The sequence below is a fragment of the Pararge aegeria genome, chromosome Z (genome assembly GCF_905163445.1).
Source record: "Pararge aegeria chromosome Z, ilParAegt1.1, whole genome shotgun sequence".
In the NCBI taxonomy this organism is placed as follows: Eukaryota; Metazoa; Arthropoda; class Insecta; order Lepidoptera; family Nymphalidae; genus Pararge; species Pararge aegeria.
Window position 1 is genome coordinate 19,147,017 of NC_053208.1, and position 72,089 is coordinate 19,219,105.

Consider the following 72,089-nt stretch of genomic DNA (forward strand, 5'->3'; position numbering starts at 1 on the left):
CGGTTGCAGTGTATTTACAGTCCATACCATACGCCAATGCATTAAAGGCAAACAAATATGGCGTCAGATCACTCGATCATATTTGTTAAGTAATAGATAGTGATGGGAAACATTGGCAGAGTGGTTGTGAATCTACGATTAAATTAATACCTTCCTTAATCGATTACCAAATAGGTACAATGATTTCCGAATAGGTATCTAATTTTTAAATCACGTAATATTGCGATGTTGGAAGTGAAATTATTTAGACCTATCGATCTTATCTTATACTGAAGCAGTTCAATCAGGAGCCATGACTTACGACTCTAATATATTTTCAAGAGAAATTCTTCCTTTGGCTAAAACCTTGATGTCCAGAACTTGGAATCTTAGATGGTCTTCTACGCAACTACACATAGGAAAGCATTATGGAAGTAGCCAGTACAATAATCCCCACGAACCCTGGTTATTTAGGTTTAAACAATTAAACAATATTTCTATATCAGTTGTAGTCTGCGACTGGGCCATGCATGTTCCCCGGTATTATTAAATAAAATAAGAGCAAGAGACACCTCACTTTGTGAGTGTGGTATAGACGAAAGTATAGTACAGAATATTTTTCAATTGTGCCAAATATTCTACATCCTTCTATGATATGCTACCCGGTGATGTCCCTCGCCCCATATTGGTACTCTCCTTCTCTCACTACTTCAAATTTTACTATTCTGAAGTGTTTGTGTAACTATATTATGATTAATATGTATGATATTGAGTTATAAAACGTTTATTAAATTCATATTCTGTGTAATTTATGTCCTGGTAACAGTTTTGATTTAAGTCTCCCTCTTTAAAAAACCATATAAATATTACAAAATATTAACCCCACTCAACACTACTTATATTTGTGTTCTCGTTGTTGTAACTAGAAAAGTCTCTCCAAAAAGTTAATAAAGCAAAACGCGCAACCAAGCCATCACCACGCTGTATTTTCCACTACGCCGACACTGGCAGAGTTGCTGTGGTCAAACCAACACTCCACAGTAAAAAGGGCCATAATGGAAAACAAAAGAAGCCTACTTGAAATAAATGAATTCTGACCATCTTAGGACCTGACACGCCATTCTGCAGTCATTGCTATCTAGCATTATTTTTGTTGGTAAAAATAAAATTAAAAGTGTGAGATAATTTTTAGGTCGAGGTGGAATATTTTGAAAATGGCTAATGCAGTTGATGCTCGCTAACATCATCTTTCTGAGCATGAAGGCGCCGCTTGCTGAGGAGCAATGTAGAAACGTTTAAGGATATTTCCGATGTGGAATTTGTAAAAACTTTTCACCTTAAGGATAAAGGAGGATACTGTAAGGGCTCACCGCTGATTCCCAAACCCCAATGGAAACGAAAGCGAAAGCGGCAGGAAAACAGCTACAATTTTTATTGCTTTTTAATAATAGCAAAGCTGTAATCTTAGAATACATTATACCTAATGGTGTATGACTGTAATGCCAGTTGTATTTCTTTTGCAGTTTCTGGTTGCACAGAGCACTAGCGTTTTATGCATCTGGGTTATAACAAAAGTTGGTTGGGCAGAGTGCCCAACATAAAATTTAGTAAACATGTTAAATGACCCACCCAGCGTGAATCCCGAAATGGCATTAAGGCTCAGTAAGAAATTATATTTTATGCCTTATTACAAAACTGCGTTATATGTTTTGTTTGGAATCTTTTTCAGGTTCTATCAGAAATTTGATAACTCAGGAGTCCTGGGTTGCATTGATGGCACACCTGTGGCAATAATAAGACCATATGTGCATGAAGAGTGCCATTTTAACACAATGGGATTCCATTCCCTAAATGTTATGAAAGTAAGTTTAATGTTGTAATTATATTTTAATTATGTGAAACATGTCACTGCATGTTATAAAGTTTGCACAACATAGCAAACAAAATGAAAGCACCTGTGCCTCTGCTGACATCTGAGCAAGCGCTTCTTGCTTCTGCAACGGTTATTAAATTTTTGTGATTATTAAAATTATGTGAATAGATCTATGGAGGGGGGGGGGGGGGGGGGCATTTAAAATAATACAAAGTTGGAAAGCTCTACTGAAGGACTCAATTCACAGGGACATCAACAAGTGAATGAGGGTCTGTTTAAGGTCAGGACACTGCAGCAGGCTCTTGTCTGAGGAGAAATGCATAATTTACTAGTATGTATGTTTAAAAAGGGTCAAATCTAGTAATTTTAAGATTGATATTTATGGAGCAATTTTTTACTTTGTTAGTGACTTTATATGCTGGTCATGATTTGTTACAAAGGTCCAGGTCCAAGAATCATTAAAAGATTGAAAACTAAAAATTTAAAGAACAAAATGGACTGCAACAATATCAATATTAGAAGCAAACATAAACTATTAGTTCGCTAAAAAATATTAATTGATTGAAATTGATCTACACTACAATGAAAACATTATGTACAAACAGTTCATAAGTGCCTATGATAAGGCCTACATAAATAAAAATAAATTGAATTTGAATTAAATCAAAATTATTTTCATTGTCTACTTAGTTGAAAGTAAAATGTTTGTATGTAAAAAAATATGTCACTGTATTATTAATTTGGTTTTGCCTAATATTTGTTAATGTTTGTGTTTGTGTTTTTTAAATTAGATTACTTTTGAAAAGAAACAAATTTTACCTGACACAAATATTCATTTTCTTCAGTCAGACTCTGAATCTGATGTAAAAACTATTCCAGAAAAATAATTAGAACTTTTACATTACCATTTATTGTTTTTAAATATAAATCTCTCTGTTTTTTCTGACCCAATATATTGCGAATGGACATTTACTTTCATTGAAAAAAATAAAAAAAACAACCTTCATTGTTGAAGATGAGGCAAAGATGCCTATCATGTCTGCAATTTTTTCTATGGCTGCAGCCAGCGTGTTGGAAGATTCATTTATAACTTTTCCCAACCTATATGGCTGATGCCAAGTTTCAGTAGCCTGAGCATGTGCCAAAGTTGCTCATGCATGCTTGGCCTCTATTTGCCTACAAAGCTTTCAAAGCATTGTTGCTATCTGTAAATAAAAACTGAATATTTGTTAATCTCTAATGCACTCCTACACACTCCAGAGAACAATAAATTATATTAATAATATTTCATGTTTTAGGTTATAAACATGTTGCTCAATTTTTCAGCCAGCTAATTAAAAAGTAACTATGAACAACCTTCTACTAGGGCGTCACCTTGTTTGTTGGCTTGATTTTGTGAAAGTTGGAGTCTGAATGTTTGTTTGTGTTTGTTCTCCAACTAACTCATCATCATCCACATTTTACTCCGCAAACAGTTCATGTTCTGAGCTGAAAAATGTACAATATAATTAATTGCAGAAGTTTCCATACATCTTGTATGTATAAGTTTCCTGCCATTAAATTATATAGGTACCTTATAGGTGTGACTCAACATTATTGGTGTCCACTACCAGGCACTATGGCTTTACCAACTGATGTAACACAAAAAGTGTCTAATATCCTGTAAAAAATTAAATAATATGGAGTTTATGATTCAATGAAGAACAAAGGAAACAAGCACTTTTTTATATTAATAGCCGGCAAACGACCTGATGTCAAGTGATTACCGCTGCCCATAAACATCTGCAGCACCAGAGGAGCCACCGATGCGTTACCATCTTTTAAGGAATTTGTTATACGCCCCTTGAATATCCCTTGATTAATTAGAATTTAGAATTGTTAAATAAGAGAAGAATTTAGAATTATTAGCAGTGCAACAACTTCCACAGCAGGCAATGATATAACTAGCTAGTTAACAAAAACAATGAAGTGATACATACAACCATCCAAATATTATTATAATGTTATAAAACTTACACTTTGGGTTAGGGCGAACCAGCTAATGGCTCCGCAATATCCCACCCTATTATATCATAAAGTTGCTCCTGAAGCAGGGTAAATGTATATAATGTATATTTTTGGCAGGACTGCCACCTAAAATTTGCAAAAAAAAAATTTTTTAAAAATGCATGTCTAATAATAAAGTGAACCAAATATCTAAAAATAATCAATTATTTACCTGAAGCGCTCAGTTCTCACTTTTTTCATTTAATTATAATAATAATATATATAAACGAAAAAAAAAGACATCTTTTGACTTTATATCATGGTTAGAATAATATCATACATAGTAGTAGGGGAGCCCAAGCGGGGATTTCGGGATTTACTAAATCGCGGCAGATTAATATACAGGGGGATACCTTGTACCCGGTTAAGTACCTCCACAAAACATGAGGCCCATATATAAGGCCGCCCGTGAAGGATACAGGATCAGTTTAGTAAAAAAAAATTGACCATCAGAAATTCTCGAGCGCGTCAGATTAAGGTAGGGTGAGTTAATTACACAAGTACAAAGTGGTTTTTTTGGAATAACTTTTAACCGGCTTTATCGATTAACTTCAAAAACTAATCCGCCTTTGAGCTTGAAAAACCACGTCGATCGCCACCAAGCTGGTCAAAATCGGTTGATTCGTTCGAGAGATATCGTGAACGAAAGAAACCCGAAAAAGTTGTGTTTTTTCGGGATTACTCCGAAATTTGTGGTTCGAACAATTAAAATTGCAAAATTACTTACGAGGATGATAAAACAGCGTCGAATGGTGACAACCGCGTGAAAATTGGTTGATCCATTCAAAAGTTATTGCGGTTTGGAAATTCCAAAAATAGTGTTCTATGAAACTTTTATGAGACTTTCGAGCTGGGAGAGCTCGAATGCATAGAAATATTATTTCTTTGAACTCAGCGAACTCAAAATATCACATAAATTATATTTTGAGCTCAAAAATGTCATAAGTACAATTTCAAGCGCCCAGGAATGGAATTAGCGGGAAGTTGCAGGGATGGCCTTTAAAGTGAACCGTTTTTCTAATTTTTTTTTTGTCAGATCAGACGAATCCCTCTAGATAATCGTCAGATTATGATACAGTACGTTTAGAACATAAAGATGAACCATATATATCTTAATCTGACGCGCTTGAGTATTTCAAAATGGCGATTTTTTTTTTGCACATTATGAAAATGGCCGCGAGTTTGCGTCCCATTGAAATCGTCAGATTAGTGAATGAGAGCTTTTTTTTGTGTACTTAACACTCCCTTAGAAAATCTGACGCGCTCGATTAAATTTTTTTTTTTCATTTTCAACCCTTAAATACCCTTAAATACCCGCATCATGCAAACGATCAGATTAACATACTTACATTATTAAAAATACGTAGGGCATTGATGCTATTAATATCTGATGCGCTCGAGGATGTCTATGCAACAGTTTTTTTTTACATATTTAAAAATCTATAGCCGCTTCCCCCACCGATGTAAAGGTATCTTCTATCTTCTTCTTATCTTCTATCTTCTATCTATATATATATATAATGAAAATGGTCTTCGTTTGAGGCTCAATCACGCCTAAACCACTGATCGTATCGACATGAAACTACCACCATTCGATGCGAAATTTTTCCTAGATGGTTTATGGCTATCTAATTTTTGAATTCCAACATTCCTTCATTTTTTTATTGCTGTTTTACTTTTATGAACATTAATCCCGCTAATAAAAACAAAAGATAAGCATTTTCTCTTGATTCTTTTGTTTTCATGGATTTCAACAGAGTGTATTAAACGGATTATGGTTTTTTACATTCAGCTAAGAATCTACTCACGGTAGTGGAGAACGGCTGGACCAATTGGGCTTTTTTTTATCTTCAGAATTGTCAGGAGAAAGTTTTGTATGTAAGAAAATTTTAAAAAAGCCCGATAAAAAGTTAAAAAATTCGATGATAATCGAAGAATTCCCATCTATATAGTCACTCACCACGAAATCTCGGGAACCATTAGACTTAGAAACGTGAAACTTGGTAGGAATATTACTTTTGCTATGTAGAGGTCAGCTATAAATAGATTTTAAGAAATTCATTCCCCAAAGGGGATTGCGGGGGCGTTAACAATGAACAATTCCCGTTTTTAAACTATAGCTCCTATAGACTTCAAATTTGGTAGGAATCTTCTGTAAGAGGTGTAGAAATAGGCTATGAACGAATTTTACGATAGCTCACCCCACAGGGGGTTGCGGGGGTGGGTATTAACAATTAATATTTTTAATTTTCCAGCTAAAGCTCCTACAAGCTCCAAATTTTGTAGGAATTTTCTATAAGTGATGTAAAAATGATTTATGAACAAATTTTACGATATCCCACCCCAAAGAAGATTGCGGGGGCGTTAACAATGAAAATTTTCAATTTCCAAGCGATAGCTCCTATAGACTCCAAATTTAGTGAGAGTATTCTATATGTAATATAAAAATGATCTTCGAGCGGATTTTACAATGAATCACCTCCAATAAGGTTTGCGGGGGTGGGTGTTAACAATAAAAAATTTCAATTTCGAAATATAGCTTCTAAAAATTCTAAATATGGTAGGAAACTTTTATTATTCAATAAAGTCTACTTCCGACAGGAATTGCGGGGGTGGGTGTTAAAATCTAAAATTTTTATTTCTAACCTGTAACTTCTACAGACTCCAAATTTGGTGGGGATCTTCGTGTATGTAGGGATATTCGTGTAAATTTCCTTACAACAATCGTCTTTTTGGCAGCGGAGAAAAAGTCATTGAGAGGTTTCAAAAACTTAACTTTACATGTAGCTATCCAATCAACGGACTAAGAATTTTACATTCATTTTACTTTTGCAGACTACATAACCGACGAATTCTTTTATTGCGGGATCGCGGAAATGTAACAGATTAAAATGAATGCATTTTCCAAGCACATGAGATGTGGAAAAGAAATTTAGTTACTTATTCCAATAGAATTCATAAAAAACATGCACAATTAATTTTCTATAAAAAATTGATGTCACGGAGAAAATTTTAGTTAACAGAAAATTCGTCGCACTTGAACCTAGACAGATTTCAACTTCACATATGAGACTTTCAATGACTTTAACTTAAACTTTCAATGCTCTTTTCAAATTTTTTTCTTCATGTCAATTATTATTAATTTTTGGAAGAAAGGCACGGAAATGTTATAATGATTGCACATTGAAAGTTACAATGAATATTAGTGAGAAAAATCACCTGGATGAAAGATACAGGCTAAATCGATGGAATTTGGAATTTGAGTAAGTCTAAACAATATCGATGCTCACAGTTCTATCCGCGGGGCCTATTTATGTTCATACAAAAATAAAAAAAAGGAGAATAATAAAAATATGAAAAAAATAAATAAAAATGAAACATAAAATGTAATTTATTTCCTTTTTCAATTCGCCCAGCGAAGCGGGCTGGAAACGGCTAGTATATCATATAACATTTTTTTCTTCTTATCATCTAAGCTTTGCATCCCAATAGGTCTCTACGACGCTCGAGTAAATCCCCATTTAGCCTCGTGGGCTCCCCTACTATAGAAGGTGCAAGTTTTCATTACTTACGGTTACGGTACATTAATATTCATTCACTTTATTTGAATGTAATTTTAAAATGATTTAAATATAAATTTCTTATAATTTGTTTTTTTTTTTAAGTGAAACGAAACGTCAAAACCTGACAATTGACAAATTCTGACGTTTTTAATTTTTCCAACGAATTATTTTAGTTCAAAAGTTCATGTGAAAGTGTTGTGTTCTTTTAAACTATTTCTGGGGATCTGATCTGCTCTTTTGACTAACGACTGTGCTTTGTTCTTGATATCTGCAATAATTGTTTGACCCTGATTCTCCCTTGGACCTTGTGATAGATACTTTAACGATTGACTAAACGCTGTGCATACCGGACTTTTGTTTCGATTTGGATTTTAACTTTCATTATGCCTAGAAAGTCTGCCTTCAAGTGCTATTTTGGATGTAGTCCTTATAAAGGTATGGTGTTTTAAATTTACCGTCGTACAAAATGAATTGGGCGTTAAAGCATTTTTTACAAAATAACATTGTAATATCTTTCAGGAAGAGTTCATCACTTCCCACCAAAGGAATACCCTTATGAGGAAAAATTTAATCACTGGAAAATGGTGTTAAATGATTCAGATTAAGAAAAGGGGGACACATACATATACAACAACATACATAACTGTAATCACCATTTTGAAGATTTCTATATAACAGCCAGTGGACGTCTTACTAAAAATGCTGTTCCAACATTGAATATTGGTAAGTTTTATGTAGATTTGTCATATGGATAAAAAATTACTATCAATTAAATAATCTACAAAGCTTCCCAAGTTGAAACTAATTGGGAGGGCTTATACATACAATAAATTTAATCTTGGTTATTGTGTAGGAACACACCAAGCTGCCAATCATGCAATGTACCTGCCTACATGTACTACTGAGCATAACAAAATATCTGATAATGCAGATGCCAATTCTGGCCAAGGTAAGCATATGAAGTTTTTTTATTTACTGGGACCTGTGTATGCCAGACTAAAGAACCACTATGATAAAGAAGATATAGTATAGGTTTATTTCATAAGAGTAAATTTTAATGTGAGTCTAGCAATAAGCTCGTGTAACACAGGTGCAGTTTGATTCATACTATTAAGTGCTTATTGGGATTCTTCCTTTTCTGTTTATGATCACTAATATGTGATAATAATAGTTAAAGCCAGTGAACCCACATTGGACTCCATGTGTGGTTAAACCTCCATGTGTGGTTAATTTTCCTGTTCTGTGACAAAAGACACCTTTGCTAGGCGCAGGCACGGTGGGACATTAAAAGGCTTAGGAACGAAGAGTAAAATCAAATGAGAATATTGCCAAGTTGATTAATTTTAGTTGAGTTTTTAAATCTTGATAAGATATTATGTGTATTGTGATACTACTGTATTTTTTTAATATAAGTAATAAGTACATATTCCTTTCTTTTAAGGGATAACATGTGAAATTGTGCCATTGATTGAGAATCCACCTGCAGTGATTTCACTAATACGTTTTTGTGACAAAAAAGGTTAGTTTTTTTAATTTAATTAACCAAAATAGGTGACCAGATTGTTAGCAGAGCGGTGCGGTTGCACACAATGAAATTGGCGTTACATCGAAGTTCATGTTGAAATCATACGGTAAAGATTAATTTGAATTTAATTACATAATGTAACAAAACTATGTCTACCGAGAGTGCTTTTACTGCGCCACTCTGCTAACAAAGATATCTCTAATTTGGTAACTTTGCCCCCCAATTGGTAAATTTCTTTTTTTGTGTAGATCCAGAAGAAGAAACACTTTATTGCACATAAAACATAAAAGAATACAGACAATACATAAAGACAGAACATTGTTGGCATTATATAATACATAGATAATATATATAAAGTTATATATTCCAGATTTATTCATATAATATGTTCATTAACTCAGATGCTTTCTGGCAGACACTAACATGATTACGACGAACTAGCTGTTCTGCGCGACTTTGTTCACGTGTAGTGTAGACAAGAAGGAAAAAAAGAAGATTTTAATCATTTCTGTATACAGTCTTGCCTGCAAACTGCCCTTAATCGTTTGTGACACTATTCTAAACAAAAATGTTGTGGTAGCAAGCAATTTAGACGTACATTCTGACAAACTAATTGTTTTCTTCTTTCAGGCACAAAATCCGGTAAAGTGAAATGTTCCAATGAATATGCTCAGTTGAAAATTAAACATTTAAAACTTAAGGAAAAATGAAAAACCTAACCTTACTTAAGGAAAAAAAAATTTTGTCAGCACAATGCCTCGAAGGAACACTAACAAGGAAAGAGACTACACTAGAAGGTCACTTAACTATCCATCGGAGGCATTGTGCGAGTTTATAGATGATGTTTTTGCATTGTCATTCAAACACAATTAAATGAAGAACCACAGCAACAGCATCTACAATAAAGCAAATTGCAAATGTATTTTGTAATTGGTTACATTTCTCCTATGTTGCTCATAAAGACGGAGTACATAATTTTTTAATGGATGCAATAATGAATATAATAATTAATAGCTAATGCACTAATGTCAACAGATTACTGAAAGGTAAAAGTAATGTCTAATAATATTGATTTATGTAGACCGACGCAGGAGGACTCAAGAAAATATCAATATACTTATATTAATTTAATTTGCATAAAAATAAATTACTAATAATTATTAAAACTATAGAGAGAGTGATGTCTTTCGATGTGGGAAAAGAAGTGTCCGTTCGCCGGTCACGTAAGCCGAGCCGCGCGCCTCGTGTTGCGGACTCAGCAATGCCCTCAATTGCACAATTTGTACGCTAGGTATGTGATCCAGCGTAAGCGGTGTATAAGTAGGTGCTCCAGTGCAGGCTGGCGATAGCATAGCGCTGCAGGATATAACAATTGCCACAAAAATACATAAAGCAAATATAAAAGATATATTTTATATACAAAAATATAAAAGCAATAAGCTTTAAATTATTATAACACACACAAAAGAAATAAATAAATTGTTAAAAATAACTACTATTGCATTTCATTGAATACATTTCCGTTTAGAATAGCTCCTGGCAATGTTAACCTTTTTTTGTTATTTTACAAAAAGTTTTTTATTTAGCATATATCCATAGTCTTAATTACGTTGCAATTTTAAATTTTTGTTATATATCAATGTTTTTGTTTTGCTTTTCACGAATCGTAAACAAATTACACATTGTAGATATATGGCAATAGTAATCGCGACAATTCAGTATCATACTAATATTTTCCTGAAAATTTTGCTCTAAAATTTCTATCTGTGCTTATTAACTAACAAAATATTCGATTTCGTCAGCTAATAAGTTAAGATGGCTGTTTTTAAGTTATGATTTAATTTAAATTTGTAAATATGATACCTCAATTACTATTGCCATACACCTACAATGTGGTCTACAATTTGCGAATAACCAAATTTTTTAATTTGGCACGTCCTGACTGAAAATGATATAAGCGCCACCTACCGGGATCGGCATGCAATAAATAAAGCGCCATCTAGCTGTACATTTGTATATACAAGAAATACAGGCAGCGCCATCTCTGCGCTTGGGTATATAAACTTCACAAACATAACCTCAGTGGCACATCTATCTCTAGTATAGTGTATAATCTATGGTCTGCCCCGACTAAATGTAAAATCTAAGCGCACTCCACCCATGACACAACGTCGCTTTGCCAAGTTACGCCCTTCATTTGAGCGGTTGTAATGGCCGAGCGCTAGCTTTGGCTGGCACTCCAAAAAGTCGAGCAGCGCCGAAACTTGTTCTATGAGAACCATTTTTTTGTTTACGTACAGTTGAAATTTATCAGCACGAAACAGGATACAAAATTTCAATTCGATATTTACAGATAAAATTATTTTTTTCTGACATTATATTTTCTTACGTCACAACTCACACCAAATATTAGTTTTATTGGATTTCTACGATTGTCTTACCAAATGTAATACAAAATGCAAACTTCAAAATATATATCAATAACATTTAAAATATTTTAAATCAAATATTTGCATTCGTGGTAGGTACCTAGTTTTTTAAAATTCTTTACTTCGACATTTTGAGCGAATGGCAGCACCGATTCCCTTTCTACTGCAATTCCATTACAATCCTATTTTAAGACCATTGTGGATACAGTAGATTACGAACTTTTGAAACTAAATAACATTAATTAAATAGAATTTCGTATATTTATCTATACAATATGATTTTCTCTATTACTAAAATCAAGAGCTTAAGACTAGGTCTCGCAAAAGATTGTGAAATGATTCATTGGTGAAACTTTATTTTTCAAACGAGCTCTGTACTCGTTGCCGTTGTTTTGAATAATTTAATTGACTTTTATTGATTTGAATAATATAATTTTGTTGATTTATGTGAAAAACATTTTAATTAAAACTTTTTGACATTTGATTGTCCTTAAAACTTTAATTTTTGTTGATTAGATATATTATTATGATTATACCCTGGATTGTTTATTTTTAATTAATGAAGCTATTTATATACTATTTGGTGTTTATTTTGGCAAAGTAGGAAAAAAACGATTAATATAACAATATCGATTATTTTCTGAGAAAAAACGATTTGTAAATAATCGATTTTTTATGTACAACGTCACACCCCTAGTGTGTTCAAGTATGAAGTTGTACGTAAAGAATGGAGGGAGCAGTCTTAACTCTTTGAGTCATGTTGACTTATCGCTATCTCATACACAGTGGACGACCTCTCTTTTAAAACTCGCTTCATTTTTTAATGTACAAATTTATGTGTTCATTCGTTTAATTAATTTAATGTACTTATTCAAAAATGGGTATTGTATAGAATGCTAAAGCTATCTTTTATTAAATAAAAATAGCAACTCATGAAATTTGGGATGCATTAAGGACTAAAATTATTCATGATTATACAAAATATCGATTTCAATATATCGATAATGTGGTAAGAATGCTGGATTTCAGCTTTTGACATGATTTAATGTGTAAATCTCATAGCAGTTTATATCAGCACGGCTAGCATGGGCATTAGACAATTATATCCCCGGGGAAAGGAAGAAAAAATATCTTCTCCCACAGCTTTATCAACTTTTAGAGGATTGGCGCACAAGTGGAATAATATCTGTCAGGGGATATAATTGGGTATATAATTTTTGTCTACTGCCTGTGCTAGCCCTGCTGAGGTGACGATGAAGTTTATTTTCATTTCCATAAATAACTTTTTATAGGTACCGATATTTTCACAAGCCTCCAGTGATTTTTAGTCTGTGTCATACATAATAGCGAAGAGTCTGTGGCAACAACACATTGCAGTTTTGCTAGCAAAACGAAGCGTATGCTTTTCTTCTCGTTTATTTGTTACGGATCTGAAAATCTGAAAGAAATATCTATAATATTTACAAATTTAACATTTTAAAGGTAATTTATTTAATTTAAACTATGGGTTGCCTTACTAATTTATAAAATTATTGAGTTATTTTTTTAATTTTTTGTCGATTGAGGATTATAAAGTTTTGGGGAAGTTCCTAGAAATCATATAAATTTGTCAAAAGTTTACTCTCGTATAAAACCATGCAAGACCAAATTCATGGTTGAATTTCTATGGAACCCTATCAATCTAATCAAAAGCTGCCTTTTATGTTGAACTTTAATATATAATACCATTTGTATTGATAGATACGTTATATGTACCACGTCTTCAGATAATTCAACATGGAACCTGCAGGCAATTGGTGCCTCATTGAAAGTGATCCTGGGGTGTTCACAGAATTAATAAAAAAATTTGGTAAGTGGTACCTTTAGGATTTTGTTTTTCTCAGGCAACCAATATGTCAAGTCGAAATATGCCTTTATAATTTTATTGGTACTATACAAATATATTATATTTTGATATGTGAACAATAAATAAAAACAACTTTTCAGTTTCCAATTACATTTGGGAAACAATAATGATTTATTTTTCTTAATTTGGATTTGGAACTATTGATTTGATTTCTGAGAGATCCGCTCATCAGATCCTTATTTGGTGATACTGGAACCATTATCACTTTCAGACTATAACTGGTCGGTGTACTCTAAAATTCAATGGAAACCCCCTCTTCTTTAGATCCTGACTTGGTGAAAATAGGACCACCTTGAGAGAAAAATCTTTTAAACAATAAAATAATCATCAAAATCAATTCATAATTGGCGGAGTAATTGCTTAAAGTGTAAGCGGTGATTGCCCAGTGGGTAGGACTTCAACTTCACTTTTGGTGGGCAGAGGTTGAATCCCAGCACACACCTTTTCTTTTTCTAAGTGTTAAAATATCACTTGTTTCAATGGTAAAGGAAAGGACCCCTGCATGCCTGGGAGTTCTCCATAATATTCTCAAAGGTGGAGTCAATAAATCGGCACTGGGCCAGCATCCTCCTTTTTTGAAGTTGGTTACAAAGAAAATCATGCTTTTTTGAGAGTTATCAAAATAGCTGGAGGCTGTGGTGAGAGCCCACGTCCGGATGACGTCGTCTTCGACGGCGAAGACGCTGTGCAGAGGTTGATTGTGTGTCCTGATAGGGAGCATCGGTAGCAGTTATCTGATCGTCAGGATCGTTAAGGATATGTTTAGGCCTCCTCTTGTAGAGAGTGGTTAGGTGAGTAGAAAGAATACGCAACTATGAGCGGGTTGTATATGACGGTCGTATATGTCATGCATGATAGGGTAAAAAATCGTTTTGATAAGCTCACAAAAATTAAAACTGAATAAACAGTTTTTTATTAATAGTTTCGTCTAAAAAAAGTTTAAGTCATTTACTTTTTTAAAATTAATAACAATACTATTTACAGACGTACGTCTAAACAACAAAATATAAAGTCAAAGATTTTTTTTAATTTTAAGTTATTTTTGTGTTTTTTGGAAAGTAATTTAAGAAATTGTACATGAGATTGATACATAATTATAGACACGCGGGAGTTCAGCTTTTCGTTTTTGATTAGGTATATGCTCTAACGAAGCAAATAGAAATTAACTGCCCGCTTTTTGGGCAACAAATCACACCAAATTGCAGTCTAGTTCAGGTCCAGAAGAGTTTTTTGTAATCCACTACTTGTTAGCCTTTGACTGCTTCCGATGATACCTCATAAGCCTCTAAGCTCGAGTTATGATAAGTAGTTAAGAAGTTATGAGAGAGAACACGAACATACACAAATACTTACATATTATACTGATCAAACGTATGACCCTCCTTTTTGCTTTGCCATAGTTGGGTAAAAAAGAAACTGTCTGTTTATCAGGGTAGGACATGGGATAATTTTTTTTGAGAGTCAAAGTCAAAGTCAAAGTCAAAAATATCTTTATTCAAGTAGGCCCATGGGTGGCACTTTTGATGCGTACATAAGAATTACACGGTAGTGAGATGATGGCGATTACCACATTCGTAAAATTAAAACTAAAGCTACGAGGGTTCCAAACGCATCCTGGTCTAAGAAGAAGCCCACAACAAACTTAGCCGGGTGTTTTTTTTTTGTTATCACCATCTCACAATGTCATTTTAAATTATTAGAAGAGCAACCTGGTTAGAGCAATAATTTACACCCAAGCTTTTTTATCGATTACGTAGTCCTTTATACTGTAATAATCCTTTATACAAGACTTTTCTATAAGCTTACGTTTAATACAAACTTTGAACTTTATAAGAGACATCTCCAGGATGTCAATTGGTAGTTTATTGTAGAATTGTATGCAATTTCCTTTAAACGAATTATGAATTTTATGCAACCTAGTATATTGCACTGTAAGTTTATTCTTACTTCTAATGTTTAAATTATTGCAGTCACACTATAACTCCATCAACTGTGGACCGATTTTATTGATCCGTTTTGCAATAGAAGGTAGTTATGAGTTTAATTTCGTATAGATTTGGCATTTTGGAGATAGAGGATCAAACTTCGCAGCATACTTAATTAAAAAGTGTTGTCACTTATTATATGAGGGCTTTGATTGAAAATAAAAGTTAGTCTTGGTAAAAGATTTATTATTTGCCCGCACCTTAGTTGTTCGTTGAAAGATGTTAAAAAAAATGCCTCGCTTTATTATCTGTACAGTTCGTTTGTATCTTGTTTGTTTCTGTACGACCGAAAAAATGTGTCAAGTTTCTTATTTATTTTTAAAAACGTAACTTAACTTAGCTTCCTTTACGTTACTTCTGTATTGTGTGTTATTTCACTTTAAAACTCCTTCATAATTGAAAGAGAAGTTTGCTTTTGTTGAAGGGCAATCCGGTCTAAGCTCGTTACGTGCCCTGACACTGAGTATGCCTTTCCACAAAACAAAATTTTATAAACATTAATTTACCTTACAAGCCTTCGAATTGTGGAATGCGCTTCCTATGAACAAACGACAGTCAAAGTCACTGGCGATATTTAAAAAAATAAAAATGTGTGCGTGTACTAGTGTACACACGTAAAAAGTGAAACTTCTTAAAGACCTTATTTTTCGAAAAATGATCTACTGCAACTTTACAGAAACTGGTTAAATAAAGTTAAATTAGATAAAGTTTAACAAAAGGCTTTTGTTATCATGGACATGAATACAAATAAATTATGTCATTTTACTTTATTACTACTAAGATTATTACAGCTTTAATTTAATTGTAATATTATCATTACGGCTTATGGTAACTGAAATATGAAATATAAATATAAATAAATAAATATACTACGACAATACACACATCGCCATGTAGCCCTAAAGTAAGCTTGTGTTATGCGTACTAAGATGACTGAAGAATATTTTTATGTATAGGTAATATAAATAAAATACTTATAATATACATATAAACACCCAGACACTGAAAAACACTTGTTTATCACACAAACATTTTCCCGTTGTGGGAATCGAACCCACGGCCTTGGACTCAGAAAGCAGGGTCGCTGCCCACTGTGCTAGTCGGCCGTCAAATATTGTTTACATTCCATAAAAACTCCAGCAATTTTAGTGCCGGATCTTGTTGTTAATGTTTGAGGACTTTTTTTTAATAATATATAAAATTCAAATAATCTTTCAAAAATTCAACTAGCTTCAAAGATTTTTCTGATGCAGATCGGTTTTTTATCAACCGAGTAAAGAGGCACGAAGCCCTCTTCGGAGGAGGGAGAAAAAAATTAATAATATCGTCCAACTTCTGATTTGGAGATATATAAAGTGCAACAATCAAAATATTCATCCTATTTTCCATTTGGCATTGAGCCATACATAAGTCAGGAGAAAGAACAGAAAAATCTATCGATGAAGTTACAATGTTAACAACATCATCATATATGCTTACGTCTTCAGCCGTTTAAATTTTGCAATGCATTTGAAGTTCGAATTAACTCGAATCAAACGTGGTTGGGACAAGAAAAAGACGGCGCGTAACGAAAAAATGTGACGCGTAACTGAAAAATGTTACACTAAATTTTTTTCCAACCCCGATAAAGAAGTTTCACTTCAAAAACTGTGAAGTATAATATTTGTCCAACTGAAGGCGATGTTTTGTATTTATTTACTCTTATCTAAGTATTTATTATATGGTCAATAATATATTACTTTTTTTTAAAAAATTTATTTTAATATGTTAGATGCATTTGTGTTTATTAGCTTATGTATTTAGTTATTCGTAAGGCTTTATTTTATATTTTGTACCACCTGATATATTCGGGGAATATAATTTTTGTCTCCTGCCTGAAGACAAACTGGTCCCGCGGGATTTGTAAGGAACCGTAATGAACGCGGACAAAGAACGCGGGCATCTTCTAGTATTTTATAAATTCAATATTAATTCAATAATATTATTTTAGGGGTTAAAGGCGTGCAAGTTGAAGAAATGTGGACGATAGATGATGGCATTTTTGATAATTTAAGGTAAGTGGATATTAAATTACCACTACTTTCCATCTAGCTGAAAAAAATGATGCTGATCGGATATAACAAAAAAATATCAAATGTTTGTGATGAAGTTTTGCCTGGAGTATCATTACTGTGGATGTGGTTTCCAAGTTTGTTGGTATGTAAGATAATCATATTACTGGCAAACTACAAGGCACGGGTCACCTCCCACAAGATGGGTTTAGGCCATAGTCCTTAGGCCTTGCTGGCACAGTGCCGATTGGTGGAATTTACACGCCTTTGAGAACATTATGGATAATTCTCAGGCATGCAGATTACCTCACGATGTTTGCCGTCACCGCTAAAGGATATTTCAATAACTTAAAACACACACAACTTAGAAAATTATAGGTGCTTGGATTCGAATTCAGCTCCCTGAGAGTGAAGCCGAAGTCCTAACTATTGGGCTATGACCGCTCAATTCGCAATTTTAATTCCGAAAATTTTCCGAGAATATTTTCCCTATTTAATGCAAATGGACAGTTACTTCAAGTTAAAATTAGTTTTACTATGCTCATTATGCTTTTGACATAACACATATATGTATAGTGCCTACTTAGTGTAACTGCCTTGTCGGTCTAGTGGTCAACATGTTTAACTACAGATCATGACGGTTCGAATCCCGGGTCGGGTCAAAAAATTGTGTAGTATTGTGTAATTTCTGTTAAAGAATTTTCAGTTAGGAAATTGGCGTTGTCAACCCCCCTCGCCCCGGAGAGCATGTCAGCAGCAGTCGGTCCCGGTTATTAAATCTTACTTGTGGTAATAGTCGTTAAAACCTCATGCTATGAAACCTGCTCTGCTGCGAGAGACGAAGTGTGTGTCCAGCAGTGGGCCGTTAATAGCTGCGGATGATGTATACCAGCCGATAGTACCTTCACCTTGGATGCAACATAGACCATTTGTTTGATAATACAAAATAATTTCAGACCAGTCCATGGGCTTATTTTTCTCTTCAAGTATTTGCAGCACGAGGAACCATCCAATGCCATTGTGACAGACAATCGACTTGAGAAAATTTACTTCGCCAAACAGGTAAAGTACACTTAATTTTTTGTTATTGTGTAAAGTCTTTAAATTAAGTACTTTTTAGTGTAAAGATTTTAAAATAATAAAAAATAACGAAAGATTATATATTTTAGCACAGAATTAAGAAAATACAGAAACCGTGTACACGACCTATATTGAAGCATCAAAATCCACTTCACTTTAGTAGTGTTTCTCGAACAGGCGGTTAGTCATTTCATTCCAATCATTCACCTGACTTATTTTACCAAGTGACTAATTATTTTACCTCTCATGTTCTAAACTTTTGCCATCAAATAGGGCAGTGGCGTGCATAGAGGGTATGCATAGGGTATGCAGATTATATAAAATGAAAAAATCTCAAGTGCGAGTTATAAAAAACTTAAGGATAGGCATTGTAAGAGTTATAAAAAACCTACCCTTAAGTTTTTATAAATGGCAGTGGAGGTTTTCTTCATTTTATAACATATGCATACCTTGTGCATACCATTTATGCACGCCACTGAAATAGGGAAAATGGGAGAACGTTTGTGAGCTAGCAACATTCTATAGGGGGTTGAGTGAGACTTGGAGCGCGGGGCGTTGACACAATGCACTACTTGCATTTTTTTTTATTCTTAATTCTGTGAGTATTAGTAAATTTCTTTAGAAAACATACTTTACACTAAATAGTTGTGAAAAGATTGTTTTACATAATGACACAAGTTAGAAAATAAAAACTAAGGTATTAACAGTGACTAAAGTTTTGCAAGATATATAATTTTGTTCCTGTTTGCAGGTTATTAATAATGCGTGTGCAACACAGGCAGTCGTAAGCCTGTTACTGAATTGCAACCACCCAGACGTGTACTTGGGGCCTGAGCTAACGAAATTAAAAGAATTCAGCATGTCATTTAATCCAAAAATGCGTGGCTTAACTCTGAGCAATTCAGACACAATACGAAGTGCCCACAATTCTATGTCGCAACCAACTCTGTTTGAATTTGATCCCAAATTGGTTACTAAGGTATCAGTATGTTTTTTTTACTATTTTGCCTATATGACGTCTGGTTGTGTATTTTTACGGACTTATCCTTAGAATCTTACTCAGAACGAAAAAACCATGGACAATCGTATTCAAAAATGGGGTATGATTATTTGTTTTGATACTTTACTACACAGTTAAGAAGTAATATGTATATAGGCGAAACTTAATGCCTGGAGGCATTTTCTACCGGTCCAAACTTTGGACAACAAAAATATCTATAGCAAACGTAATATTTAACACATACAATAAAACAAATACGAAGTAAAGATTAAATACATAGAACACATAAATAATATAATACATTGACACATATTGTGCATCCCTAACCTACAATAACTATTATGTATATTTCTCGACAAGTCGGCATGGGAATTATAACATATATATAGCCACTAGCTGTTGCCCCCGTTTTTTTACAAATCGCGTCGAGACTGTTTGAAAAATTTGCCTATGTTACTCTGAAGACTTCCTTTCAACCAACTGTATGCCAAAAATCAAGGTAATTGGTCGCGTAGATTGTGAGTTAAACAAGCAAACAATGACCTATATAGGATAATAAAGCACCCAGAACGATATGGTTACAGCCAGTTAAATAATATAATAATCGATAAACGCGTTTAAAGTTTGTTCGTGCTGCACCTCACACCACCACCCATTCCTCCCCTCGCCCCACTGTCGACTCGTGGATTGTAATTAGGTAATGGTTTAAAATGGTATACAACTAAACTTATGATAAATGGTAAACGAAATATTACTTTTGAGAGTGCTCAATTAAATAATAAACTACCCAACAATCTTAAAGAGTGCAAAAGTGTACATACACACTCTTATCATACATCAGTGTGTAGGTACACTTTTGCACTCTAATATGAAAACGGAAAACCGGTATGAATTTCACGCCAGTCTTCATTTGTTCTACTAACAAATTACACGTACAAAATGAATTGCATGGTAAAAACATGCAAAAATTACCTACTCATCTGAACATACTAAAGATGATGGCGTATTTTTTTGCCAGGTTATGACTTAAACACAGTATCACATCTGAAAACTGATTACGAAGCTAATCAAAATAAACAAAAAATAGCATATCTCATCCTTTTCTTACGCGTTGCGCTGCATAGACAAAATGAGACCCAACTATATGTTCACTATATTCTGCTGGATTTTTGAGCGATCGAACTTATAGTAAAGTAGAGTTAAATTATACTTAGTTCATTGGTAATAATAAGTGAAATATTTTTAGGAGGAAGATGCATTTCACTTTATTGGGTATATGCCTATAAATGGTCGATTGTATGAGCTAGATGGCCTGCGCAATGGACCGATAGATCATGGGCCTATCGCAGCCGAGCAAGACTGGCTGGATGTAGTTCGTCCGATCATCTTGAAGCGAATTAAAACGTAAGAAGTTATTTCAATAAATTATATTTTATGTCCACAAGAATCTGTAAGATAATTATGTCAGCAAAAACCTGAGATTTTCCCATTGCATTTCCAGTTTATTTAGATAGATTCAATATGTTTTAATTTATTCAACCTTTACAGATATTTGGACGATGAAATCCATTTCAATTTGATGGCGCTAGTCTCCGACAGAAAAATGGTATACGAGCGACAAATATACGAGCTGACAGACGTTTCGCAGATATGCAGAATGGACACAGAAGACGTTGAAAACGAAATCCGTAGACTGCAGATGTTAATAGAATTCGAGGATACAAAGATGATGAGGTATCAACAGGAGCTTGCGCGAAGGCGGCACAACTACCTACCCTTCATAATAACACTGCTTCAGATACTAGCAGAGGAGAAGAAGCTGTTGCCGCTGTACGAGAAGGCGAAGGAGCGCGCTTTGAAGAAGGAGGCGAAAAAAATAAAAGCATAACAGGAACTTCCGGGGGTGCGCCCCGCGGAACCGCCGCTTCCGCCGCGCACTTCTCGTAAATCCCGAGCCCCGCGCACCCCTCGCCCCCCGCGCACCCCTCGCGTCCCCCGCACCGCCACGCGGACCTCGCGCCGCACGTCTCCCTCCAGCCCCTCGAGCCCCTCCCGCGTGCTGCCGGCCGCCGATCAGATGCAGTACTCCCTCACCGACTTGGACACGATATTCACGGACTCGCAGGAGGCGTTCATCCAAAGCGCCGAGCAGCCACAACCGCTGCAGCCGAGCCCGACGGAGATGCTGCCGGAACCGTCCGCGATCACCGCCGAGGACTTCTGGAAGGACGTCGCCATGGAGACAGGCTTGGATGGCGATCTCGACCTCCGCGACATATTCGACGAGGAGATGGCGGCATCGGCCGTAACGTTCGAGTCAAATGACTTTTTCGCTGACACTCTAGGATTTGGCGATCCACAGCCCGAGGCGGAACGTGAAGCCGAGTAATGCTTTAAATGTTATTCTACGTTAATGCCTTTGGAGCAGCAAATAGATACTTTTCCAACAACACGGCAACAAACAGTGAATTAATATAAAATTGAACGTTTCATAATTACGCATACGCATGCACGGTTGCTTCTAAGTCGTTACACACGGTTGCAAGGTGTTCGGTTTAAAGAGACAAAAAACTTTTCAGTGGAATACGCAAAAAAAAACCTTTTTACCTGTACGTAAAAAAAACAAGTAAAAAAGGAAGTTGCCACAGAAAAGCCTCTACTATTATGATGTAGAGGTTTGTCTGTGACAACTCTTCACTTGTGTTCAGGTACCGATTGGTAGCGAATCGATTGGTTCCAGCTAAGCGCCTTAACTAGTTAAATATAATAGAATAGAGCAACTAGGTACCTTAAAGTCAAAACTTCAAGCAATAAGCATTGTTATTAGACCAAAGTAGGTGTAGCATGAAAGCATAGTTTATTTCAGCTTTTTTTTTGAAAATTAATGTACATAAATTCTTTTCTCTCCTATTTCATACTACACACATGAACTGTCACTCCCATGCTTTCATCCACTAGAGTGCGGTAAAAATATTATAAATTTATTGTAAAATTTGCAGTAGTCATAATGTTTGAAGAAATATTTTTATAATATTATCATATTATCGAAATAAATATTTTACATGTTGGTATTAGTATAAATTACAATTATAATATGAAACAATTCATCGAATAATTATAAAATAGCATAGAAATTTGAATCTTATACCTAAACTTACATTAATGTTACAATCAGTAGTGTAAACATATTACTATTAAAATATATATGTTTGTCAGTAGAAGAGATAAATAGAATAAGTTGCTAGATAGAGATTAACACAACCAATGGACAGCAAGTTGGACTCCCATACTGAGAGTTCTGTTTCTTTATCTAGAATTTGTTGTTTTAAAACATAATTTACACATATACCAAATTAGTACATGCTATTGCATTGAAACTTTGTTTCTGTCGTTCATCAGTGGCCCAGTTAATCTATCCAATGTCTAGTATTCATTGGTAAAAAAAAGCTTATTTAATTAATAAGAAACACCCTGAGTCGAGTGTCAGAGGCGGGGTGCGGCGACGGTATAAATTCAATCACTTGCGGTAGTTTCATGCAACAGAACAAAATATTCTCATAGGTACTCAATTTTATTAGCTGCTTTTAAATGCAGATATTCATTTTTTAATATTTCATCACACGTGTAGTAAACTCCAATTATGAGGAATATTTCTTACATTTACCGTAATCGATGTTAAAATATCAAAGTTAAAATGATAAGGGATATGTAAAAAGTCAAGGGAATGCTTTACTGAGATGGTGGAATAAAACTCCCTAAGCTATTTAAATTCCATATTCGGTTTAAACTAACATATCTCAAAAATGAAAATCAAGGACAGACGGAAAGCTGAATGTTATTATTAGGTTCGGGTTCTCTATTTAAAACCCGAAACCCTCAAGAGTAGAACTTTGTAAATATAGCAATATAGTTTATTATATATTATGAAATGTAAAATTCTGTTGTATGTTGTAATGATTCTGAGGTAGCATTAACTGAGATTTTTAAATTCTTGATTAAGCTTAGAAATTGTTAGGGTAGATTCAAATATAAATTAACCATAGAGCAAATGTATAACGTATAAAGGGGATTGAACCTATCTGGCATAGCGAACCGCCGCCATTTTGTATTTTTTTTCGAAATCGCGGCACACGATGTATTTGCTATTTAGGGGAACAGGGCGCACATAGATGAACAAAAAACGTCATGTAACATACTACCCCAAAGTGTCAAGTTACAAAGATATTTAGAGGTAAAGATATTGTACGGCTCTCATTAAAAATAGACTTACGTCAGATTGTATCCAAGTAATCGTTCCCAGGTTTAATCCTGCGCCGATGTCATCACAATCTTGGCGCTGGCGGGTCGTTATGCCCGTTGTCATTCAATATGGTTCGGACCCCTTTAATTACTAACGTCGTGTAGTCACTAGTCGAAAGTTAAAATATTTCCTTGAACTTTAGCCTGAATGTCTATTTAGCTAATTGTAGTAAAATATTATGTAAAATGTACACGTGCGATGTAAACATTTTCTGTAAAATGACATTCATTATGTCTACAAGTGTGGACGTAGGTTAAGGCACCGTATACGATACTCCGACGTAGGGTTTAGAAGGAGGCGTCGCGTAAGCCCAAGGTTGGACTCAGTGGCGTGCAAATAGGGTATACTCTAAAAACTTAAGGGTAGGCATTTTACGAGTTTTACATACTACTAGCCTAGTCTTAGGTTTTTATAACTTGTACTGGAGATTTTCTCCATGTTTATATCATCTGCCCACTTAGTGCATACACCCTTGCATTTTACGAGTTATAAAAAGGCTACCCTTAAGTTTTTATAACTCAAACTGGAGATTTTCTCCACTCCCATCCGTCGGAGTCAGTCTAATATGTTACAGAATATCACAAAGTTATCTATTAGAAGTCTTTAAGAATGTCAGCGCGGGGCTCGTAGCGAATATTAAGAAAATACCCTTGATGTGTAATATTTTGGAATATATATTAAAATGGTATATTTACTAAAGATTTCGTAAGTTAATGTTGGCAAGTTTTGAGAATTACGTTGAATGAATAGAGAACTATTTTAAATAGAAGAGTTATTAGAAATGCTAGTAAGTAATATATTAGGCCTTCCCCAAATAGACCGCGTAGGGCCTTAAAGCCTATAGGTATATGCTCTGTAAGTATTTCGGTGTTGTTAACTTTCAACATTATAATGCGATTTAGCAAAAGCTATATTATGTAGAGTAAGTATCTGTTTTAAAATAACTACTACGTATTTTAATATTGTGTTAGGCTGGCCTCACACAGCCGGAATGTCTTTCTGAATTCATAATCCGAATTTACAAAATCAGATTATGTATTCTGAGAGAGCCCAGAAATGCATAATGTCGGATAGAAGCACGCGTTACATTGCGGAAATCCATGATATATTGTGAAATTATGCTTAATTTGCTGTACTCCGCGAAAAGTAGAATCTGTATGGTATGGTGTAAATTTATAATTTCTTCAGTCCTTATACTCCACACCAAACAGATTTGCGGCAATGTACCCTCTACGCACGTTTCGCTCCGAAACTGGAGCATCCTCAGGAGTTGTTGACTATCAAGAATAATTGTTAAGTGAAAAATTCGCCTAATGTGTCGCCTTTTATACCTTTCTTACCCCCAAAGGTCAAAAAAGGTAAAAGTAAGAAAAAAGAAATTATAAATTACACCATAAAAATTTTCCTGCTTTACGCGGAGTATAGCAAATTAAGCTTAATTTCATAATTTAGTCAGTATGTTCCATACAATGCTGACTTTTTCGTATTATGAATTTCCTAGATCAATCTGTAAGAATGATACTGACGAGCTTTCTGCATTCCGGTTACAAATATTTTACAGATTTAAGAATTTGTAACGAATGTATTTTTATGTTTTCTGTGTCCTTTTTGTGCATGCGTGTAATCACAAGACTACTGATCAATTTGGATATTTGATTTATGTGTGAGGCAAGTTGCCGAAAATTGAGATTATGATTTCAGACATCCATTCCGGACGTGTGCGGCCAGCCTTAGTTGCGAAAACCTATCTACTTAAAATATATTTCTGTTGTATCCTCAACAAGGTACGAATCCATCATAGCATGTGCGGGGCTCGTGGAATTAGTTAAATCTTGCTCATTATGGCTGTAAAGATTCGACGTAGGCTGCGACGCTGTCTAAAAGTCAACATCGAGCTGCAAAGCAGGACATTTAATAATATAATCAAGTGTAAATTTTCCAGACATGTTTAAAGTCCTAAAAAATCAGAAAGTACTTAATAACTTTAAAAAAACATCTTATCCTTCTATCTATACCTACTTAAAGGCACGCGAGCGGCTATGTCCTGCATAATTTGTTTGAAGTTTAACCGGCATTGAAAATAGATCTTCTTAATTAGTAGTATATTTTAGTCACGATTTCAATCTTACTTATTTGATACGAACTTATTTGATATATTCATAGCATGATATCGTTAAATATTAATTCACTGAATGCGAACTTTCAATGAAATATCGATGTGAAATACTCTGGTAGGTACTAAACTTCAATTATTTATTATTAAATTTCGTTTTGAATACATATGGAACGGGTAGGGCTCGCAGTTTTTGCTAGCAGTGTGTGCTTCGAACGAGGCTCAGAATTAAGAATATACAGAACCCTCATTCAGCCATCATTGCATGCAGTGCATTGTGTCCGAAAATACGGTACACAACGCGGAATGTTGCTAGCTGGCAAACTTTTCCCATTTTCCCCATTTTATATGGTAAACGTTTAAAACATTTGAGGTAAAATAATTACTGTCAACTGCTAAATGAAATGAAGCGAGTAACCGCCTGACCTACTATAGTGGAGTGGTTTTTGATGCTTCAATATTAGTCGTGTGCACGGTTTCTGTATGTTCTTAATTCTGTGCCTAGTGCCTACAGTTAAAATTTGCGCTTGTACAGAATGTTCGTGAGGTTTAAAATCCTTGTCTTCTCCGTATCTCGCATGGGGCAAGGCTCGTTTCCGCCACGGTATCGCATAAATTATCATTTATCCGATTCAGAAATCTTAACTTATAAGTACTTAAGTACATACGTACTTTAGTACGAACGTAAGTACGTACGTACGTAGTTACTAAGTACGTAAGTTTTTAAGTTAACAAACGCACCCACGTGTGTTCGTCACCCACAATTTTCAGTCTGTAACCCGCCGGACATTACCAGATGAAATTCGTTTGACAAATGTACTATCTAAAGACTTCCTTCTGTATGATGAAATTGTTTACAAAAATCTACTCTAAGCAAGTGTTCAAAAATAATGTCGCTTGTAGCGACAGCGTGTGCGCGTAGCCGACTTTTATATGCCGTAGAAACGCCGAGCACAAAATAACGTCTGTTTACTTGAAAACTAATTAAGGCTGATATGTCCATGCTACTGACATGAGATCTAGTAACTACTAGCTACTAGCTGTATCTAGTAGACAGTAATAATTAGTTTCCAAGACTTATATTTGGACTACCTGAAATTTACCTTCTGTGAAGAACTATTATAACAATCACCTAAATATATTGATTTAAAACATTTATGTGATTTAAAACAAATATCAAAATTCAAAAAGCCTAGGTACCTACCTATTTCATTAATATCTGATCTGCGTTTTTCTAACTAACAAGTATTAATTAAAGAAAATCGTAGATGAAAAATAATGTCTTTTATTACATAACGGAAAAATCATAACCTTTCTTAGCAATATTTATTTCCTAGGGAATTTCCTTATTTGTCCTTGAGTCCCTATAGTCCCTTAATGTTTTACCGTGATGTGACATGTTGCATATATAACAAATGGGAACTACTCTAATATTATCCTTAATATTACTTAGCAGATGAATATATATATATATATATATATATATATAAATATACATATGTATATATATACTAGCGGACCTCAGCGCCAAAAAAATCATTCAAATCGGGCCAGTCGTTTAGGAGGAGTTTAGTGACACACACAGGCACACAAGAAATATATATTTAAAGATAATTTATAAGTAGGACTCGAGCGTCACTCAGCGGGCGATAGAGATTGCTATGCTACTAGTATCTCTAAGTGATCCAATCAGAAGAAATGATGAGATCCTTAAAAGAACTAGAGTTACCGATATAGCTAAGCGAGTCGCGAAGCTGAAGCGGCAATGAGCGGGGTAGCTTCTGAAGTTCTGAGCTAACTGAACCAATGGACGATGGGGTTCTAATGTACGGGAATGGCTTCCTCGGTCGGTGCCCAACGAGCTGGACAGTCTACTTCAAACAGGTCGCTAGGAGCCGCTGGAAACCAGCGGCCCAGAACCGTGGATTGTGAGACTCCCTACCTACGAGTATGTCCAGCGGTGGATGTCGATCGGTTAAATTGATGATGATGATTGAATTAGGTAGTGCGAATAATTTTCCTCGGAATTATTAACAGAGTTCACCGCCTCTTTAAAATATTCGAGCAAATGAAATCTGCACAACACGTAACGCCAAAATTTTCCAAACCAAAGACTTTTATGCCGCACTAATTATAAATTGCAAGTGCGGATAAGTCTTTATGATTGCAAGCGCTTATGCCGCCAAGAAGCACTGCTGTTCCGGTCTGATTTGTTACAGGCACATCACCAAATGAGGCTTTACTACGTCTCGGGTTCATGGAAATTTAGCGGCACTGTGTAGGACCACTGTAGCAAGTATTTGTTGCATGCCCTTCGAAGTGTTTACATCTAGTACACACTGTACATCTGCTTGTTCCGTCATGTATTCCTAGAAAAAATAATAGTAAATAAATAAATATACTACGGCAATACACACATTGCCAACTACTCCAAAAGTAAGCGTAGCTTGTGTTGTGGGTATTGGGTACTAAGATTCCTGATGAATATTTTTATGAATAATATACATGAATACTTATAGTATACATATAAATACCCAGACACAGAAAAACATTCATTATCATCACAGAAACATTTTCCAGTGGTGAGTAACGAACCCACAGCCCTGGACTCAGAAAGCAGCTTTGTTGACCGCTGCGCCAATCGGCCGTCAAGAACTAAAATTACCACGGACTTCATTTCGAACTTTACGCCATATTAAGCCTTTTGAGCCTTAATATGGCGTAACGTTCGAATAATAACGCATTGTTATTTTATCCTCCGTCATTTGAAAGGTGCTGTCAGTTTAAGCTTACCTTTCACGCTGGGCACTTTACAAAGTGGCAGTATGTTGTATGTATGCTATAGATTTGAACACTAATCAGAGCTATTGACTAAGAAACAGGGATAAGTATTAAAACAACTTGTATAATAATATGCAGATAGGTATATTGTTTTAATCAAGATAAGGTACATGCGCACAGTTATCTGTTGAAAATGTCAAGCCATCAAACATATTATAATATTTTTTCTTTCTAGAAATACATAGATTAAATCAGTTTGCATGGTTTGATGGTTGCCTACGAGTACCTACTTAAGTACTTTTAAAGAATGATAGTTACCCAGCAGAAATAAAAAAACAACTGAATTAATACATAGTAGTTACTTTTACGATTTCGAGTGTGCTTTACTCACTTATCTAATGATAAACTTTAGTTTTAGTTTAATCCGATTAAAAAATTAGCTCTGGAAAAGTAAGTATAAAAACTGGGCGAGAGGGCAAAGAGTTGATATTACTTAACTTATTTTTGTTTAATGTTACGTGACCTAAATTTATTACAAGGTTAAGACATATTGGGGTTTCATTCAACTCGCTTTTTTTTAATTTTCTGCCAGGTATTTATCTAGTCAAATCATTAATATATATAGCTATACCTACCTACATTCCTAAAAAAGAGACAGGTAACTAGGTATTTAAGAGTGGGATACGATATAGCAAGCATACAGTATATTTGAGACAAAATGTATGACACTATCCGTTTTCCCCTAGCTCAATAAACAGTAAACCGACGACAAACGTAACTGAAGGAGTGAATAAGGAAGATATTATTTTTAAATAGGTATCACTACAAGTTGGCTCTTGACTTTAATCTCACCTCATACGTAGTATACATAGTCATATATATACTAATCGGTTCCTACGCGACATCGCACCGAAACGCTAAATCGCTTTGCGGCACCTCTTTGTCGGTAGTGTGGTAACTAGCTACGGCCAATGCCTGCCACCAGACCACAGAAATAATGTTGGTATGCGCTAAGACCAAGTAAGGAGTATAATGAGTGTCATACATTTTGTCATTCACTCGATATATCTTGTCCCATTTAGCGACCACTTTCGTTTAACATGTTGTGATGGCGAAAATCAATTTTTATTGTAAATTATTGAATAATACAGCCTCCGTCTGATTGGACGAGAGTATGATATACATATATGGCCGTTTTGACCGTCGTTCAGTTTATATCTTATCAAATCATATATTTACAACTTAATTTAACCCTACAAACTATTATTATAAAGCTAATTAACGAAAATTTAATGTACCTCTATAGTTATGAATAATAAATTAATGAATTTGGGTCGTGGCACGTCGAGACTCAAGAGCAAAGTGAATGGATATTATCAGAGTGTTATATACAATACCTAAGAGACTGAAGGAAAGATTTCATATAAATTAAGTTTATAATTACAATATTATTAGGTGTCTAATGTATCCATTTTATTTAATCGATATATTACTATTGTTATTTTATTGTAATACACTCGAATAATTTTGAGCTTCCGTAAGTAGGCTAGTGTGGCTACAATAATTACTGGCTACAATCGATATCACATTAAGTATCGATTTATTGATCAAATAATAACGCGATTTTGTAAACACACTGCAGGTTGCAGCGAATATCTAAGGCGATATTAAATAATTCATTAAGATTTCCGTTTATCGGTGTAGCCATTGAACTAAGAACGTACAGAATCCTCATTAAGCCATTATTGTATGCACGGCATTGTGTCATAAAACAGTAAAAACGTCCATGCACGTGTCACTTTACACCCGCGGAATGTCGCTAGCTAATACACCTTTTCCCATTTTTATATTTTATTGTGAACGCTTAGAACATGGAGGTAAAATAATTACTGCCTGCTAAATTGTATGAAGTGAGTAACCGTTTGTTCGAGAAACCATTCCTAATTGGAATGGTTTTTGATGGTTCTATATCAGTCGTATACACGGGTTCTGTACGTTCTTAATTCTGTGTGTGTAGCCATAGTATTTTTTGTTACCTATACCTGTTCAAATCGCGTCGTAATGTAAACTACAGCTTAATAAGTGGGAATAGGTAAGCGATATTGTACTCATTGTAGGTTGCATATTAAAAACTAGAAAAGTCGATGCCAGTCCTACTTTTCAAAAATGTTATTCAAAATTTATATATTTTTAATTACTACCAAGTGAAAGTCAAGGTACAGGTACAGTAAAATATATGAAATCTACCCAACTGACTCTACGGCCAGAGGAAAAAAATATCGACGAAGACGATGCAGTGAATTTGTGGCGTGAATGAATTTTAAGGGAATTATTTACAAAGACAAGTAACTTGGTACAGTTTTGTATACCGATTTGAGCGATAAGCTGCTTGCTATGTTCTAGGTCATTACGTGGATTCAATTTATTTGATGTTAGGGTTTAATATAGCTTTAAATTAAAACCGTTTAATAATGTGTAAGGACTATACTGTACATATTTAGTTGTACACAAATCTTAACTTAATTGATTAGTTAATAAATAACGATATCCTTTTCCGCAAACAACGCAATGAAAGGTGTACCACCACTTAGAAACTTGCCAATTTAGCAGTGTGTATAGATTTATGTCCAATTGAATTGGCACCAATATGCACCAACGATATGCTCTATTACAGCTGTATAGTAGCTACAACTGGTGCTAATGACAGCTTCGTGATTCACGAACAAGGCGAGTCTCTTGCGGTAGGTAATCGATTTCTTCCCACCGAGTTCTATTTATTGCTACTATACAGGTTTAATAGTGTTTATACTCTTATTTAACACTTAGTGCACTAATACTATTAAGGTTCAGTGCCAGTTATATAAATAGTCACTCTAGGAAGTTTAACAAATTTTAAAGAATTACAAAATGTTTGTATCTGTCAGAAGTATCTAATCGCCATCCCTATTGTACTAACGGATGGCAGAAAAAGTGTAGAATCCACGTAATAATTGAACAAAAGCTGAATAAAACTATATAAATGTAAAGATGTGTGGGTTGTGCTCATGTGTTTGGTTGCAAGCCTTTGGGCTTGATCATCATGGATGCTCGCTTGAGCGTGTAGTCCCAGCCTCGCCAGCGGAACCAAACGATGCCTGTAAACCAACAAAAAACTGAGCAAAAAGGATCCAATCAACAAAATAGAGTCCATTATAGATGCCCATTTATATGTACGCTTAGTACAGGATTAACATACTCGCAAACGTGGAGTGTCTGAGTATCAAAAGTAAAGTGGACCTAATGCAACTAGTTTTAGAGCTGTCATTTTTGTCATCCCGTTTTTTTATTTTGCTTAGAGAGCTTGCTGTATAAGTATGGACCAATTTGAGCTTAAAACAAGGCGCATAAAATCCATTTAACTCCGTCATTACAGAGTATTTATAGTTCAAACCGACCTACGATAATCGTACAAATGCTATAATAACTAAGGAATCAGCCTCAGATTAACGGGAATATTTTTACGGTTATTTACAATCATTTTCTGGTTAATTAAAAACAGTTCCAAGTTCTATGCGGGCTGAATCCCTAACTTGATGAGAAGCCACAATGTTTTTGGATTATTACCTTGTCTCGCTGTGAGGTCCTGTGGGTCATGCAGGTAGAGGCCGTTGAGGCCGCGTCCGCATGACTTCCACCACCATCCGCCTTTCAGCATGGACGCGCAGTTAAGTGACGACCGGTCGTTATCTCTGCAAAAGTAACACACATTTACATCCATGCTTTAAATCCTCTATAAAAGATTCTGAAAATGTAAACTTCTTGCAAACATTAAAACACCCAATATCATAATAGTCATAATATTATCCAAACGGATATAATATTGTGCTGAATAACATAATATAAAGCATCAACAAAATATAAAGGACTGGCTGTTTTAATGTTTACTAAAAGCTAATTGTTTCAGAATCTTTTGTACTTACTTAGAGGATTCGCATTAAGGGTGTTAATGCGAATCCAACTTAGCAACTGTTGATAATTAGGTATTGAAACTCCTGTGATATACTCATGTGATAATATAATCACACTCGCTTTTTTTTTGCTTTATCGGAAGGACACTTGCCGATAACCACCTGAGGGGTTGCTACGGCGTCACCGTGGGAGTGGGGCGAGCGCGAAAGCTCACCATGAGAAGAGCCCCAGGGCTCGACGACATCGGGGGGGAGAGTGGGAGACGTCGACCCGAGGGTGCCTCCTGCGAGGACTCGGACCTCGGCTCGGTTCGACGTTAATCTGACTGTTTAGTCACACTCGGCTTCGTCTCGTGTTTAAATACCCCTTTTTATACAACAGTTGCATTAATAACTTAAAATAATTTACACATTTTAGTATGTGAGAATACAATAATAAACGGGGCCGACTATCTAACGTGCCTTGCCTACCAAATCACTAGGGGTCCACCCCTGGGATTTGACATTGCGGCTATTTTATAACTTCTGACTGGTACTGAGAATTGCTTGACAGAAAACCTCATAGGAAATTACCCGGTCCGACTCGGGATTAAATCTCGGGACCTTGTGATCTAGAGCACGATACCGGGGTAGACAGCAGACTTACCGGTACAAGACTAACGGATCAGTATAAAATAAATTATAATCATTAAATATTCCATACACCCACCTACCTACTTCATCGTTAGTCCACCAGTAACGAGTTTATTTATTCTATATTGGATTTAAGTAGAACTCGTCTGTCCTTTTAAGGTTTAGATCGAAACAAATTAGATGAAATAGTTCCTACCTACTCAGAAAATTATAGCTGGGTTGAGTGCGAAATAAAATGAAGATTTGTATTCGGAAAAATTTTGCTTCTTTGGTTTATAAGTGTCTTTCCGGAAAAAAATAAATTTGACGCCAAATAAAGCGTGAAACTAAATGCATTCATGTTTTTATTGCAATGAATGCATTTAGTCATCATGTTTCTGTGTATTTCGTATTATATTTCTCGTATCTAAGAAACGTCTCTAACGATTGGGATATTTGTTTGCTTCCAAGTTTATTTAAATAAGTATCTTCTCGAAATATAAAAAAAAAAGCAGCTCGCTCGCCCAGGTACAGCTTATAAAAGTTTTAATTGCAAAAAAACTTACATCCAAGACATTAGGTACCTACGACTTTACCGATTTAAGTTCAATAAACTGCTATAAAAACAACATAATGACATAAACTTAACCTTAAAGGACTAAACACCGGACGGACCGGTAGAGCGTAAACACACTTGCGCCATGACCGGGGGACATAAAGTTATAATATGCAAAGTGTTTGTTTCTTATAAACGGTTTAATCATTCCACCGATACTTAAATATTTGTTTGCATCCTATAGAGACGCTAAAAAGCCTTTTAAAATATGTGAATACATAGTTGAATACCTATTACGTTCTATACAAAATCTAATCCTAGAATAAATAAAAAAATACCTATCCATACATTGCATTTTCCATTGACCCTGACTCTGAACTCATGTGTGGTAGTGTTTAAGCTATTTCCTATATTCTAGCGTGTTAGGTCAAGTGGGATAGACAGGTAATCGACGTAACACGCGATGGTTAGCAAGTATACTTTCGTACGAATTAGAAAGACATTAAACGTCGATATTATAAAATTTGATTTGTTATCTGGTGTTGCAATAGACAACACCGCCTAGAATTGGTCTAAGACCTTAGGGGGCTTGCATAATGGTCTATCGGGACCATTGTAAAAAGGACATTGAGTCACAACTTTTACTTTAATAAATTAGAATGAAAAAGTTTGTTGGCAATGAGGAATATTTAGGACAAGAAATAATAACTTTTTAAAAATCAAACTTTGCTGGCTCTCTTATTTAATTAACCCTTTGTTCGAGATTGGTTCGCTTGCAATCCGAGTCGTTTACGATTATCGAAATCCAGCATTTCGATAATCGTAAACGTCAGGCTAAATTGGAATTTATTTTTATATCTTTAAAGCTCAAGTCGACAACAGTTCTAGTGCTTTTTGTAAAGCGTTTGCAATATTAAAATCAAAAGTAAGTAAAGAATCTGCGGTTGTTCAACCAGTGACAATACTAGTACTTTTATATATAAGCAAGGTTTCTTTTTTATTATGAGTTTTAAACGGCTCTAATCCCTACTAATATTATAAAGGTGAATGTAAGTTTGTTTGTTACGCTTTCACGCAAAACTACTAAACCGATCATCACGAGAGTTTGTACACATAGTCCTGAAGGTATTAGAAGTAATATAGGATGCTTTTTATCCCGAAATTAAGGTCAGTTCTTTTGGGAGAGGGGGACGAAAGTGTTTGACGATTTTACATAAATTTAAATTTAAAAACTACACCAGTTATGTCAGGATCATTTTAAGTGTGTAATTTTAATTATTTATGTATTTCATATAAATTGAGGATGTTATATGTTATATATTTATATAGGTATTTATGTTATATATTTTATTTGTATTTATATATAAAATATTTATATATATATATATTATAGTTATATTTATATATATATATATATATATATATATATTTTATTTATATATTTGTATAATTTTAAATCTTATTTATTGCACCACCTACCTCTTTTCTATGTTTTTTCCTTTTACGCCATTGGTTGCCTGGAAGAAATCGCTATGTAGCGATAAGGCCACCAAATTGTACTCTCTTTATATGTATTTATACCTTTGTAACTACTTTTTTTTTCTTTGGTGTACTTTAAAAGTGTATTCATTCATTCATTCAGTTCTTTTTTTATATAAGAATACACAACTTAAAAATTTCAGTACAATTACACCTAAATTCAATGCCACATGTCTTTCGAAGAACAAAAACAAACGCAGACGAAGTAACAGCTAGTTTATTATAAGTAAATCACACGGAAGTTTCACATCATCCTAATGCCTAACTAGTGATATAATCATAAACTTTACGAGGGACACATTATAAACAGCTAAATGTTTCTTTTTTTACCAATAACTGACAGACCAAGCAGACGGCCCACCTGATCGTAGGTAGAGACGATCGCCAGAGCAACACTGTAGTAGTAGACACAGAGTACTTCCCTGAAGATCTCTTACTTCTACTTAATTTTAGAATTTACTAATAAGTTCCAAGGTAAAATTTAGTGTGCGAGCAATGTATAAGTAAATGTAATGTATTGAATGAAAATAATTTTTAAGGCAGAGGCTTTTCAAATTACCTGTTGTATGTAGAGAAGGGGCTGTTGTTTGACCCGTACCAGGGGTCGTTCAGAGAATCGCCGGCATTTCCCTCGTAGCCTTCGATCTCCAGTTTGTAGTATTCCGCTTCAGAGTATATCTTGAAGTGCGAATATTGAGCATACCTGCATACATAATAATCATTATTAGTATTAGAGCATTTATATATATTTTTTTATTACACTCCAATTTAGCTCTTAACTACAATCCCATTCTGGCAATCGCGCTTAAACCAATTAAGCTCGGTCACCAACACGCACCTTCTTTTAACCTCCTCTTTTTACCTCTTTTTATTACACTGATATTAAAGGCATTTACTAATATCAGCATCGACGGTAGGAGAGCCGTAGCTTAATTCGTTAAAGCGCTCAGGCCGCGATTGCCAGAAAGTCGCAGGTTCAAATCCTGTTTGTTCCGAAATTTTTAAATGCTTTTAAATTTATAAAAAAGTGATGACACAATTTAAGATAAGATGGTAACAGGATAGCCTGCTAGGGGGTATGAGCTATGGCAGCTATATACCTCTAATTGGTATTTACGCGACATCGTTTCGGATCGCTAAATCATTTGGCGGCACTTCTTACTACGTAGGCCGGTAACTAGCCACAGCTGATGCCCACCAGACTAGAAACAAATTAGAAATTATAAATTCCCAAATTGACCTTACCGGGGATCGAGCCCGGGACCTTCCTCTTAAAACCTAGCCGCTGAACCAGGAAGGTCGTCATGCTTTTAATTTCCCAGTTCTCCAGTCTCTTAAAGAGATTCATGCAGACCCTCCACCGTACTCCAGTAAGGGTTGGTGGGTTTTAACAAAGATAATCACAATATGTTAGTTATTACAAACGGGACTGATAGCTCAAAGTTTTAAGCTTTCCAAGACTAAAGACAAGAATAAAATTTAAATCAAATTATCTTGTGTAATTTTTGGCTCTACCTGGGAATTGTATCCTTATGATATGCTAACTCCTATCCAACGAGTAGATACTAGTATAAGCAATTAATTACTTATAACAAATCTATGTCTTCTTGGAAATAAGGTAATATTTTCCTAACACAATAACTCGTCCCAGTACCTACCTGAGTATATTTTCTTTCTTTTTAAGCTTGCGACCATTTTACAAAACAACGAAGGAACAGGACTTTAGCGCAAATACTAAATGCATTCCAAAGATATCATCATCAAACTATTGATTTGACACAGGGCTCCGGCTCGCTCTAACAGGGGAGAGACTAGAGAGATTAAGGCTGAGAACCAATGCGGCTTGGCGGGCTTTTCAAGATTATATGTACCTAATGACGCAGTGATCCCACGCATCCCAGCACGCACCTCATTTCTGAGTTATGTGGGTTTTAAGTAACTATCACTTGCTTCAACGATGACGGAAAAAATCGTGGGGAAACCTGCATGCCTTGGAGTTCTCCATAATGATTTTCTCAAAGGCGTGTGAAGTCCACCAATCCGCACTGGGCCAGCGTGGTGGACTAAGGCCTCAACCCTTTTCATGTGTGGGAGACCCGTGCCCTGCAGTGGGCCGGTAATGGATTGATATGATGATATGAAATGAGCGTATCAACTCAGCCGCCGGACAACGAATGGGTATGGTGAGGAGAAGTCCGCCAGGGAGCAGTGAGAAGTCGACACACTAAAATACTCATCACTCATATGCCTAGACACTTACTTTATTATTACAGTTGTATTTTGACTTCCCTCAAGTAAAGATTATAGAATCCGGAACAAGAGAGTCAACATTATTAAACCCTGTTCCCTTACTACCATCGCTTAAGGTAGTATTATTACTACTTTAAGTCCGCCAGGGAGCAGTGAGAAGTCGACACACTAAAATACTCATCACTCATATGCCTAGACATTTATTATAACACTTGTATTTTGACTTCCCTCAAGTAAAAATTATATATTCCGAAACAAGAGAAACATTGTTAAACCCTGTTCCCTTAATACCATCGCTTAAGGCAGTATTATTACTACTTTAAGAGATGGTAGTAAGGGAACAGTTCTGTTTTTATATCTATGTCACGAAGAAACTTACCTCTTGTTACCGTCAAAGTCTTCTAATTCCACCCTAAGCATATAATCGTCATTGTTTGTCAGCATGTAAATATTTTCATTGCCTAACCAGAACTCTTTGCTAGGATCACCAAATCCATTTTTGTAGTCACCCCAATCCCGGTTGAAATTTTCTGCTGGGATACCATAATCATCACGTCGGTGGATAACCTAAAATAACGAAGGAACTCATATAGGTAGGTCACTTATTTCTTTAACCTTTCTAATAACGTTAACAACTTACATATGAATATACAACTATAATGTTTAGCTATATAGTTATGAAATATAACTAAACGAATTTTTTCAATTTCGAAGAGACCGACGATTTGGAAAGCAAATTTTAATTAAAGAAACTTTTTAAGCATAATGAAACAAAATAAATAATGCACAATGAAATTCTATTCGATAGAAGTTCTTGATATTTTATAATTGAAAATAGAATTCGTCCCGTTGGCTGTAGAGGCTCTGAAGCATACCAAGTATTGCAAGTATTTTTCTTAGTATATATTATAATAAAGTATTTTTCTGTATTCAGAATTATTATTTTCTGACATTAAATAGAATATATTAAAGACAAAAGTCTTACCGTCCATCCGCCGTCGGCAACATTCTGTTCACAGTACACTTTAAGGAACCAGTACGTAGTGCCTCGTATCTGCAGGTAGTAAACGCCCGACTCTCGCATACCAGCGTTTAGAAGGTCCACGCACGAATAGCCCTGAAATTATATAACGATACACTGTAGCCTTTACTCGAGCCACTACTCTACGGCAGCTTCCCAAAGTAAATGAAACGAACAAAAATTTAATAGGTACTAATCCAATCCATTTATATTTGTCGTTATTAGACAACAACATCATTTATCAAATGAATAACGTTGTTTTTTTTAACAAAACGATTATTACATTGGAAAATCTGCCAGATAGTATAATTCGCATCATTCCCACATACTTGACAAGTTAGTTACGTAAGTTATTCGCAAAGTTTTGGTATTTAGCTATACGATGAGTTAATTTGAGCAAAACCCTCTTCTTGGATTAGTAATTACGAGTAATTCATATTATCAACTTTTAATAAAATCACGTAATAATGTCGCCATGCAAGCATAGACACGCATTATATATATAACCGTTTACCGTCTGAAATACACGTATAAAATATATCAGGTATATGTATTTTTAAATAATTTTTTTACAGTCTTATTCATTCGACTATATTACTTGAATTCAGCTTCTGCAACATGATAAATTGATAGGGCTGTTCTTCTAAAAGACATTATTAACGTACCTAACCTTTATTAATATTGCTGTATAAAGTTTGCAAAGGAATTTGGACCTTTGAGATATTTGGTGGATGGTGATGTGGATATGGAAGTTAATAATATGTTTGTTATTACCAATTTAATAACAGGCTAATAAGATTTAAATGGTATTTAGCATCACGTTGACCATGTCCTCGAATAGATACATTTTAACCGGGGAAATTATGTTTTCGATATTAATCAGATACCTGTTGGGTTTATGATGAGGTTTGATGTTTAGGTTTTAAATTACAACCACAGAATTAAGAACATACAGAAGCGTGTACACGACTTATATTGAAGCATCAAATACACCTCCACTTTAGTATGGTTTCTTGAACAAAAGGTTAGTCACTTCATACCATTTAGCAGTGATAACAATTATTTTACCTCTAATGTTCTAAACGTTTACCATAAAATGGAAAAAAAAGAAAATGTTCTAACCGTTTACAATAAAATGGAAAAATGGGAACAAGTTTGTGAGCTGGCAAAATTGCGCATAAGCTTATTATGGATTTCCGCAAAGTAACGCAATTAGTTTATGGTTTCTTAAGCCACTAGGAAATTAAAAGTCATTCTAAGCAGCTCGTACCAGTCACCTAAGTATTTAATTTTTTTGACTATTGACCAATATTTGATGATTATGACGACAAGAAATCAGCGTTGTTTGTCCGTCATATTCTATCGTTAACATAGATGATTGAATTTCTTTTCTATGTTCTTTTAGAAGCGGGTATATCGTTTTTATTTCAACATTTCTTATTAGTGGCGCAGTCACGTCAGAAACTCAGCCATGTTATTGTTATTTTGTTTTATTTACTGTTTTAATGAAATTCCCGTTGTGGTACCGATAATTTTGAGATTCTATCTTTTGGCCCGACCTGGGAATCGAGTCTAAAACCTTGTGGTTGGGTAGGTAGTCCTCTTGATTCGTACGCAGTGCAGTGCCGCATGCATTTTACGCAAAATAAACGATTAGGCAATCGTTTATTTTGCGTAAAATGCACGCAGGATTAGATTAGTTCGGAGGACCAAATTTATTTTTGGTCAAGGTCTTAGAGGACACGATACACTCGTACGATATTTTGAATCTTCTTCAAATGGAATTTAATAATTTATTTATATCAACAGATATACGTAATATTAACAAACATATACCTAATCGTGGTACGTAAAATTATGAATAATATCCTTAGTACCTACTTACGTACCACTCAAACTCTAGTTATATTATTATCTCACTGCTCAGCAGGTGTCCTCTAGAATATTAGAGAGGACACAAGAGCATTAATCCACCACGCTTATATAATGTGGGTTTACGGATTTAACGATTATTACCGCATGTCAGTGATAGTTACAAAGACCAACTGCTTAGAGTGCTCTCCCAAGCACGTGGTCCTATTACAGGTATGTCTGAGGAATTAAATAGCGTATTCATAAAACAATTATAAATTTAAGCCAGTTCATTGTTTGTTTTTGTATTTACTTTAGTAGATAACTGGTACGTACATATCTTGTGTTCTCAAATTATTCCGCTTCGAATAGTTGATTATCTGATATAATGCAGTATAGGCAATATTGCGATCATGTTGCGAAAAACGTTACAACGTCCTTAAATATTGTTTAACTCATGAATAATCACTATTTAGACAGCTTGTTGTAAATAGACTATAGGTATTAGATAGAACACCGAGAGAAACACGCAATGCTCTTTACTTTTTGTTTTTATTTAGGTTCCAAGATATCACGATTAACCTACTTTTTGCTAATTTATCCTTATACTTAGTAATAACATAATTATTTACCGTGTACATTCAGACATTAACTCGTTTAAGCAGAAGTAAAGAATTGAAAAATGTCTATAATAAAATATATTTTTATCTTACGTGACTTAAAATGTGTAGAATCTTACCGCTAGATGCTTTTTTGTGACTTTATAGTAAAAAAATATATGTTTAAAAAATAATAAAAACTTGTGTATAAACTTAGTTGTATGTTCTTAGGAACATCACTTTTTATTTTATACATATTTATAAATTTTTTACCACTTGTAAAATACACAAGTTTAATTATCTATTTTTTAATCGCCAATATAATTAAATAACTTTATCTATTGCCTTAGTGAGATTATAGATATAATTTGTTAAGTTTATTTATGTATTTATAGCCTTTCAACAATCTTATCTTACTGATTATTTACTTGTCGAGACAACGGTTTCGCTTGTTTGTCTTGCCTTAGCATAGGCCTCCCCCAGGTTCTTCCATGCTTCGCGATCATGGGGTTTCCTTGTCCACAGAGGTCCTGCTGTCGCTCTTATGTCGTCTTCCCACCGTCCCACCTTCATTTGTTAAGATATATAGATATATTTAGATAAGTTCTCTTGCTTACCCAAATATAGACCTTTTAAGTATTTTTTCTCACAATTTTAAAATTTTATTTTTGGGTTTCTATACATCTTTCATTCTATTAAATCATTTAATTTTTTTCTTTTATATATGTAATGTGATGTAAGAGGAAAAATGGATATTATGTTATGTACTTGAAAATACAACATATAGGTAGGTACATAAGTATTCCGATGCAACCGGATAGTTCTACGTACCTACTTATTATGTTTAAACAATACAAATGCTGTAATCATTGGTAGGTATATATAACAGTCGGTGGGAACAGCTGGTTTTTGTGCACTGACAAAGTCGCGGAAAGCGCTGCGAAGGTATACTTATTGTGAACCAGATTTACGTAACGATATCAACTTTCCTTGCGCGGAACTCTGCGTGCCGGCTCAAGTCCCATTTTCAATACCTGTATTGAAATCGCTCTGGCATAGCCGACATATAACGAATGAAACTGTCCAAGCCTCATTCATATCGTAATGAATGAGTCGTTGATTTTTCACTCGAGTAAATGAAATGGAATGCAAACTAACATCAGGGTGAACTTTGATAAAATATAAGGTTGTTTGCAAGGTCCTATAGAAAAATCGAATGGAAATTAAAAATACAATAAAGCTCTGTTATAGTCAAAACTGCACGTTACGGTGCTTTATGATAATTCATTTGAACGAAACAGTCCATATTCATGTTTATACGAATGATAAAGATCCTTCATTAGACTGGAGCTTTGATCGATATTGGTATAATATCGGTCTAATAGTTATGATCGCTAATGAAACATCCCAAAAATCGTGTTACAAAAAAAAAGGTATCTCACAAAAATTTGATTACTTAGCAAGGAAAGCTAAGTAATCAAATCATGTTTAGACTCTGAAAATTTATAATGAGTAGTATAGGAGAAAATTAGAAATACCTTTTTTAACATGCGGATTGATTATTAATTATTGAATTATTTAGCAGTAGCTGACTAATGAAGCGAGGCCGTTTTATAAGTTTTACATACTTACCTGTATCTGGTATTTCATACCGATTTTGAACATTTATATAGACGGTAGAGATAGTCTGTTTTAAATCACAAACTCTTTCTACAAACGTTCGTATAAAAGTCGTTTGTAATTATTGTATATGGTATTTCTATGATGATCAAGCTTGGACTGACTACTTTTACTATCATGAGCTTTTGATACTTATAATAACGAAGGTCATAGCTTGTTTATGTCATGTTTGTTGTTGCAGGGCGATAGGTATGTTAAAAAATTGTGACGTAAACACATTTCTAAATATTACGAATATTATTTTCACTTCAATAATTTTATAGCTCTAGTTCTGGTACAAGGTATATTCCGAGTAGTTTTTTTTGGCAATTTAATTAATGTACCTTATTTTGAATTTGTTTAATTAATGTAGTATAAATATACGAGAAATAATGAACGGCGAAACGTTGAAATCAGCATTGTATAAGTATCGAGTAGGTACCTTAAGGAGAGCAACGCTCGTTCTTAGAGCAACAAGTAAAATTACGTGAAAACCAGTTATTACTGTAACATTGTCTGCGCCACTTGCCTCTTGATTGGAGTGTAATTGTACTTGCTGTTCGACATTTTAACATAATAAAATATTTCTTACTTTTACGTAATATAAGTTTCGTTTTTTTTGGTAAAATTTAAACATATTTTGAACTTTAGCTTCGTTAATCACAGGAAGTTAATAAGTAACATGTTATTTAAATTTTAGGTATGTAGGGATTTTTTGTTTTAACAAGCACAAACTGCCCGCTGCCACTTCAGCTTGTCAATCTGGAGATCGAGAACCGATAAGCATACTGCATCGTGTGTTCCGACTTGAAATAAGCCCATAAAAAGTTTGCTGGATTTGGTTTGATAAGAAAGGCCGAGCGTGGCGGAGCGCTCTCAGAAAGGGTTTATGTTCAGCAATGAACGCATACATTAAATAAGGCTAATCATAATTATGGCATTTAAAGTCTTTTTAGAGTTGTGAATTATCTACATGACCTACAAAAGATACAAAAGCGCATTTTCACGTTCTGTAAATTTCAGATGCCATTGGCGTGGGTTGCAGTCGTTTTGAATTTTTAGTACCACCTCGGAATGCGATGCGTGTAACCTTTGCACTCCTTACGGTTATTGCAAATCGGCTTCTTGTATCACTTATGAATCTTAAGGTTTTTGTACCTTTTAGACTAAAGCAGAACCGAGCTCCGGCACCACTGCACCGTCAAGGTATGATTTCGTGGCCAAAGTGCGAAATGAAATTTCACTGATACAGTTTATTTACTTTGAGGTTTTTTTTTATGGGTATGGCGCTTAACTGATCATAAGGTATTACAGTCTGTAGTAACAGACTTGCTTTATTTATAGCTGTGTAGGCTCTATTAATTTTTCGTATTTAACGCCTCGTGCGCCTCGTTTAGCTCTTTATGCTCTTGCAGCATTAAAATATTTTTTTTAAGCGTAAGTGTTTTATCATTTTAATTTATTTATATGTTGCTATTGTATGCTTTTTTGTATTTATATCAAACGGTTATCTAAAGTAAGATTTACTGGTACGGTTACATACTTCACGAATTCTACAACGTGGATAACTATTAACTTACCCTTTAAATTCCTTGTAATGAAACCAGCGGTAACTTAATTTAGATCCATTTTTGATAACTCTTCTAAATTATAGCAACCTACTAATTCACCAATGGTGTTTCGAATGCCCGCTCGTAAATCTTGATATTTCCAACCAATGGCTATAAAGTTATAAATTATAATTGCAACAATTCTCTACGTATGAATATTCAAATGATTGAAATATAGTCATTTATATGTTCCAATTTGTTAATGGTCTGTTTGAGACCGAGAACATTTGATAAATCGTAAAGTGTAACGAAGTAATTCTATATTTTGATTTTAATTATACCCACTAGTAAATAGTGCTTGCAGGATGTGGTTAAGTGAATGGATATCTTTGGATAGACTATTGCGTCGAGTTCCTTATTGCTAAACCAGGAGACTTAAATGGCGCTGTTTCGAGTAGATTAGGTATGTACAGTTTAGCCGCTATTCGACAAACTGGAAACGGCATTGATTAAAATTCCAACGAAAATAACTATTTCGTGGAAAACTATTGAGTTAAAGCTTACATTTAATTTTTTTATCATAATTTTACCATATACCTATATATCATGCGGTTGAGATGCATTCGAAGCTCACCTATTACATATCGCTTTTTTGCAACAGTGATGACACATCAGAAAAGTTTAAATTTTAGAGTACCCAGAGCATTTTCTCTCCAGCCTTCATCTCATATCTTCGTGAAAAGGCCTCATTTAGCTTAGGTTTTAGGCTTAGGCTTTGAACTTAGGTTTTATATGAATGAGCAATATGTTAAACGGAAGAAAAGTTATCCGCTTTAATTTTTCGGTAAAGCTAACGCGAAAATACATATAATATAATATAGTCATGGAAGATTGAACGGAGAATATCACCTACCGTTATCAGTCTTATTTTAAATGTATGTAGCGGGGCAAGACTATACATTTTACACGGTTCTAGTTTTTAAATAAAACATATGTCCCTACAAGAAGTAATATTTGACATTGTGAAAATATTTACTGAACTCCCTACATATTTTAATGCGTAAACAGTGAATACGGCACAATTAAAAATTAAAAACTTTACTAAAACATGTTCATAAATGAATAAAATCAAAATTGCATAGGCATTGCATTGCTTAAAATTATTCCATACAAAAATTAAAATTACATTTTTCGCTGAGCCACAACATAATATAAAAACAATACAGATAAAAATGCAGATAAAAATATAATTTTCGGAACATGAATTAATTTAGATACGATATTGATCAACTCACTTTGACGTCCTTGTAGTTCGCGACGATCTCCGAAGCGAACGTGTTGTTGCCGATGATGGGCTTGTTTTTGACGCTGGGAAAGATGATGCCACCCTTGCGGCTCGTGGGGCGAGGACTAGTGGGGCCAGAACTGTTGCCGACGCTGCCAGTACTTGCCGGGGTCACAGTTACAGTCGCACCCGTCGGACTTGAACTGGAGTTGCTCGAAATTGTCGGGCTGTATATCAGATGACGATTAGACTTCGTAAAACGGCTTTCACCATTATAAACATTTTATATTTAATCATAATGTAACAATCGCAATGCAAAATACATTAAGCACACGCACAATAAATATTCGCATTAATGCAATGTAAATAATTATGAATTAAATTCACCTGTTGTTAATTAGATACGACGGAGGAGTGGTCATCGGAATTGTACTAGTAGTAGGATCAGTAGAGGGCTCGTCCACTCTATATCTGTTTGGCGCATACTCCACCAGCCTGTCGATAGTAGGATCCAGCAGTAATTCAGCAGGCACTGGCCGCTGTGCTAATGTAGCTACATCATCTTCCTGTTTCTTTAGCCTTTTTTCCACAATATCAAGATTTTCAATAATTAGATTTGTTTTTAAACGTAAGTCATTATGGATTTGGCCAATAGCGCGCTCTTGTCGTTGTGTTTGGGTTAAGAGTTCATCCGACTTCGGGACTAAATCGTCAACCGAGCTCTTTGTTCCGACCACCACATCCCATACTTCATCCATTTTCTCCGAAACACTCATCATAGGAATAATTTTATTGACTAATGTATCAATTTTGCTAGCTTTCTGCACTGGAGACTGTGTACTCGTAACTGTACGATTTTTAAAAATGTTGTTAACATTAATGGAAGCGGATTCAGGTTCCACTATAGCTGCGTGGACGTCAGCCATCATATACAGCACTTTTCCTAAGTTTTCAGAGACAAGATTAATGTGGAATTGTAATTTTCGGTCTACTGTTGACATTGAAGTGCGTAGTTGATCTACTTCTTTTGTTATTTCATTTATTACTTCTGTGTTAAGACCTTTTGCTATTTCGATAACGTTGAGATTAATCGGCTTCTTTTCACTTGCCTCTGCATTAATATCATCAACAGGCAAGAAGTTATTATCTATTTGTGTTTTTAATCCAACTAATTTTGTATCAATGTCTGAAACTTTTTGATCCAAGGACTCCAGCTTTTTATCAAGCATGTTAGCACTATTAATTTTATTATCGTTCTTTCTGCTATTTATATTGTCTGTAACACTCTGTTCATCACCTGGAACAATGTGACTGAAAAGTTTAAAATCTAAGTTACTCAGTTTGGATATAATGGCGTCAGTTTTATGTATATTGTCATTAACTCTTGAATCTAGCGCCTCTACTCTTCTCATAAGATGCTCCACTGCTTTGTCAAGATTTTCAATTCTTTGCAGTTTAGTTTCCAAGGTACTGACGATGACTTCAAATACATTAAAAATGTATTGTTCTCTGAAACAAAAAAATATAATTTAATAAACAGTAATAACCTAAATATAAACCACATAATATGTTTGTTTCTAACATATGCTCATTGGGTACGCATATAATTACTCCTATATTCGGTCCTAATCTATAGATCAATAACCTAAGTTATTTATTGGCTATCTTAAAACATCGAAGCTGTTTCGGATGTCAATGATTATACAAAGGTTACATTTCTCGAATCTAAGATGAACTCACCAAATTTGAGCGTTTGCATCTTATTATCAATCAAAAATAAAACTTATTGAATAGTTTCATTATACGGCATTTGTCGACTTCCCTTCCCTTCCGACGCTGGGGTCTTATAAGTAGAAATTGCCAAGCTCGATCCCCATAATATTCTCTTTTCTAGTATGGCAGGAGGTTTTTATATTGATGTAGTAAAGCTTTTTTTGACAGCTCTTCCGGGGAAGTAATTACAGGCACATGAGGCTTAACACCTATACCTCAGGGTGATGGACTTGGTCTTTGCGTGCCCTGCCAAGTGTTTCTGTGTTTAACTAGGCAATGGTCTTTCACTTAACATCATGTGGACCATCTGCTTGGTTCGTCAATTATTACAAAAAAAAATATTAAAACTGCCATACAAAACAGGTTAGCCCGCTACCATCTTAGACTGCACTATCACATACCACTAGATGAGAGGGAAATGCTAAGGGGTGAGCCAGTAATAACATTTAAAAAAAAACATAAACATCACTAGCCGGCAGTAGTGTAGTTACAAAAAAAAAAATGCGCCCCAGAAGTGTCAATGAGAATACCACTGGCTAGGTATATATTTAACTGTGTTTTTAGATTATAGGCCACCAGTGAAGAATGTTGGTATTGTAGTGTGTTTTTGCAATTCGCTGTTGTGTTCAATTCTCAACTTGCTTTATTTTACCTTTTGAACATTCTTACGTATACTTAAACGATTTTGTCACCAGTTCTTGCTCGTGAATTGCTCGTTTAGTAAACATGTATCTGGAAGGCTCAGCCAGGTCGGCGTTACGCAAATTGGCTTTAAAATATACGTTCGGTATGGTAGAGTGGTTTAGAGTCATTTTATTAAATCGAGCGCGCACTGCAGCAGGTCCATACCAATTATATCAATAGATTATCTACATTTCTTCTCGACAGCAAAATACGAGTATTCTAGCCGCCTAGCAGGTGGTAGGTACCTAAATAACTTATTTTACAATTTCGCAACCGCAAAACCTATTTCGTTTCAGAATGCGATGAAAATGTATTCAAATACCAGCTATTAGGCCACCTACGGACTGTTAAATTGAAGTTTTAAACATAATAAGCCAGTTTCCTATATTTTAGTTTCATTAGTAGGTTAAACGTAGCTATTTACTTTGTATAATTAACATATCTATATAAGCGTTAGGACATATAAACCTCGTATCTTTAACCCATAAAATTTGGTTATTAAGGCACTGGAAGTTTTGTCTGGAACGCAGATGGATTTTAATACAAGGATTTTAAAGCAAAATACTTTATCTTACGAATAATACTTAAAACACGCTAACCTACAGTGAGTAAATAAATAAATATAGTGAGGCAATACACAAATCGCCATCTAGCCCCGAAGTAAGCGTAGCTTTTGTTATCACTACTAAGATGACTGATCAACTTTTATGAATAACTAACTGTTGCCCGCGACTTCGTCTGCGGTAGATTTTGTTTTTAAAGTATTCAGTATCGCTAAGCCTTAAATGAGTCTAGCAGTATATATATATATATAACATGTGACTGTCAATTAATTATAGACAAATAATTTGCAATAAAATAAAATTGCGACTATAATTAAAGATCTAAGCTATGCTATCTCTTAAGTTGGACCAGACTGCTCATGGTGTGCCAATTTAATTTAAAATCGGTTTAGTAGTTTAGGAGTCCATCGCGGACAAACATCGTGACAGGAGATTTATATATATTAAGATATACATTAAAACTTATAAACACCCAGGCACTGAAAAACATTCAAGTTCACCACACAAACATTTTCCAGTTAAGGGAATCGAACCCACTGCCTTGGACTCAGAAAGCAGGGTTCAACACTGGCTAAAACAGTCGCAAGTCTAAATAACGTAATCAACTGAGTGTATCTAATTATATAATTACTTAATTATAATTACTTATTATACAATTCGTTATAATTATTGGCAAGATATTATATTTTTTTTACAATTCACGCATCATTGATTCCTTGTTATAAAAATGCTTTCGTTGTCTTATATATTCTATCTTTCCCTTTATGCTGTCGATAAATGCCTTCTTGGTAACAATATTTTCCTTACGCCATGTAGTATAGATACTACTGAAGGAGGGTAGGTATGTAGTTGAAAGTACATATTTTTAAAATTAATGCATCATTGATTCTTTGCTCCGTTTTAGAAATGCCTTTGTTAAGTAATCGATTTTTATTTTTTTCTTTTCAAGTGCTTTCTTTCTGTACTGCTAAAATTATTTTGTGTTTTGTTGAAGAAATTAAACTCTTCTTTTTATGAATGCAGCACCTTTAGTCATTTGTACCATTTATTTGCAGGATCGGCAGTAATCAAAGAGAGGATATCGGCGTTAGATTTTTTTTGCAAATTACGCATGTTAGGTACCAAGTTTATTATTTTGTTTTCTTTATAAACTTTTTCGTGATAAATTATTTTTCTGTTTACGTGAATTAGACGTTGTGCTTCTAATTTACGTAAAAAAGGATATATTTGGTAAAAATATTTGCAAATTAAGCGTCATGCCGTAGGATTATATTCCTCTCCACCATAATTTGTATTTTGTTTTATTTTTGACTTCCCAAGGTGCTGGAATGGCGATCCCCACTAGAAAGCGCAGCGTTAATGGTCCCCCAGGTGGTGGATAGAAGACAAAACGCTCGCAAAACAAGTCACAGCGATTCGCTGGATTTAAGCTGCTAAAAAAACCGTATCGAGTTAAAATAACTAAAACAGATCTATGACCTATGTCTTTTAGATGAGATAATAAGGATTTTTTTTAATATTGTAATTATACTATGATGTCCAATGAATATTAAGCTTAATGCAATTCTTCCCTAAAAGTAGGCATGAGTGCGCACTTAGCAATTGTTCATTGTAAAGTCAACATCTCCTGAGGATGCTTCGGTCTCGAAACAAATAATGCGTAGAAGCATTAGAGACTAGTAGAGCAAGAGTGGAGTATAAAGATTAAAGAAATTATAATTTACATCGTACAGATTCTCCTGCTTTTCTCGGAGTATAGCAAGTTAAGCTTAATATTCATTCTAGATAATTTGTACTTAAAATACCATCTTTTAAAAATATCTAGTTTTCCTAATTGTGATAGAATATTTAGTCGGTAGCCCATTGTCGGATGCGGTGGTGACGGCAGGGTCGCGACGCAGCGATTATGCTCGTGCGTTAACGATTCGAATGTGGCTCAGGGTCTCAATGTTGTATAGCCATCGCTGTGATTGCGAGCGCGCAATCCAAACCACTCTTTGTTGTAATGATATATTTCTTCAAAACTATACACCTACTCGTCTACCAATCTGCACTTGGCAAGCTTGGTGTACAGCAACGGCCTTATGCCCGTTTTCACTAACGAGAAACAAGGCAATGCCTAATCTAAAGAGATTCGTAGGCGTAAATCAACCTTTTACCAACAGTTATCACCTAAGTAACGTAATTTATCCGTAGTCATCACCTAGATCAGACTTAGGTGATGGCCAGCGTAATGTGCACCTACGGCATTATGTCCTCTTTCACTAACGACAAACAAATGCAATGCCTAAAAGAGATTCCTAGGCATACGTCACAACCTTTTACAAATAGTTATCGCCTAAGTAACGTTTTTTTTTTCTATAGTCATTGCCTAATTCATTAAGCATTCGATTTAGGAAATGCCTACGTTAAGTGAAAACGGGCTTTAGACCCTTAAATTCGGAACGAAGACCTACGTACGCCCTTTAAGCTGCCAGTCCACCGGAGCGGAGCGAGGCAGCGGAGCCGAGAAACGGAGAAATATTAACCAATAGGATTGCACAAAATCTCCGCTACTCTTAAGTGAACTAGGCACAGTACGCAACTGCGCTCCGCATTAGTCCTTTTCTCGGCTCCGCTGCCTCGCTCCGCTCCGGTGGACTGGCAGCCTTAGTGGACCAGTAATGGGTTGATATACCTAATCAAGTTTATTTTATCAACTAGTAGCAGCCTATTAACGTCCCACAGCTGTGAACATGCCTCTATCGATATCATGTTGCTCCAATTCGGGCTGGCGAACTCTAACGATTATTATCACATAAAAGTTATAAATTTGAAAGATCGAAGGCTTAACGCTTAAATTCCCCGAGGCACAAAATTAGGTAGGTATGTCTACAGCATCGATTTCTTAATTGAAAGATTAAATCTACTGAGATTTTTTATTCAAAACCAAATTTTTTAGCATCATCATCATACCAACCCAGCATCGGCCCACTAGAGGGCACGGGCCATCCACCACCTCGCTGGCCCATTGTTCAATGTGTTTGAGCCTTCTGAGATTATTTTATTCCCGCAGGCAACATTTAACAGCAGCTTTTGCGGGATAAATATTGTCATGTGTCCAACTTCAGGATGCAAGTAGTTTGCAACCTGGAGTTGGGCAAACGATGTTGTCAATTTCATCAATGAGAGTTCTAAGTTTGAGCCAAACGTATTTAAAAAACAAATATTGTAATAATACTATGGATTTTAGAAACACTAAGTTAAAACTGTACTGTTACAGTTTCTATACGTTCTCGTAAGGTATGCAGTTTACTTGAGCACAATTGATAGGATTTAAAGTACTGAGACCTTGCACTAATAGCCGGATTACGATAAATAAGGTTGGTATTTACACTCTAGCAGTATCTCGCAAATACGAGTGCAATAACATGACTAAAGGGTTAAAGTTTATATTCCCAAATCTGGAAGTTTAATAACCGGAGTGCAATATACGTGTTAAATGTCCACAAATTATTTAAATTTATTTTATAAATTTAGTAACATTGTTATTTAAGGTATCATCATCATAATCAAACGTATTACCGGCCCACTACAGGGCTCGGGTTTCTTCCCAGAATTAGAAGGGTTTAGACCGCAGTCCACCACGCCGGCCAAGTGCCGACAGGTGGATGTCCAACGCCTTTGAGACCATTGCGGAGAACTCTCAAGCATGCAAGTTTCCTTACGATTGTTTCTAAAGTTCATTATATTGATTAAAACTCACTTTAAAAGCTAGAGAGCTTTTTTAGAGCCGGTGTTCGAACTCGAACTCCCCAAAAGTGCCACTTTAATAAAATAAAAAAACTATATCCCATAAGAATTATAAAAAAAAAAAAACTTTAAAGCAGGCAGTGCTTTCTTGAGTGTATGAAGTGAATGCCACTGGTATGTGCTTAGCCTTACACGCTATCTCGATTACAAACGCGTATAATAGTTACAGGGTTTTATTGAAAGGCTCGGGTGTCCATACAGAACTTAGGAGTTCTTACGCAAGATAGTTGCCTAATGAAAAGTGGAACACAGAAATTATTCTGCCAGTTTATGAATTGGGTGATTCTAATTATATTGCAAATAAAATCGGTAGTAACGCGTAGTTGGTACAAGGACCGGATATTGTGTGACAGTGAAATAGGTTATAAAATTTGCAAAATTGAGTAAGACTGTTAAATACGGCCAACTACAGGGCACGGGTCCCACAATGAGAAGGGGTTAAGGCCGTAGTTCACCATGCTTTCGGTCCCAGTGCGGATTGGTAGATTTCGCATAGGTTTTTTCACGATGTTTTCCTTCACCGTTGAAGCAAATGATATTTTAATTACTAAAAACGCACATAACTTAGAAAAGTTCGAGGTGCGTGCTCGATTCGAACTCAGCCTCGCGAAAGTGATGTTGAGCTCCTGGCCACTCGGCTATCACCGCTTCTCAAGGACCCAAAAATGTTTCAATTGAATGCCACCTCCGAAATAAGCTGTTCCAACGGGGATGCTTCAAAAACAAAAAAAAAAAACAAACGCTGACGAAGTGCCTAGTGCAGCGTGAGTATAAGCGTGTAGCCTAAGTGGCCACCACCCATTTACTGAAGCTTGCCTTCGTGAGAAAACATCTACGACTGAGATCAAAAATCATCATAATGTTCTCAAAAGTGTATGAAGTCTATCAACCTACTACGCCCTCAACCCTTGACAATGAGTAGACAAAAACCTCCTTTTATTAATGAATTGAAAATACATCGATTTCAACAAACTAAAGAACACAAACCAAAAACGATAAGGAAACTTGTCTCGCGCATATTTTAGCAAGGCTATAAAAACCCGTCTAAATGTGTGCGAGCCTTATGAGATTATTTAAGTAAGATTTTGTATCAACTATACACATAACAAAAATAAATTACATCTATTCAGAAATTATACGTTCATGGCAAGTATATTGAATAGGTCTATTATAAATTCAATTTAATAATTATATTTGGTGAAATAAAATGGCTCAGGCCGCGTATGCCAAAGAAAGTTCAAAGCCCTTTCGGTTCCGAAATTTTATATGCATTTAAAAAAAAATCTTTTTCCTTCTTCCTCCTGTATTTAAAAACCATACAAATTATTAAATTATTATAAATTAACTCAGTGAAGTTCTTTCATGATTACCTAAGTTTTAGTATAACGATTTAAAATCCGTTTTAATATATATTTTTTTTATATTTATGAGCTAACAAACGTATGTAATTCGTATAATATCCCATTATTTTCGTTTTCATTATTATTTAAAGAAATTAACATGCTTTTGTTTCCATAAACACGTTGTCGTATGGCCTTCGTTGCTGAATCAATGAACAAAAACTTAGAAGTTAGAACTACTAAAACCAGACAAACTATATTTTTATCGAATAGACTTTTAAAAATGTTGTATAGGTAAATTGTGCAATACTTTAGTTACTTATTTAATCCAATTAGTTTAACATTCACAAGTTACGTTGATTTTAAAGGGAGTTGTTAATTACATTTTTCTTGGTAGGTTCATTTTTAAACGGCTACCAAATTACGTAAGTTTATAATTGTGTTGTGACTTGTGATATGAATTAAAAAATATATCAATTGAAATTTTTTCTTGAAAGGTTATTCAAAATATGACCGCTGACATTTTATAATTACGCAATAAAAGATTATGTTAACGTCATTTTATGACTTCAATAAAGAATCAGAGAATTGTCATTAGTTAGGGCGCTTTTACTTTAAAATAACTTAATATCTAGTATATTAAGTTACTGAAACCTGAAAAACCTTTTTGAAAACTCTAGTCAGTCAGACTGTTTTCGACTTACTACTCTACCTGTCTGTAGCTTGAAGTCATATGGAAGTATTTTTACTATACAAATATTTACGCCTAAAGGCATTCTTGAAACCTCAAGTTTTTTTTTGTACAGACTACCACTGAAAAGAAGCCTGCATTAAACTCAATAGTTGTTTTTTTTATTAAATATAATACATTTTTACAACAACGTATAAGTTTATTATATCATGTGTTAGTATGACAACGTCTTAATAAACGTTTTAGCATATTGTTTAAACTTAATATGCTATTAATGGAACATTTGGCTATGCACAACCCTACCTAACCTAACCCAAAATTAACGGTTTTGTCGTTCGTATTACCTTATCTATCTATCTATATAAATTAAAATCGATTGCTGTTCGTTTTTCACGGAAGAACTCGATAAGGTCTCGACCAGTTTGGGTTTATTTTGTATTATTTAACTTAATTATTTTATATTTAATTTAACTTTAAAGCCAAATGAATCTAAATTGTAGTTTAGCATGGGTAATGCCACCGCGGAGTACTTTTAATTAATGTTGTTCTTTAGGTTAGCGAAGTTTACCTTAAACAATCTGTATATAAGACATTGGTTCACATTAACAGAGCTTCGAGTTTGTTAAATAAGTCATGTGTGTCGGCGAGCCCCTAAAGCCGTCGTTCCCGGTTATAAGCATTTGTGGTAATCGTCGTTAAAGCCCACAAATCCGCATTGGAACAGCATGATGGGGCTATGCTCTAAAACTGTCTCTCCTCCGAGTGACGAGGTCTGTGTTCAACAATGAGACGTTAATATGCAGCGGATGATGATGTTAAACAAACTTTTACTACTCATTTGCCTACTTATTTGTATTTTTCTATTTTCCCAGACACGTAAGTAACTGTTTAATAAGTTCAAGATGGAAAGTTGGACTTGCGCAGGGCTGCCTTAATTAGACACGTAGTGGCGTATCTGTTGATTACATAAATAAACAAATTAATTCAAGGCTTCATATGCGTAACAAAACGCCGATTGCCAACCAATTCGACGTTTTCCACGAAGTTTCGATAAATGTCAGTAGAAAAAGGCTCGCAACGCCTAGCGATTTCTAACTTTATAGGTAAATAAATAGCTAATTACAATTGAATAGAAAACGAAACTCTTACGGAATGCAGTAATATGTGACAACACGTAAAGAGAGATTTGTGTGCAACTCAAAATGACATAAACCTGAGATAAAAATCCATTTATTTTAAGTACCTATGCCTACTTTATTTACACTTTTGAAAGGTCAAGTTTCTTTGTTTGTAGCCACTCTACTACTAGTTCAGAAGGGAGATTCTAGCGAGAAGAAGCCGGCAATAAACTCAGTAGTTGCTGTTCCCACCAATATGATTACTATATTAATCCTCGATCGTAACAAAATATGTTGAAAAACTTTGTCATACATATTATGCAAAAATTCGCATTAAAATCTATCAAAATCGTATTGATTCACTTTATTTTTTATTGTTTAATTGTACCTCAATTAAACAATAAAAAATATTACACCCCAAAATATTTAATAGCTAATCCTGATTCTTCTGATAAATAAACATGTTATTTTTATCATATATTTTCGGGCAGCTTCAAGGGGTCATTAACCGCGAACGATCTTCGTATTAAAAGAAGTCAAACTTTTTATGTGATTCATTCAAGATATAGTATGAGAGATTACAGAATGTTTGTTATGCAACAATTACATTTAACATTGTTGCGTGATTACTGACTATACATATAGACTTGCATGCAGACAAACGGAAATATTACCTGCGTAATTCAGAGAACAGACTTATCAACCAGAGGTAATAATACAACATGTTCTGTTACTATAACTGTTGCTGTTGCGAACCTATAAAGCAAAGGCAACAACTCAGCTTTTGCCTTTTAATCTTAATTTATTAGGTGTTTTGAAATTTGACCGTCTCTTGGTTTAAATACTATCGAAGCGAAATTTTAAATATTAATCATAGAGATTGTTGGGTCGATTGTAAACAAATGTTGGCTTGCCATACCGGTTTTCTAATGTTTTTGATCTCCAACAAATTAACAAATCAAATCATTTAAGCATTTTAAATAACCAAGAATAAAACAGATAGTTATGATCTGCGAAACTTGGTTTAAAAATACGCTCATAACCTTTTTTTTTCATTTATCGTATTAGTATCTAAAATATTAAGCTTCCTTATTACAACCACCTGTGAAACGTTTATAAGTTTTATTTTGTTATTATATGTTGATGACTGCTTTCAGTAAATTATCAGGGTTCTAAACGCAAACTGCTCTAGTAAGAAGTCCACAATAAACTAAGCCGGGTATTCTTTTTACTTTAAAGTTCCGTTGGAAAAGAAATCTCAAGTTTTAATTTAGGCAAGCGCGTCCTACTTAGGCATTGATCAGTGGGATCGGATGAAAAAAATAGGCTCAGTCTAAGTCTAAAAAAATCACTAAGTCAGTTATTGACTCTATCTAAATCTGCTTTGAGATTCTGAGTATTATTAGGTTTAAACAAAATTTACAATGTACGTAAATGAAGCTCTTTCAATACTGAAATTCTTTATCTGGTTTGAAAATTGTGTCAAGATATGGTCATGGGGCGTTAAGATCGCAACGTGTTCTATTAATTGTATATAAAAGCTGACAATTTCATAAGAGTAAAGACCTTGAAGGAGGCCTTTTTGAAATCAGATAGCTGTGTTTAGCTTAAGCTACGTTTCGGATGTTAACTTCCAGGCGGCTGAATCTATTTAATTGCATGCGCAGCGTCTAATAAAAAACCGTAAATTTATCAAGTCTTATTATGATTTCAATCACTATTATAATCAAAACCTGTCAGAATTCAACAATTCTTCAAGAAACATTCATATAAATTACAAAAAAAAAATATATTACTTCTCACTTGAAATGAAACAAGCAAGAACCAAGGGTTCTAAACATTTCAATTTCCATTAACTTTCAATACAGGACGATAAAATATAATCCGAAAATATATAGTATAGAGAATAAAATTCAAAAAAAATATCAAAATTCATTTATTTCAAGTAGGCCTAATTTATAAGCACATATGAAACGTTAAGGCAGTCCTGTACCACCGGTTCGGAATGCAGATTCCACTGAGAAGAGCCGGCAAGAAACTCAGCAGATTGCTCTTTTCCAACATCATTTTATAGTTCTTTAGAATTTTAAATAAACCATGAGAGTCTAATACACCTCGTGATGTAATATAATTTGTCATTTAAAGGTGTTTATATTTTTAAAGACATAGTGATAATATTCTCTTTGTCTTAAAGCTTCGACAAGAAAAAAAAGTCAAAAAATCTTGAGGCTTTGTTTCTATATACCTAAGCGATTGCAAAATTGGTACATCTGAAAATAAATCGGATATCTAATTGGAATTCTAGTTCAGTAACAAAATTTGTCACTGATTGCTTTTATGATACTTGTACGAACATGGATACAAATGACGTATTCGAATGTCTGATAAACTTAGGCCAACCGAGGCATTGGCTATTAGAAATACATCAATGAAGTACCGATATCTTTTCTCGCTATATAGACACATATTAACCCATTACTTCATTTAGTTTAGTACACCTGACCGAATTATTTTTTTATTACGTATTGTTGTACCAAGCGGATAACCATGATGTATAACCATCTCCATAAACAGAGTAAAATTTCGCAGGGCATGCAAGAATCACGTCCAACAAAGTTCCGCCCTGAATCTATTAGCCTGAGGCGTAGATTTTAAGACAAATATTAGGGCCTGTCATTACGCCAGCAACCGCCGTTCAGACCGAAACACAGTAATGCTGCTTGAAAGGCTAAAAAGTATATCCGCTGCGAAGTAACGAGATAATCACGACTGTTGCACCTACTTTACTTTTATATCACAATTTAGTTTCACACTTTACACAGGCTTGCTTGCGTACTTCATCTTCAAATACAACATTGTTTACAATGATGTTTTGACTGTTAGTCAGGTCATGTCAAGGTATGACGTTTCCAATATTTACATCCGTACAACCAAGTACTAATAACGCCACTTATTCAATTCTCAGATAAAAGATAAAGAACTAAAATGGTGAAGAGGCATGAATGGTGAATGAATTATTAGTTTATTCTCCTACCACAATGAGAAGCGCTTAGGCTGTAGTCCACCTAGCTGGCCCAGTGCGGATCGGTAGAGTCCACACGCGTTAGAGAAAATTATATAGAGAACTCTGAGGGGTGCAGGTTTCTTCACAATGATTTCCTTCACCATTGCAGAAACTGATATTTTAATTTCTTAAAGTTAGTCGGGGATTCGAACTCGGCTTCCCGAAAGTGAAGCCGAAGTCAGAAGTACTAGGCTATCTTCGCGTCCTGGTTATATTTATAAGGTTTTTTTTGTCTCTGTGTAATGTTTTAGTCACTAGTGGATATGGCAAATTTTGTCCTGCGACATGTCCGCGTGTATCCGCACGCTTGGTAACCAACAAGTACCTTCATCCGGCGAATGGGTACAAGACACCACAATGGGGATTTGGCCGCGTATCATCGGCATTGGTATTATCAATCAGTAACTTAATGTTTATTATCTTGCAACGGCCTTATATCTAAATAGGAGGTAATTTACCATAGAACAAAGAGCCTCTAGAATGCTTGGCGTGATCGACAATAAAGTTATAGCTAGAAACTGCGTGAGAATTGCAAAAGCTTTATGTTGGTTGTTATATTTACTAGCATACCACCTTCGGCGTCGTCCGCATGTAATTTCAGATTTTCCAATTTTTCTGGGATAAAATAATATTATTTGGTAGTAATAATCTAACTCTGTGCCAAGCTTTATTGATATTTACCGCTTAAATTCTGAAACCTAGTACATTCTTTCGAATGGTAGAATGTACTAGGCTGTTTTTAATGTACCTAGATCTGCATGTACCTATATTCTTGTTAATAAATTTATTTATTATTATTATTATCCATATATATATATATTATATCCATATACAATACAATATAGAGTAACTATACCTATCCATACTAATATTATAAAAAGGAAAGATTTTTTTATTTGTAATTTTTATATGCTTCGAAAGTACAGGATCGATTTTAACCATTTCTTTGCCAATTGAAAGCTGAAGAATAACTTATTTTCTAAAATTGGGGGATCCTTAATAAAATTGCAATAATGTAACCCAAAGTAGCAAAATTTACCTATAAAATATATTATTATTTGGCTTGCGCTGAAAAACTATTGATGATACATAAAAGTATGTACTACATGATAAAGGTACTCATTTTTAATTAAAAAAAAATACAGCAAGTATATATATCTATCATAGTTACGTCGCAATATCAGCTATTGTTATTTTAAAATTTATTAAATCTCCAGTGTAAACAAAAGTGGGTTTCATTACTGTCTCAGTATTAATTCTTATTTAAATAAATTATTGTATCATGGAGGGTATCTGTATGGCAGTGAAAAGCTTTTAAATTATTGGACATTTAATTCAGAGCTATCGCGAGTTTAATCAATTTAAGGACACCTTAACAAAACAGTTACTATTAAAAATACACTGAAATGAAAAAGTATTTTTAAAAACTACACCCGATTTTTAAATTATCTGTAGAACTACACCTGTCTTGAATGTCACACATCTTCCAAATAAACCGTTCCTAAGGCATGCTTTTAAAATAAAAACAAAAGCGGACAAAGTCGTGGGCAACAGCTAGTAGAATATAATTTCGTGATCGCTTCAAAGTTATTTGGGAGGTATTTTTAATATTTAAATCATAAACGCATCGGTACTTAAAGATGTATTGAAGGAATGTATGCGATCTTAATAACCGATTTGGATTTCTCAAATTGCCTCTAAGCTTCTATGTATAGTCAGACAACCACGGAATAAGCAATAAAAACGCGTCTGCGGCCTTAATCGTTTAAATCTTAGTTTGAATTGGACTATTAGTTATAGCAAGTTACTAAAAGTTGTAGCCATTACTGCAAAAGCATATTATTGCACCTTGCGCATATAAAAGGCGCCTTCACCCCTTTTTTCTTATCCCCGAAAATTCTAAAATCGAATTGGGGATTTGGCTATCTATAAAACCGTTCGCGCGACGCAAAAAACTTTAAGTTATTTTATGTTTTATCAGCATAAGTATATCAGCAGCAGGCTAATAAAACCTAAAATTACATAGAATTGAGTTGGGCACATTGCAATCAGAATTTCGTCAATTTCAGCCGTCCCAATCAAAAATGAACAATAAAGTAAACTTTCTTAAATATTTTTCTTGTAAAACATTTGATTAATTTCAAATGTTACCGCGAAAATAATTTAATTCAATGTTGAAATAATGCGTATTATGACGTCCGCTACATGACAGTCAGTGATGACACTAATAACACATGACACACCTGTTAAGGCAGGCATTGACCCGAACCAGTTAAACGTGAGCATGTCATGAAATCTGTTAAGCCTGGAAAAGATCTATTATATATTAATACGTGAAGCAAAAACTATTGTATAGAAGTATAAAATTTCGTTAGGTTGGATGAATATATAAATGAATATATAAATTAATATACTACGACAATAGTAATACACACATCGCCATCTAGTCCCAAAGTAAACGTAGCTTGTGTTATGGGTACTGAGATAACTGATGAATAATTTTTATGAATTATATATATTAATACTTATAATATATAGATAAACACCCAGACACTGAAAAACATTCATGTTCATCACACAAATATTGTCCAGTTGTGGGAATCGAACCCACGGCCTTGAACTCAGAAAGCAGGGTCGCTGCCCACTGCGCCAATCGGCCGTCAAAAGGTTATATAGAGAAGGTGTGCAGAATACTATCATTTTTCTTAAATTATGCATAACAAATGCTTTAAAGAATTATAAAAATCAATACACACGCATATATTATACTCTTCATCAATCATTCTTTGGATTATAGCTTGTTTGAAAAAAAAGGGATATTGTCAACAGTGTCAGTGCTAAATCAGTGGTTATAGTAGTAAAGTCTTTGACAATAGAATTAATTATGGTAGAATTTTGACCACTGGGCGACAACTACTGGGTTTAATTTAATTATCGCCGAATTTTGACAACTGCGCGAGCATTATTGCGATCTCCGGTTTCCATTACGCAATTGTAACTTTTCGAAGCCACGTGCGTTTAGAGATATTTCCATCTGGTTAAGCATAGCAAAGTGTATCTGTAAAAATAGGCAGAATCACTTTTGCATTTATTACACATTAATTATCATCATTTCAACCATTTACTGGCTCACTACAGGGTACGGGTCTCCTCTCACAATGAGAAGGGTTCAAGACCGTAGTCCACGCTGGCCCAGTGCGGATTGGTGGATCTTTATAACACATTACGGAATTCTTACATTTTCTAAGCCCTCACTGTAACACTTCTTACTATATCTATCCCTATCCCTACTAATATTATAAATGTGAATGTGAATGTTTGTTTTTTACGCTTTCACGCGAAAACTACCGAACCGATCTTCATGAAACTTTTTATACTTGGAGATATTATAAATAACATAGTAAACTTTTCATTGATAAAAAAAGATAACAAAATGTTTGTGCGAAAATCTCGAAATCTCATATATGACTATAGGTATAGACTATGTAATTTTGTGGTGCCTCCCAAAATTACGCGGCCGAAGCCGCAGGGCACGTCTAGAATTCACATAAATATACTTATAAAGTGCCACGCACCATTTAATATTTGTTTTTTGTTTATAAAAGCTGTTATGAAACTATTAGTTCGCGTTTCATATAATGTTATAAATAATATATTAAGCATAACTGTCCATATTTGGACCATATAGCACCCGATTTTCTGATTACTTCATGAGTTGGTAAGTAATACGTTGAAAACTATTAGGAATACTAGCGGTTACCCGCGACTTTGTCGGCGAATCAACTTTAAAAGATACATGATTGATGTCACGTACTTTTTTAGAACTTTTAAGGGGGAATAATTGATCAGAAGCTTTCAATAGAAATAATTTTTCATTGTTCGCTCCTATTGGTCGGAGCGTAATGTTATATAAGCCTTTCTAAATAAATGTACTACTCAACACAAAAAGATTTTTCTAATTCGAACCAGTAGTTCCTGAGATTAGCGCGATCAATCAAACAAACTCTTAGCTTTATTTTTAATTCTTATATACACATGGAGCTTTAGGCTCATTTTATATGTTTTCCAACTCCTGCTTTTAAGGTGAGTTGAGAATCGGTACACTTCTTTATAATACCCAAATCAAATTTCTAAGCTCTTCAACACCAGTCTATTAAAGTCTCATTGCTGGCCACAGATCTCCTCTCTCGTGGGAGAAAGGTTTCAGAGCAAAGATCTCGCCACGCTACTCCAATACGGTGCTGTGGGCTCTTATCATTACCTCTCCGAGGCGTTGAGGTGGAAAACGCCAGTTTCCTAACTCCGGGCCGGTAGTGATATTTCTACCAGATAAACCTAATGCCCTTAATTTTTTTTGCCCGTTCCGGCATTCGATACCATGACCTTGTGATCCGTAGTAGAACATAATTACCAATAAACCAACGAGGCAGTTTTATTTGCAAGTATTATAAAAGCTTATTCGTAAAAAAATATATATGTATTCAGGCAAACTAAATTGTCCCAGCTTACTGTCAGCCTACTCATTGAATGCCTCCTCGATTCGAACACGTCACCGGCGCCTACTGGTTGTCCCCAAGTCAAATACAAATTATGCTCAGAATTCTATAATATTGCGTCTGGCAAGAAACTATAATAAATTTTATCCAAACCTTGATATATTTCATTTATCGAAAACACAATTGAAGAATGAAATAAACTACTAAACTGCATCGCGAGAGATAATAAATGATGTGAAATCATTCATTTTTGCACACTTACGAACACACGCACACACTTACGCACACTCACACCCAATCATGCTGTTGTGAATATCGTAACTGATTATTTTGTATATTTTGTACTTGTACCTATTGCTTTATATATGTAATCTAGATTTGGCCTTATTTTACTAATAAGATAAACCCTTAACAAAAATTGTTTGTAACGCTGTTGGATTACTAATAAATAAATAAATATCTGTTTCTATTATGAATATTGTAGTATATATTTTTAGATCATTAGAGTTAAATGCGTTCAAAGTGAGTGTCTTACCTAGATACGGATTGTCCTTGATAGCGATATGGAAATCTTCAAGCGAACTAATAATCTAAAATATTACATACATATTTTACAGCAATGGGCACTATTCATTCGGGCACTGGAATTTAGATTGCGAGAGTTAGGTTTTAAGTTTAGGGTGTTACTTATTTATATACATAACTCCAACAAATTAGCATTCAAATTTTGGACTAATAACATAAATAATGTTTTGAAACTGCAATTAATTTATACATTTATGACATTTTCCGAATAAGTATAAATTGAACATGAATTTATATCAATTCAAACGTAAAGTTGGCAATTTGTATAAAAGTGCCGTTAATCTAGGTAACGAACTTATTTCGAAACACGTCGAGTTATAAAAACATTGTCGATATTGTGGGCGTTGTGGTGTTAAAAGAAGGAAGTCCTAGACTCGGTCTCCGGCAGACGAAATTTTTGATGATTCCCAGATAGTTTATAAGCTATTATAGAGATAGTTTATAAGTTATTGGATATCGTAAGTTATTACATATAGAGCTAGGCCAGAGATGCTTAACACCTACGCCTCAGATTGATGGACAGATGACGGCACTTGTGGTACGCGTTCCTTGGATGCCCCGCGAAGCGTTGCTCTGTTTAAGGCGATGGTTTTACATTTTTTACCTTCAGGTGGGTCATTAGCTCGTTCTATCAATAATTATTAACTACTATAAAAAAAAAACAAAAACTGCAGAGGTCCTATAGGATAGAAATAAATCCTTATTAAAGTGAAACTTTTTTAGAATCGTTGTGATTTCATACTCGATGAAACGAAAAAATAAGTCATTTGAGACACAAACACATAAATGTATACGACAGAGTGAGATAGAAAACTTTATATATTTTTTTTCCACCCCTTTATAGATTTTTATTTGAATGAAACGGATGAGTGATTTTAAAGTTTTGTTCTTCTCTAATAAGGTCAACTTTTCAAATTTCTGAGTTTTTGAACGAATTACACAACCTAAAAAAATTTTTTTCTCCATATCCTCATAATGATACCGATACTATGTAAATAAATAAATAAATAAATATACTACGACAATACACACATCGCCATCTAGCCCCAATTTAACCGTAGCTTGTGTTATGGGTACTAAGATGACTGATGAATATTTTTTATTAATAATATACATAAATACTTATAATATACATATAAACACCCAGACACTGAAAAACATTCATGCTCATCACACAAACATTTTCCAGTTGTGGGAATCGAACCCACGGCCTTGGACTCAGAAAGCAGGGTCGCTGCAAACTGCGCCAATCGGCCGTCATTTATGTGTTTGTTTATTTGTTATCAGTGACAGCTCATTTGTCAAACCGATTTTACACGATATTTGTAGGGATCTCCAAATTGATCTTTTGTACTCTGTTATTCTGTTCCTGGGCCAGTTTCCCTACTTGGTTGGCTGGAGCCGTCAGCTGGACACATGCACCATAAGTTTTTGTGCTGCATCCAGTGGCGTGCACAGGGTTTTTGACTAGGGTATGCATAAAGCAGGTACATGGCATAAAATGGAAAAATTTCCCTCCAATACGACTTATATCCAATAATTTGGGTATGCAGTGCTTTTGTGCATGTATGAAGTGCACGCCACTGGCTGCATCTGTCCATTTTTTGCACCCCAGAGTCCATCGGATCTTGGAGCCATGTGCCTCGCTCATTGCCACTTTAGCTTCGCAATTTATTGAGCTCTATCAGTAACATCCAAATTGACAGGAGAGATAGCTTGCATTCTTTATTCAGGCTAAACTAATGATCGATACGAGATTTAACAAACCATCGCTCTAAAATGTATTGCATATACTCTTTTTCTTACCTATTATATCGAACCTAAGTTTGATTTGACGTTTAAATCATAAAACTGTGATTAAGTATTGATTAAATAAGTATATGGAAGTGGCTCAGTGGACAGATTGGGAAGGTTTGGTTTAAGGTGACCGAACTTTATATGCATGGTAAAAGAGTAACAAGATTAAAAAAAAAATACATACAAGGCCCTGGGCATAGCTAGTAATAGTAAATATAATAATTCCGTTGTTTGCGTAGGTATTCAATTTCCGAAAATGAGTCATTGCAGGTATTAATTTTTTTTGACATATATTTTTACTAGCTTACATCCTTGAGTACCTAATTAAGTTAATGTTTCCTCCCGAATCCTACGAATTATTTTTACTTGATTGACTTTAAAGCACATTATTTTCTTAGCTATTTACGTTTCATTTAAACTGTTGGAAGGCCGAATTCGAATCCCAGCACGCATCTCTAACTTTCCCAAGTTATGTGCGTTTTAACCAAGTAAATATAACTTGCTTCGACGGTAAAGGAAATCATCGTAAGGAAACCTGCATGAGATTTCTCCATATTGTTCTCAAAGGTGTGTGGAGTCCACCAATCCGCACTGGGCCAGCGTGGTGGACTACGGCCTGAACCCCCCTCTCATTGTGGGAGGAGACCCGTACCCTGTAGTGGGCCGGTAATGGGTTGATATGATGATGAAGATGATGACAGGCTGCCTCATGGTTTAGCGCTTAGCCTGTTAGACTACGGACCTTGAAGGCGTGGGTTTGATTGCCGGATCGTGCGAGAAATTGTTTAATTACATTCTATTTTTTTTTTATTACTGTTTGACAGAAAGTTGAGTCTGACGACTTCCCTAGCGCAGCGGTAAGCGATGTGTAAGGGAAGACGCTGTGTGTAATTTCTGAATTGTCTGGTCTGGTGGGAGGTTTAGCGTTTCGGTACGAGGTCGCGTTGAAACTACTTTTTATCTGCCGTAGTCCGGGGAAGTACTTCTGCCATGCTTATATCTGTCGCCAAGTTGCATTCCTGTGTTCCGGTCAGTTATATTAAATACCTCTTATAAGTTAGCCCGTTACTATATAAAACTGCAGTCAAGGTTTAACTTGTAGTGGTAACCACCGTATTACAGGCATTAAAAGCCACTTATCTGCATACTTCACGGCGCAGCGAATAGGCTCTCTCTTAGCAGAGCGGAGGCCTGTTCCCAGCTATAGGACGTGGATGATAAAGAAGAGAATTTGTTACAAGAAATTTTAATTTCTTTGTGTATTATAAAACTGATTTCATAACATGAAATTGGTAAGATAAAATAATAATTAAGTAATTGGAGTAATGTGTGAACATTTTCGTGTGAATTGGGTCTGAGACTGTTATGGCGAGTCACGTAACACTTATAGAATTAGGAGTAAGATTTGCCAGGAATGTAAACAAACGTATGGAGAAGTTCGAGTTTACTGTCTAGACATCAGAAAGATAAAACAATAGATGGGTTTCAAATTTCAACTCATTAAAGTTCGGCGGGCACTTATAGGAACAGACCAATCAGATTCACGCTAGATGAGGTAATTTTTTTATCAAGTTTTTTATACAACACATAACTATTTAATTAATTACATATAATTAAAAGTTACACGAAGGAAGGCTCAGAGACACTGAGCGAACGATGGCAAATAGCTATGTTAGGAGTCTCTACGTGATCAAACTAGTAATGAAGAATCTGTAGAAGAACTAGAGTTACCGACATTGATCAACAAGTCGCAAAGCTGAAGTGGCAATGGGCGGGGCACATAGCTCGGAGAACCGATGACGTTGGGGTTCCAAGGTGGTGGAATGGCAACCCGCACCGGGGTTATTACTAGACTTATTTGGGTACTTATCTTCGGGTCAAAACCTTCTTCATCTTGCTTCTACTGTGCTCTGTAAATGGCAACCCTCCAAGTGTATCCTGTGACTGCTTTGATATTGTCTCTCTAACGAATGGGTCTTCCGCGATATAGATATGTATATTCTCGTCCTATTTTTACTGGCCGGTCGTCAACATCAGCTCAAAAAATATCCTGTTCTGGGCATAGGTTGCCTTTTTATTGCCTTTCTACGAGAGAGTGTTTTAACCTACTACTAATATTGTTCGACAATAATAATAACCGGTGTTCACGGCTTCACGTGTTCTTTGATCCATGAAGGAAAGGTGATGGTCAAATTTTAGCCAATTGCAAACTTAGATCTCAGCTTCATTCTTAGCCTATTAATATCATACTGTTGGTAACGCACTGGTGGGCTCCAAAAAGGACTCCTCTCTTATACGCACCGCGGTTTAGATGGTTTCTCTCGCTTCTTCTATGCGAGTTAGATCTTCTGACTTAAGCTATTCTTCGTTCGATTGGTTTAAAACTTACAGAACGGTCTTTTAACTTGACTGCAACTATGCCAATTTAGAATTATACTAAAAGACTTGCCCGCTAACGACTTCAACAATTTTAGTTACCACCTAGATGATACCAAAGATTCATCACATTTGTGGCAACCCTATGTTACGTGACCTTGTTTAATCAATACAAAGTTAGAAGTAAGCATCGACAAACATACCTACAAACATACAGATCAAATTGAAAACCGTCCACTATTCAGTCAGCTAAAAAATCAGTTTCGACTTGTTAACTCAGCTGTTTTGTTTGTAACCGCAAAAACTCTTTCAATTTAGATAGTTACAAAAATTAAAAAAAAAAAAACGTATTCTTCAGTTTGGGAAAAAATAAACTAAATCAAATCGATTCATATTTTGTTTGAGCATTTAAATTCATGGAAAATTGTTTGTAAAACCTTTTTGTTTCTACGCCTCCGATAAAAAATAGACCTGTTTTTGTCACGTAACCTAGAAACAGTTTCTTATCTGGCGATATCTTATTACAAAATCAGAAAGACAATTGAACATTAGAAATATTTCTCAACTGCAGTCGCCTGCAGTTTTGTTAGGAAGCTAATTGGCACTCCCTATCAATTGTGTACTCATTTTGATTGATTAACTTGTTTGAGCTGTGAAACAGTCACTCTTCGAGGACTAACTAGTGGTCTACCGATATGTAATTATGAGGCAATTACTATCACCTAATCTGTAATCACGTTAGCCTTTGTATATTTTAAGAGTACGTGTTTGATAGGTTTGACTTGGCAATAACAGCTTATATATTATCTTACACCTACTGTTTAGTGAATCATAACTAATATTATTATAGGGGCGATTTTTTTTATGCTTGTTCATTATCTAACATGGATGAATGTACAGATGTTGTTAATGATGCCATGTTTTTTGTATAGTAGTTATTGGCGGAAAGTTGAAAACCGTCGCATATAACTAGATCGCCACTCCGCAGGGCATGCAAGGAACACGTCCTGCAGGGTGTCACCCTCGGGACTTTGTCTGTAATCACACCGGCAACCACGCCCTTCATACCGTTACACAGAATTGCAACAATGCTGCTTTGCGGTAGAATTAAGCAAGATAGGATACGCTAGCTTAAATGAGATGCCTATTGACTATTTTATAAAGGTAACAAGGTTGTAAGACTCTGGACACAAATATGAGAAAAGATGACAGTATACATTTAAACAGATGCCACGCCACTCTGTCAAATTCATTACAAATTCATATTGCCCCAGCGCTGATGGCTTACGACAATAGCCAGTGGCAATTGCGGCATAAGATGACGTCGCTGGGAGTGAAAGGTTTGTTTTTTTTTTTAATTCTTTCTATTTAATTAACAGTGCAGCGATAATGGTATCCCTGAAGACGCATACCATAAATTGAGTAAATGAAATGTTTATGGATTGACAGCCTAGTCGAAGCCCGTGGGTTCGGTTCCCAGAAATGAAAAATAATTATGATGAACGTGAATGTTTTTCAGTGTCTGTATGTTTATCTGTACCTATATTATAAGTATTTATGAATATTATATTCCAAAAATATTCATCAGCTATATCACAAGCTATGCTTGCATTGGGGCCAGATGACGATGTAGATATTCTCGTAGTATATGATTTATTATCAATACGAAATAGATTTAAGGTATCTTTATCATCAAAGTCAATTTAAATTGCCCGATGACTGAAAATATGATAAATAATTTGAGAGCAATTGAAATGCACCCCCGTGTAAACTTATGTTTTAACGACATTGGAACATTTAGTTTATAAACTTTAATAATATCTTTATAGTTCTTTAAAAATTATATAATTTTGGAAATAACTACTCATGAATTAGATTTCCTACTCTTTGCCCTATAGAATTGCTTTAACCAATGTTTTTTTATAAAATCCAGTAAATATTATAATATTTCTGATCTGAGTACATTTTTTATTTACACTTTAAGTGAATGACAAAAGAGCGGAGAAAAAACTAAAAAATAGATAGATTGATAGCGTGGAAGAAGATATGCTGGAGTTGAAGGCTGGTAGAAGTGAGTGGAAGAAGGAAAATGATTGTGCCAACCCAGTATAGTGTCAAGGGCAAGTAGAAGGAGATGGTAAACAAAGCACGTAAGAAATGAGCAAATAAGTTTTGTTACAGATTTTGTTATGCTATTGTTATAAAATTATTGTTCATAAGTTTCAAAGTACATAACGGACGGAACTCAAGCGGAGGTCAATGCGAACGGTGTTTATGGGCCGTTTATCAAATGCGCCCGCCCAAGGTCTTCTATAATATACTTACAACGGTAGAGCCGCCAAAACAAGCGGCCCAGGACTACGGATTTCGAACTCCCTACATATATCCAGAAGTGGACGTCATTCGGTGACGATGATTATGTGTTAAATAAGTAAGTATTTAAAATTATGATAATTATATCATCTTTGTTTTAGGACAACAAATAAGAAAGCTAAGAGTTTAAATAGTTATTACTTCATTAAAAATACCTTTCTTAGATATGCTGTAATCATCCACGTAAATAAAATTTACGACAGACTTTTTCTGTTAATATTAGAGAAGATTCAAAATTCTTTTATTTCAAGTACACTTACTATAGCACTTTTGAAAGATCAGTCTATCTGTTTGTAGTGACTCTAACACATTTTCGGAAAAGCCGGCAACCAACTCAGCAGTTGCTCTTTTCCAACATTAATACTTACTACTAGTATTATCGTACCTTAAGTCGATACGTTCGTTCGAAAGTAAATCAAAGTTGCTGGAAAACGCTAGTGTGGAATAAAATATCATGCTTTAAGTTGCGCTTACGCACGACTTATACGAGACGAGAGTTATCAACTCTAAATAAAATGAATTGCATCCGGAACAGGCATAATTTTTTTGCATGCCATTCTTTTACTTTCTGTGCGTCTGTAGTTTTTTGTCTGTCAATAAATAAGTTGGCGATCTGACACGGTCACGTATCAAACTCCGCGTCCCACATTCCCATAATTGGTCGCCACACCACAGACACTAATAAAGATATCACACACGATTTTCAACTATAAACCATAAAACATAGTAACTATTATCCAGTAAACATACGTGCGTATGAAAAATTCGGAGGCAAATTTTGACAATGTTGTGCAATTACAGCATACGTGAATATGTTAGTAATATATTACCAAAATACTACGATGTTGTTTTACAATAAGCAGATCGTCGAGTTCACATAAGGGTCAATGTTTGTGTGTAAAAGTGCGGTAATACTTAGAAACATGAATTATTTTCCATTATCTATACTTCTATACTTAATACGAGTATAACACTCGGTAGAACTCGCTAATCTCAGGAACTACTGATTCGAATTGAAAACTTGCCTTCATCATCATCATCATATCAACCGATAGACGTCTACTGCTGGACATAGGTCTTGTGTAGGGAGTTCTAAATTCCATGGTTCTGAGCCGCTTGGATCCAGCGGCTACCTGCGACGCGCTTAATGTCGTCCGTCCATCTCGTTGGGGGTCGACCAACGCTGCGCCTACCAGTTCGGGGCTGCCATTCCAGCACCTTGGGACCCCAACGTCCATCATCACTGGCAACACGCACTGTTAAAATGTTGTCAGGTCAAGGCGTCAAGGTTGGCAGCGGTATCTCTGCCGGTGATTCTTAACACCCCTTGCACCGCCGTTACCATAACCGCTGCCAGAGCCAGGAATAGCGGGGCCGCCGGGAACTAGGGGCTGTGGTTTTTTTCTCCTTCCCATTAAAGTTATGTCCGATAATGACCACGCTGGGCAGGCGGGTTGGTCATCGCAGGGCTAGAATGATCGCCCTGGCGTCGCTGCTGCCCGATACCGGTCTGTGCGATTTGTTCAGCCTAGCCAATTCGAAGTGGTTATACCGCCACTTGTCGGTCGCCAGAGCCTCGCTGGTAAGACGGCAGGGTGCACCACGTGCAGGTGAGGTTGGCAATTTGGGAGGCTTACTGGTACTAGCCACGCCCACTTACACCCCCTCCCAAACTTGCCTTGTAAGGCTTTAAAAAATGTACGCGAAGGAAGTCACGGATTTGAGATATCCCAAGGGATTAATTCACCACACATGCGTGGTGGAACTATGCTCTAAAGACCCCTTCTTGTATGAGAGAGGAGGTCTGATCCAGCAGTGAATTAAAAAATCCTTTCTAGCAGGTACATCTCTGGGGAACTCAAAGAGTATGAAAACCTTAAAAAATTATTACGGACTAGAACCGTTTTCAATGACATGAAAACTCTGGGCCTAACACC

The 72,089-nt window shown here is 35.0% G+C and overlaps 2 protein-coding genes and 2 long non-coding RNA genes across 11 annotated transcripts; 2 read left to right on the forward strand and 2 right to left on the reverse strand.

The window, feature by feature from the left end:
* Positions 1–2,992: 2,992 nt before the first annotated feature.
* Positions 2,993–3,980, reverse strand: LOC120636369. Of its 3 annotated transcripts, none has more exons than XR_005659370.1 (4): positions 3,869–3,980; positions 3,426–3,512; positions 3,209–3,340; positions 2,993–3,057 (listed from the first exon to the last, which is right to left on the reverse strand). It is a non-coding gene; the product is annotated as an uncharacterized LOC120636369 (long non-coding RNA). The 3 variants fall into 3 exon arrangements; XR_005659369.1 differs by having other exon boundaries at positions 3,000–3,057; positions 3,160–3,340; XR_005659371.1 differs by having other exon boundaries at positions 3,003–3,057; positions 3,227–3,340.
* Positions 3,981–7,590: 3,610 nt separating this feature from the next.
* LOC120636217 lies at positions 7,591–10,100 on the forward strand. Its single transcript, XR_005659355.1, has 5 exons — positions 7,591–7,896; positions 7,981–8,184; positions 8,315–8,410; positions 8,903–8,980; positions 9,617–10,100. It is a non-coding gene; the product is annotated as an uncharacterized LOC120636217 (long non-coding RNA).
* Positions 10,101–12,793: 2,693 nt separating this feature from the next.
* LOC120636459 (ubiquitin carboxyl-terminal hydrolase isozyme L5) lies at positions 12,794–21,880 on the forward strand. Of its 2 annotated transcripts, none has more exons than XM_039907943.1 (7): positions 12,794–12,897; positions 13,156–13,264; positions 17,297–17,360; positions 18,314–18,419; positions 19,189–19,416; positions 20,684–20,841; positions 20,986–21,880. In XM_039907943.1, exons 2-7 carry the CDS (start codon positions 13,192–13,194, stop codon positions 21,323–21,325), a joined length of 969 nt encoding a protein of 322 aa, XP_039763877.1. In that variant the 5' UTR covers positions 12,794–12,897; positions 13,156–13,191; the 3' UTR covers positions 21,326–21,880. The 2 variants fall into 2 exon arrangements, with proteins under 2 accessions (XP_039763877.1, XP_039763876.1); XM_039907942.1 differs by having other exon boundaries at positions 13,182–13,264.
* Positions 21,881–31,673: 9,793 nt separating this feature from the next.
* LOC120636294 (angiopoietin-related protein 2) lies at positions 31,674–46,929 on the reverse strand. 5 transcript variants are annotated; one of them, XM_039907715.1, is made up of 7 exons: positions 45,909–46,929; positions 45,511–45,697; positions 38,521–38,652; positions 37,915–38,102; positions 35,845–35,988; positions 32,235–32,359; positions 31,674–31,765 (listed from the first exon to the last, which is right to left on the reverse strand). In XM_039907715.1, the coding sequence occupies exons 1-7, from the start codon at positions 46,910–46,912 to the stop codon at positions 31,674–31,676; spliced, it is 1,872 nt and encodes a 623-aa protein (XP_039763649.1). In that variant the 5' UTR covers positions 46,913–46,929. The 5 variants fall into 5 exon arrangements, with proteins under 5 accessions (XP_039763649.1, XP_039763648.1, XP_039763646.1 ...); XM_039907714.1 differs by having other exon boundaries at positions 45,511–45,763; XM_039907712.1 differs by having other exon boundaries at positions 45,511–45,727; positions 45,888–46,929.
* Between the last annotated feature and the right edge of the window lie 25,160 nt (positions 46,930–72,089).

Excerpts from the sequence above, each read along its gene's own strand:
- LOC120636294 (XM_039907711.1), bottom strand. The coding sequence starts at position 46,912 with ATGAGAAGAGTAGAGGCGCTAGATTCAAGAGTTAATGACAATATACAT. Across the intron at positions 45,764-45,887 it reads TCGTATCTAATTAACAACAG|CCGTTTTACGAAGTCTAATC; the intron begins GTGAATTTAATT and ends TAATGGTGAAAG. Across the intron at positions 31,766-32,234 it reads GGACCTCACAGCGAGACAAG|GCATCGTTTGGTTCCGCTGG; the intron begins GTAATAATCCAA and ends GTTGGTTTACAG.
- LOC120636459 (XM_039907943.1), top strand. The coding sequence starts at position 13,192 with ATGGAACCTGCAGGCAATTGGTGCCTCATTGAAAGTGATCCTGGGGTG. Across the intron at positions 13,265-17,296 it reads AGAATTAATAAAAAAATTTG|GGGTTAAAGGCGTGCAAGTT; the intron begins GTAAGTGGTACC and ends ATATTATTTTAG. Across the intron at positions 19,417-20,683 it reads ATCCCAAATTGGTTACTAAG|GAGGAAGATGCATTTCACTT; the intron begins GTATCAGTATGT and ends AAATATTTTTAG.